The sequence below is a fragment of the Molothrus aeneus genome (assembly GCF_037042795.1).
Source record: "Molothrus aeneus isolate 106 chromosome Z unlocalized genomic scaffold, BPBGC_Maene_1.0 scaffold_33, whole genome shotgun sequence".
In the NCBI taxonomy this organism is placed as follows: domain Eukaryota; kingdom Metazoa; phylum Chordata; class Aves; order Passeriformes; family Icteridae; genus Molothrus; species Molothrus aeneus.
Window position 1 is genome coordinate 1,515,551 of NW_027098761.1, and position 71,501 is coordinate 1,587,051.

At 46.1% G+C, this 71,501-nt stretch overlaps 1 protein-coding gene across 1 annotated transcript; it reads right to left on the minus strand.

The window, feature by feature from the left end:
• Positions 1-31,809: 31,809 nt before the first annotated feature.
• Positions 31,810-52,202, minus strand: LOC136569477 (TOG array regulator of axonemal microtubules protein 2-like). The gene is made up of 16 exons (XM_066569871.1): positions 52,052-52,202; positions 50,607-50,695; positions 49,501-49,651; positions 48,223-48,384; positions 45,906-46,038; positions 44,107-44,212; positions 43,151-43,386; positions 41,469-41,621; positions 40,166-40,283; positions 39,167-39,270; positions 37,605-37,809; positions 36,202-36,418; positions 35,047-35,133; positions 32,637-32,868; positions 32,419-32,495; positions 31,810-31,961 (listed from the first exon to the last, which is right to left on the minus strand). The coding sequence occupies exons 1-16, from the start codon at positions 52,200-52,202 to the stop codon at positions 31,810-31,812; spliced, it is 2,373 nt and encodes a 790-aa protein (XP_066425968.1).
• Between the last annotated feature and the right edge of the window lie 19,299 nt (positions 52,203-71,501).

Consider the following 71,501-nt stretch of genomic DNA (forward strand, 5'->3'; position numbering starts at 1 on the left):
AAGGAGCCATCACATATCCTACCCCTGGAATTTGAGCAGGCTGACCTGGTTGTCCTGCATTAGGGTTTGGAATCATGCCCATTCCTAGTTCCCTTAATGGAAGTAGAGGGGCCTCGCCTGCCTCTTGCCGAGACTGACTTCTAGTTATTCTCCTGTGTTCCTGGAGGGGATCAGGTTCTGACTTGAAATTGTCTATTTCTTGAATAGGGGGTACGGGAGGTGGTGACGGGGGACGAGGAAGAGGAGGAGGGGGTGCATTGGGAATTTGTGGAGGGGGTAAATAAGGTGGGGGAGATGGATCAGGCGCTTCCCAAGTATCCCCTGGTCTCCTTTTCTTCTTTCTAGATTTTAATACAAATAGGGAAGAACTAGTCTCACCAACGATCCACAGGGCTGCATATTCACTTTCTTCCACACTAAATGGTTCCTTTGAATTAACATATGTGTTCAGAGCCTGACAAATCCAATCCTCAAATGCTCCAAACACGGGCCAGTAAAGGCTACCTGCCCTGATCTGTTTCCCTCCACAAGCCTCCATGATCCAATAATGGATCATCTTAGCCCGGTCCTTCCCTTTTCTGGAGGGATAAGCATCCCAGAACTTGGTCATCAAACATAAAGGGCTATCTGGAGGTATTGGGGGAAGCTTGATACTAATTCCTTTTCCTATAGGATCAGAGGGCTTGTTCTTCCCTTGTCCCATCCTCCGGAGTGCCTTCTTTTACACACTCTCTCGCTCCCCCTGTTCGTGGCCCAGTCCCTCACGGATACCTGGGAACCGCACTATATGGGGGCCGCACTCACTTTGTCCAGAGGATGTCTCACGCACCACACTCCGGGATCCCAACCCCAACTGTACGCTATCCCCTCTGATACTCACCCGAAGAACCACGCATCTTTGTCTGGACTTCATGCACAAAGATTATGGGGTTGCTGGCCTCCAATTTGCCTATTATCGAGTTTTGGGTTCGTCGGTCGGGAGTCTTGGAGAATGGCAACCCCGGGGCCACCGTGAGGTGGGGCGTCTCCCCGGCAGGTTCTCTTCTCCAAGAATTCTCCCAATCCAAGTCACGGCACCAATTTGTTATAATTTGTGGTGAGGAACCAATCACCAACAAGTGAGTCCAAATGAAATGTAATTTATTAATTGGCAGAGCAAGCGATAATAGGCAAATTACAGCGCTGGGTGCAGCCGGGCAGTCTCCGCTCCACCAACGGCTCGCACCCACCTGGCGGTTCAGGCCTCTCTCTGATCTGTCCTGGTTGCGTATTTTCCGGTGTTTTCTGCGTCTGCGCCGATAGTTGCTAGGGGGTCTTTTTCTGCCTTTTGGTGGTCGTTTGGAGGAAGGCTCCCGTCCCCTCTCTCAGAGTTTTGATGACCCTGCAATAGTCTTTACCATATATAGGCGTGTGGCTGCATGCATATTGCATATTCAGCTTTTCGACATGTTAGCTTTTGCAACATATTAGCCTTATGACATTTTGCAACATATTAGCCCATTATATTTATCTTTTGGTTTTTCATCAGCTTCCCTTTTTTTTTTTTTTAATAGACTTGATGAACAAACTTGAGAAATTAACCCATTACACAAGGACTGCCCCTGTGCCAGCCAGGGCAGCTGCGCTGAGCAGCCCCAGCACAGGCAGGGCCTGCTCCTGCCCCGCCGGGCAGTGCCCACGGCCACAGCCCACGCCAGCCTCAGCCCCAGCCTGCCTCCCCGGGCCTGTGGCCTCAGCCGGGCTCTCTCCAGGCTGGCAGCAGCAGGTCCCCGTTCACTGCTCTTGCTGCCGGCCTTCAGCTCCTCCCTGCTGGCTCCCGTCAGTCTCCGGCTGTCCTCAAGATCTTCCTTGTAGCTGTGGCCAAAGTGGAGGCTCTGGAATTGCTTCCAAGGCCTGGCACAGCTGCAGTCCCGGAGCCCTCTGTCCTCCCTGCTGGCCCCCTCCATCCCCTCAGCCCCGCCATGCTCTCGGTGAAGCCCCAGCCCCCTTCAGTTTCTTCAGCCCCTCACAGTCCTCTCACACCCCTCAGTTCCTTCTTACCCATCCCGTCCCCTGAGACCCGCCAGCCCCTCAGCCTGTGCCACTTCCCTGTCACCTCAGTGCCACCATGGCCCTCGGCTGCCCCACAGCCCTCAGCCCCAGCAGCAGCTCAGGGTCACCGTCCCTTCGGCGCCACTGCCCTCAGCACCCTCAGCCCCCTCTGTCTCACCGTCCTTCAGCAGCTCCTCAGGGGACAGTGCCTGGGGCCAGCGGCAGCTCCCACCGCTCCAGGGACAGCCGGGGCTGGAAGTGCTGCTCTGCCCGGCCCGGCCACCAGCTGGGACCCAGCACAGGGACAGGGGACACAGGGGGCACAGGGGAAAAGCAAGAGGTGAAAAAGGCAGCCGAGGGGGGAAAGAGCTAAAAATGCACCCCAGGCCTACACAGCTCAATCTATGCATCTAAAATTCCACATACCTCTAACTAAATAACTACACACATTTCTAAATCTATATCAAAGCATCTAAATGTAAGGGTCTAAATGTAAGGGTCTAAATGTAGGCATCTAAATGTAACTCTATAAATATATAAATGTAAATCTCAAAATCTAGAAATGTAACTAATTCTATCCCATCTATAACAATATAGATCAATTTACGGTATAGATGGATATACATGCACACATAAACACACCTCTATAAATCTATAAATGTAACTATATGGATATAGAAATAGAATTGTAGAAATCTATAAATCTATGTATACACTAAGGGATTCCACCTGCCTGATGGTCACAGGCTCCCCCTCTAATCCTTCTTCCCACACAGGACAGCCCTCCTGGCAAGGCAAATCAGGTGGAAATCTGGGAAGCAAAGGGAACATTGGGTCAATATTGGCCTCTGTGCATCTTTCCCTTGGGAGGTAACTGTCCTTCTATCAAAGTCTGTAAAAGATGGCCAGAAAGGCAGACTCCCACTTGGCAGTTTGAAGCCTGCTCTTCAATGAGCTAGACTCCTTCAGAGTTTTTACAACTTCTGAAGTTTTGAAGTATCCCAATACACTGAAAGCCCTCACAGTGCAAAGGGCCCCCATGAGAACTTGAAACACAGACAGTGCCAGCTGCCACAAAGAAGCCCAGCCTGGTTCTTTCTCTGTGCTGACAGAGAGACCTCAGTCCTCACTGAAATGGCTGAAGCTGAAGGTGCTGGGAGCTGAGTTATGAACCAGCACCGTTCCCTGCCATCTACAGCCTGCCCTCTGCAGTGAGCAGCAGCTCCTCCAAAACAACCAGCAGCTCTGGGTCATCCCAGAGGGAAAGAGCTCCCTACCAGGCCTGCAGGCTGCACCAGCTTTGCTCAAGAATGCAGATCCAAAGTGCTCTCTCTCTCCTTTAGTTCTCGCTAATTTAAGGGGGTAATTTCAGTTTTTCCTTGAGCTACTGGATTTGCGACTGATGATTTCCTTGCCTCAGAGCTTCTGCTCCTTGTATTTTTAATGTATCTCACTACACCTATCAGCAGACTGTGGTACTACATTGATTTAATGCTTGGAGACAAAAACCTCAGCCTTCTACACTGACTTTTTGCTGGGCTTTTCCTCTCTTGCTTCAAGAGTCACTCAGTGTTGCCTCCAGAGCACTGACACCCTACAGCAAACTTATCCATGGACATCAGCACAAAACTGGGACACCCGAGTTGGTGACACAAGTCCCACAAGGTCAGGTTTATTCCCTGCTCTCTTGCCCCAGCAGAGGACTCGGTGTCAGAGCCTCTGGCGAAGCATGGAGGGCAGGGCTCAGGCAGGTTGTGCCCGTGCAGGATTTGAACTCAAGGCACCAGGAAGCACCAAGCCTGCAGACAGGAACTCAACTCTTCTCATCTCTCTTGCTGCCAGAGGCAGGCTCAGAGCAGCCATCTCACACCTCTCTAAACCACTGGGGGCTCTGTCCTTACCAAGCTCCTCGGGCTCCTGGGAATTGTTCCTGCAGCTCTCGGTGCCAGCCAAAGCTCCCTCTGCTGCAGCTCTGTCCACAGGCTCCCCTCCTGAAGACTCAGGGCCAACATTAATATTCCCCTTGAAAGAGAAACAGAAAGGAAGAAACCCTTCTCACCACTTACACAAAACACCTGGTCCAATGGCTCACACACTTAATCCCTTGTTCCTAAGAAGAACTCTGGGCCCCAAAGACCTTCAACAGTCAAAAAGATTTGACTTCTCAAACACAGTCCAAAAGCTGTCAAAGCTGACAGGGTTGAATATGGGGGTGACACTGAACACATGGAATGGCTGTGAAGGAAGGAGTCCTGCCAGCTCCTGGCACAGGGATGTGCTCCTCCCTCCACAGCCCTGAGCACAGCAGTCTCATCCAGGCTGCAGCTTGGCAGGGACAGCATGGGAACACACATCTCTTCCCACAGAGATGCCCAAGAGCAAGGGGACTGAGCTCTGCAACATGGACAGCAAGACTGGCCAGTTTGCCTAGCTGAGGATTTCCCAGATGGAAACTGGACTGCAGGCAGCAGCTTCCTGAGAGGACAAGAAAGTGCAGCTCCAGCCCAGCCCCAGCCACGGCTCTGGGAGCGCCTACACGCACGGCAGGGCTCACACAGCAGCAGCAGCTGCAGCCCAGCCCTTGCTTTGCCTTGGCCTTCCCAGCCAAAAGAGGCACAGCCCGCATCTGCTGCTGCAACAGAGGCACTTCTGGCATGCCCCTCCCTGCACGGGACACTTGGCCTTCAGTGCCCCTTCTCCAAACACTCTTCTCTTCTTTCCCATCAAACAAAGCCTCTTAGAACCTACCAAGCTTCCACTTCTCACCACAAATGTCCCTGCACCAGGGATTATTCCAGGAAAACAAGCACACAAATGTGGCCAACACAGGCTCACACCTTTTCATCCTTACTCAGGGATGACATGACATTTTCATTCCCTCTTCTTTAGGAAATCTTGCTTTAAGCAAAGCGTTCCCTGTCCATTCACAGCTGAACTCAAGAAGCTTTTCCTTCTCAGCCATGCAACAACATTCACAAGGTCTCAGTCCAGCCCCTTTCTTCCCTGCTTCCCTGTCCAATGCAGTTACCTGACATCCGGCAAATGCACATCTTGGGAAGGTCTGAGTCTGACCTGGTGCCTCTGGAAGGATCAGAGCAACGTCTCAGCTCAAAGATGACAAATGTTTTCCCATTCACTACTGCTGAGACAAAGCAGCCCTGAGCCATGGCAGAGCAGGAGGAGCTCACAGATAGCCCTGCCAGACATGCAGCTTTGTCCATCAGTGACTCTGATGTGGATATAAGAGAGATTCAATGCTGAGAAATGCAAGGTGGATGTGATTAAAAAGTACTAACTCAAAGGCTACCAGAAAGCGTGTCCATGGCTTTGAGAGCCCGTATCCCCAAGAGATTTGGTGGCCTCCAGGCCCCCTGGCCAGTGGCCAGTGCTGCTGGTGGCCAGCACCCACGAGATGGAGCTCCGAGCCTGATGATGAGCTGGGTGAGCACAATCCCTCCTGCTCTTTGCACCGGCAGAAATGTGGAGCTGTGAGCATGTAATCCATTTTCTTATTGAGTGAGTGCTTATTCCAAATGTCAGTTTGAGGCTTTTCTTCCCCATCTGCATCTCTGACTTTTCTGCTTTGCTCTCTTGTCCAGCATAGGCCCTGCTGGGTGAGGACTCAAGCCAGGAGTGTGACCAGAGAGTGAGGCCCAGTTGTGAACACAGATCAGGCCAGCTTCACTCAATTTTCCTGCTGAAAGCTGTGGGAGGCAGGGAATATTGATGGACTCAGATGGTTGGTAGTGACACTGAATGGGGATTGACCCAGGCAGAGCCATGGTCAAGAATTTCTGGGAGTTTGCTGAAGATGTTGGAGTAATTCTGTAACCATTCAGCAGCTTCTGTAACTGTGGCAGGAGGTCAGTGTCCTTCCTGCAGCCCTGGCACAGACAGCTCCCAGTATATTTCACGGCCTGGAGACCAAATGAGTCATCAGAATGATCTTGCCCACTTTTACAAGGGATGGTTTGTTGAGGAAAATTTTTCATTATTTTTCTGCTCAGGTAGAGGGCAGCAGTGCTGATGTCAGAGGGATGGCAGCTGAGGAGAGACAGAAGTTGTCCTTCTTGCTGCAGAAGAAGATTGCAGTTGCAGCGTTTCCCCGGGCTGTGCTCCAGCTGCTCTGAGTCCCTGTGTCAGCTGCAAGGCTCAGTCCTGGCAGCTCCAAGCAGATTTGCTCTGAGGGATTCTCCAGTGGCCCCAGGGTGGTCTTTGAGGCCCTCATCCCAGCCCTTTGGAATCACTATAGCTGATCCTCAGGGACCTCATTCAGGTCTGCTGGAGACTGGCTTTTGATGCACCAAGCATGGACCTGGATAGTTTTGGAGAGTTCTGGCATCACCCCAAAGCAGGCTCACTTTGGATGTGCAGCACCAAGTGGAACATTTTGGGGAACAAAGTGGAGCCTCTTATTCCCCAGGGATGCTCAAAGCATAACTACAAGACTAAGGAGAGGGATGAGCATCTGGTTACACCCAAAATAAAATCAGCTGTGTGAGACTCTGGACAAGGAAAGCAAGAAAGCAGAAGGTCATGTAGTAGAAACACTCATGTTTTTTTAAGCTATGCTTTTATCCTACAGGAGATAGATATCTCAAGTCAGAGAGATATTAATTATTTTCTAACAAAAACTTATACCATTTTCTTACACCTTAAAAGAACTGCATCTTGAATTTCAGCAGTGTTCAGTGATGTTTAAGCTGCTTTTTTGCAGCTGAAAATCTGGCTGATGAGATCAAACCTGAAGGTATCTTCTACCAGCACCTGTGACAGTGATGACAACACACAGGGCATGATTTATAGCAAGGAAAACAGCTCCTTTCCCCACATGCACCAGGGAAATTGAAGTCAGGGTTAAATGTCTCTAAAATCCTTGGCTGCAACAGAGGTTTAATTCCCAAAAGCAACAGAGAATAACAGGCTTATTAAGTAAGAGGTTTTGCTCTCAGCAGCAGGATTTAAGGCTAAAACCTCTCCAGCATTTTCTGCTTGGTGTAACAACACTGAAATCTCCAAACTCTCTGTTCCAATTCTCCCCCTCTGTCTCATTTTGCACTGTCCGTGCCTGTCATGGTTTAACATGCCTGAATATCCATTGGCCCAAAACACAGCATCCCAAAAAACACATTTCCTGTCAAACCACCACATTCCACCCTTCACCTCTGAGAACATACTTTCTAAAATTATTAACAAAATTACAAAACACTTCAACACTTCTACAAAACAAGAAAACCTTCATCGCCAGATTTTTACTATGCATCTACCTTAACTCAATACATGCTTTGTTCTTATTCTTCTTTGGTCCCATCTCACAGCTTTACTCACAACTTTATCTTATCATTCCCTCAAAATTCGATTCCCAGTCAGGGAACCAAAAATGTCATGGTGTAACACTGGCACAATGCCAGTACCCCCATGAAGATACATTCTCCCTGGTTTCTGCTGTGAGATGTGACCAGGAATAAGCAAAGCAGGCTCCTACTTAGGGAAAAAAAACCAGAACTTTATTAACTACTCTACAACTACAAATAAAAAGGAACACACAGAGGAAAATGAAAACCTCACAAATGCATTTCCTTCTCCCCCCACCAAATTTCCAACACAATACATTTGTTCCTCAAATCACCAACTCTCGGTCCAGCAGCACCTTTTAGACAATCAATCCTCAGTTCATCAAGAGGAGAGGAGTCCTTCTTGTACCATGGGCTTCCCCTGGAAACACAGTCGAAGCCTCGTGTGTTTCTGTGTCACTCGTGGCACCGCCCGGAGTACATCTGCCGTCGTGACTTCTTCCTTTCCATGTCCAGTGCTCTCACCACTGAACACGGACCAGAGCTGCTTCTAGGGTTGTCTTTTAAGGATGCTCTGTCCCGATCCAAAAAAGGCACAGTCTCTCCTTTGGGACACCTGTCCCCACAATCTCTCCTTTGGGACACCTGTCCCCCCCATATTTTTCACCCCCTGGGGCCGAGGGGCATCAACACTGAGCAGTCTCTGTATCACAAGGAACATGGTTCTGTCCATCTCTCCTTTGGGACACCTGTCCCCACAATCTCTCCTTTGGGACACCTGTCCCCCCCATATTTTTTCACCCCCTGGGGCCGAGGGGCATCAACACTGAACCCTCTTGGTTCTGAGGCCATTGCATCCCCCTAGAATGCAGTCTCTGTATCACAAGGAACATGGTTCTGTCCATGGCTATACAAAAAGAGTCCAGCAAAAGCTACTCCATCATCTCTTCCCACTAGGATTCTTCTCTATTCTTCTACTATCTTTCGCTCGCCCAGACCTCTCTCACACTGGCCCATTTCTTTCCTCATCTTCCACTCTATCTTCTAGGAAAGGTCAATGTTCTGTAAAGTTCTCATTCTCCAAAAAGGGGTTAAAAGCTCCTACAAGCGGCCGGCTGAACCCCCCCTCTTCTCCGTCCCAGCCGTGCTGCCGGCACAGGCCCATGTTTATCCAGTTTCAAGGTTACAGTCTCAGGCAGCGGCTCTCTTTGTCTCTCCCTCTGTATCTCTCAGGGGGGGCTGCCCGATGGCTCCCGGTGTCTCTCTCTCTCTCTCTCTCTCTCTCTTCCACCCTTCCACCCCGGGGCTCAGGCCTACCTCTCTCGGCCACATGGCTTTCCCCTCCCCCTGCCCAGCCAGCAGCTGGGCCAGGGGAGAGACCCGAACTCTTTCCTGCCGGAAACCCAAGAGGACCCTCCCAGGGGAGAGCTCTGCTTTTAACCCTGTGTTCTCACAGGCGTGTCCATGTCCTAATGGCCAGGTTAAATGCCAATATTAAAGCCTGAATATCCATTGGCCCAAAACACAGCATCCCAAAAAACACATTTCCTGTCAAACCACCACAGTGCCTCAGGAGCTGATGGATGGAGAGTAAACTGCTGAATGCTTCAAAACTCAGCTTCCTAGGATCAGTCCTAATTTGTCCAATTTAGAACTACCATGCTTTCATGAGGATTTCTCTTCCCATTGGCTAACTGGCTCAGAACAAAACAAACCATCATTATTCCTGCAGAATTCAGAGTGGCCTCTGGAAGAAATTTTTTTTTTCTGGCATGTTTTCCTTCTAAAGGATATCCGTGATAGTCAGGGCATGTGATTGCTGGGCTCCAGAGAAATGGTGAGCTGCCACAAACAGATCTGTTGCTTTCCAAATCCTCAGTAGCTGGGTTTTGCTGTGGAAACAAATTCTCATACATTTTGTATGCAACAGTGGCTGGGCAGTTGCTTTTTATTTTATTTTTCCTTATTTGCACCTTTGCCTAATGGTGGCATTTTTTATTTCTCTCCATGCATAGAAAACTTCCATAAGCTTCTAATTCTTCTTACTTATGAACTTCAGGCAACCTGCAGGACATTAGCAGGCAATTATAGAAAGGATTTAGAGACTGCAACAAGTAGGAGTGGGCAAAAAGGAGCATGGTATGGCTGTGCCCTCTCTACTGTGTGCTAATGTCTTCCCAAAGAGACTTCCTCCATGACCAGGTCAACATCCACAAATCAGTGGAACAGAAAATCAGGAGCCTAATGAATGCTCTCCCTGCTGATGAGGAAAAGAAGACAAAACAAGGATGAGGAAAAGGGGAACCAAAGGCCTGGCTTATGTGTTCTGAGGACCTGTGATTGCAGTTTTGGCAGCTAAAAGGCTTAAAGTTTTAGCCCAGTTTTCTTGCTCCCTTTCCACCTGGACAAAAGGGCTTAAAATGAGGCACTGGATTTCAAGTGTGTGTAGGAGTATCCAAACACAGGCATAATCTGCCAGTTTGTGAAAATGAAGAAATTGAGAGCTTTGAAGCACTCAGCTGGTTTCCTAGTTAATTTCCATGCTGCAATAATCACTTCCATGACTGGACAGCAGAATGTTGCTAACAAACCAAAGTCCTGGCTTTGTGGACATTTAAAACTAGGTGCAGCCAGAAACTCCTTTTCAGAAATTATGGACAAGCTGAATGTAAAAATGTTCCACTAGTTCAGTTCCACTAGCCCACAACAAGTGCACCACTGATCTGGAGAAAGAGTCCTTGTCTGGAGCGTGGGTTGTGTGACAGACTGTCCAGTATGAAAATCATACTTGCAGAAGGCAATATTTGAATTTGCAGGAAGGCTTCATGCAGAGCAGATGGAACACCACTCACTACACCTACAACTTGCAGAATTCAAATGGAATTTCAGTAAGATGAAAAAAAGAAGCTGACAAAGCCCAGGGCCTGTGAGAGCAATTAAATATGCTTCAGCAAAGATTCATCACATTGCGAGAGGTTTGACAGTGTAGGAGAATTAAGTAATGCGTTACATTGGAAGCATCAGGTACAACCACTTTTGAATGAACAGGAGCAACAGCTACAGGAGTCAAACAAAAAACTAGAATTGCACCCCAGTGAAGAAGTAGATAAAAGCCAAGCCTTGTATGAAACTCTAAAAAAAACCACAGAGAGCATGGCCATGGACTGGACCTGACAGCTTCTCTTCACAAAAGGAAATAGAAGACAACTGTGATAAAGTCTGCATTTTATAACTCAATCTTTATTTCAGATCTCCAAACTTAAACCTTACTTTTGTGTGATTTCTCCATGGAGTTAGTTTGTTGTCTTACTCTCTACTTTTATTATTTGTTTGTTTTAAAATCACAACCTTGTGCACTAAAATCTCTTGGAAATAATTATGAAAAAATGAAACAACACACAAGACACCCTCCATCCCCGCCTTATTTCATTTGACACAATATCTTTAAAATAACTGCATGACATAGAATGAAGAAAATCACAGCTGAAAGCCATTTACAGAGATCAGGTCACATATGAGAAATGAAGTTTTGAGAGCTATCCCAGAGAGTGTGTGGAATGTTGTGGAGCTTTTATCTCTTGCAATTAAAATCTTTAGTCTTAAAGGCCATATCCTGGGTATCCTGATAGATGTGTGCCGTAGGACAAAACCTGAAAAAAGCTCAGGATAGCATCGCTGGTGCCAGCAAATAGTTAAATCATCTGCACTCTGAGTGTGCAGACAGAGACAATTTAACAGGAACTTAAAAACGGAGCTGCAGAAAGTACAGCAGTGCTTGGAGAGGGAGAAAGTGCTTTCCCAGCATATTGTAGAGTGAGTTTTATTCAGTTGTTGTTTGACACACCTGGGGCTCGAAATCTCTCCGCTTGGGAGGTTACACAAGAACCTTTCCCTAACCCTAAGTCCCTGCTCATGGAGGGAGATGTGCTCCTGTGGTCCAGAGAGCCCTCTGATTTGAATTCTGTCCACAGACCTTCAAAACTTTCTGCCTGTTTGCTCTCCATAACCTGGGCGCTGCCCTGAGGACACGCACATCTCAGCCTGGCCGTGCTGTCAGTCGGTCCTTTTGATCGCCTGCATTATATTTTACCTTGGAGAACCCTTTTTAAGCCTTTAGACATTTCTGGGAGGCGGCAGAGAGCGGAGGGAGCCCGGCGGAGCCCCGCGCTGCGTTCGGGGAACTGTGACATCACCCCACGGATCCAGGCAGCTGCGGAATTCCCGTCCAGGGCTCCGCCTTGGTCCCTGGAGTTCCTGCGGCAGTCCCAGCTCGTCATGCTGGAGGACGAGCACCATCGGGACAGCTCCAGAAATGCGCTGCAGACACTCCGGTGAGTTTCTGTAGGTTTGCTGCGGATTTGTTACTGGTCGGGGCTTTTGCCTGCTCTAAGTTAGTGCCCCTTAAGATCACGGTTGGGTTTATCCATGAGTGGTCTCCATCACCTTCAAACGTCGTGGGACCTTCAAATGTCGTCCTGTTCCACCCTCTGCCGTGGGCAGGGATACATTCCACTGTCCTAGGTTGCTGCTCCAAGCCCTGTCCAGCCTGATCTTGGAGACCCCCAGGGATGGGGCAGCCACAGCTGCTCTGGGCACCCTGTGCCAGGGTCTCACCACCTTCACTGAAGAGAATTTATTCCTCATATCTAAATCAGTGGCCTATTGTGAAGTATTCAGCATATATTCAGAAGTTTGCAAGAAGAAACTGACACAAGTTTTTAGTGACACATCAAACATAATTCCCCAGGCAAAAACTTCCTCTGCTGTTTTGGTTAATTATGGAGCTCCCACAAGCTGCTCCATAGCACTGGATTTTTTTTTTTTTTTCCTAACTGAAATAGCCCATTTTTTGAATTTATCTCTTGGTGTGCTAGTAAGCTATTAATACATACATTAACAGAGGAATATTGCATATTCAAAATCTTTAGCATTCTCAGGGGACACTCTTCAGATTTAGCTTTTCTTTTCCTCTATGTGGCTTCAGAGTAATTTAAAGAAGTTTTAAAACTTCAGAATGATGTGGATGTGACAGAAAACATTTTGAGTCTGTTATGAAACTAGAATTTTTTTTTCCCTGTTCATTATGAGCTTTTGGTGTAAGTTGCAATAACAAAAAGAATGATGTTATGAAAAACTAATTTGTTAGTTTTCAGGGCCACATCTTAAAGCAAAAATTCTGTGCAATTTGTGAAAGACTTAGCAGCCTTTAACATAGCAAGTGTTCTATTAGGCAGGCAACCTTGGATATCTGATCTACTTAAAAAATCATAGTACCTTTTATAGTACCATTTATCTCCATTAGAACTGTGTAGAACATTAAAATTTTTTTTGAAGAGAAGCAGAGTTTGTAATCTGCTTGGGAGGAATGTAGCTCAATCTATGCAAACATAACATTTTTTTATTGGTCTTCTGAAAACTCTGACAGTGGATATCCTGCTACAAGACTAGCAGTACAATTCTATTTTCTAAAGCTGATGTCAAATTGCAGTTGTGGTAATTGTTCACGTGACATGGTAGTATGAGTGGTTAAAAAAATCAATATTTTAGTAGGCTGACAAATAAAGCAAAGCATGTGTCTGCTAGAGGCCTTGATAGTTTAATGATGCAGAAGAGACTAATCTTTGAAGCTCATCAAGTAAAAGTATGTATGGTTAACTGTGTTCTTAATCCTCCACAGTTTATAGAGTTAAGAAAACCACAGTTTGGAAACCATGAGTTCAGCCCCTTCAGACAACATCGCTTCCAGGGAACCTATCCGGTGAGGTCCAGTTCTGGATTTTTAAGGCCTAGCAGTTTAATTCCTGCTTTTGTGGCTTATTTATTTTCTAGATGCCTGAAATGATACAATTCAGGCAGAGGAAGAACCAGATATGGTGTGACACATGCAAACTGTCATAGAGTCATCAGGAGGTAGAGATAGTTTCTGCCAGCAAGCAGGAACACTGCCCAGGAGGCACAGGAGGGTGTTCCACATTAATTGGGCTGGTAGATGTTGGCTTTAAGTCTTACCATGACCCCCGTGTTTTATGACTCGATAGGAGTTTGATCTTTGGCACAAACAATTTGTCTCTCTTTAGTCTGTACAAAACTGCCAGTTCTATGGGAACTGCAAAATTCCACAAATATGGAGTTTGGTTAGAAAATCAGACTGCAGGCTGCTCTCTTAGCTGCAGAAGTTCAGCAAAATTACACTCCTAGGTAGTAAGTGCAAGAACATTTCTCTCAATTGCAAAACTACTCTGCATTTTCTGCCAGCTGTGGAATTGAAGCTAGTGAAAAGTTGCTTTTCTGCAATGGTCTATGCTGACTGTAACCAGCGGACTTGTGAAGTGAAAACTGAGAATTTAGGTTTTGAGCTACCAAATACCTTCTGCGATGTAGAAATCAGGAACTATTTCACCTGCTCACATGCTTTATTGAAACCTCATAAATTCCTGTTAAAAATGGTGTCTTAATAAAAATGGTATCTTATTAAAAGCTGTAGTCGGTAAAAAAAGCATGTTTTAGCTCAAAACCAAGGGTTGATGAACTCCTAATTTGTGAAAATGGAAGTAGAAAACATTCTCTGAATTTTGTTAGGTTGCAAATTGTGCATATTTTGAAACCTTCTAGGGACTTTGTGTGGTTTTGTCTTTGGCTGAATCTTCTGACAGCTTTGTGGTTGTAACACTTCTAGCTGTTCTATGAAGATGGGAGGAAAAATCTCCTAGAAGTGGTAGTAGGAAGCTTTCATAAAGTATTGCATTTGCTGGCCATGCTGTGACAATTAAAGAAAGTATTGCAGAAACAAAAATTCTTAAGGCTACTTTCCATTTTATTTGAAAATGTATAAGTAGACAACCAAAATGAAGTGGGCAACATAAGTAATAGTTCAACAGTTCTGACACTGATTGGCTGGGGGATTTTTTGTTCATTTGTTTGTTTTCGTTGGTTTGGGGGGTTTTTTTGATTTTGGGGTTTTTTTGTGTTTTTTTTTATGTTGTTGTTGTTTGTTTGTTTTTGTTGCTTTTGTTTTTATTTTTTCTTGGGTTTTCTTGCTTTTTCTTGTTTTTTGTTTTTTTGTTTTTCTTGGGGGTTTTTTTGGGGGTTTTTTTTTTGTTTTTTGGGTTTTTTCTTGTTTTTTCTTGTGTTTTCTTGTTTTTGTTTTGTTGGATTTTTGGGGGTTTTTTGTTCTATACTAAGAAAAAAACTAGGGTTTTCTGATATATATCTTTATGTTTCCACCAGTTGCATCGTGACTTCAGAAGCTGTGCATAAAATGCTATTTCAAAAAGGTGTCTAATGCTTTTTTTTGCCAGTACTTAATATTATGTTCTCTGTTTTAATGCTTTAATACATGTTTTTCATTTCCATGGCATCCTTAATTTGCTAATGCTTGTGGTATCACATAATTTGTGCATGGTATGGTTTTGTTTTTTGATTCTCCCCCACAGCCCCCCCACAGATTCAGTTAAGCAGAATAGTTAATTGCACAGTTAGTTTCTCCTCTAAGTTTTAATGTCTTTCCATTATGATTTTTTGTTGGTGGAAATTTCATAGGAGAGCTGAAAGAAACAGATTTCTTTAGCTCTGACTGCCACACAAACCAATATAATTTAATGAAAGCCTTAAAGGTTTTTACAAAAAGTCATTATTCTCTTGCTTCCATTCTGTGTGGTCTCCATGAAAATAATATTGCATCTCACCAAGTTTAAATAAGGTCAATGACTCCCCTGCTGCCTACAGACCAAATAAATGGTTCCCCTTTCCATAACCTTTGTTTCTTGGACCAAGTCTTCCCCAGTTTTCAGTTTGGGTTTCATTTTTCCCCCTTGGTGCTGTCTGGCTTTTAGCTATTTTCAGCTGAGACTGGTACTTCATTCATCATCTCTGAATAATATTACTTGCCTTTATTTCTTCTGTCTTTCCCCAGAAAGGGAGAAAAAAGGATCACTCAAACCTATTACACAATGTCCACAAACAAGGTTTTATTCAGATTTTATTACAGATGCTCTAGCTGCTCAGGTTCTACTTATTTCCAAATCTTCTTACTACAGGAGCAGAGTTACACTAAAAATAGTGATTTTCATTGTTGCTGATCTCTTGCTCTTTGATTCATGTTGCTTGCTATGGGTATGGCTTTGGTAGTAAGTTCTGAAAACTAATCATGACCTTGTGGTTTTCTTGCAGGTTTTAATGATTATTATCTCCTACATTTATTAAATACATAAAATGGGTTAAGAACACGGCACCTTGTGGAACAATTTCTGATGACATCAAGCTGTTCTGATCTGACAGACGATGTCTGTCTTCTTTTAAAATGGGAATATACTTACTATTTATTCAATTATAAAATATTTATGGTCTGCAGCTAAAAAACTGAAATGTCATCCTTTAATCTAAGTTACAGATCCCCTTATTGATAGTATTTGTATCTCTTTGGCCAGCCAAAAAAAAAAAGAGAAAAATATGACATCAGGTAAATTTTTGGTCATGAAAAATGGTAACTGTGCCTATACACAAACGTAGGGGTAAAGTGGTGACTTTTTATTTAGAAAAATCTATTAATTAAATGCCGGTACAGTGCTACTTCTGTAAAAAATACTTCATGTAGACAAGGGTATGGTATTTTAGTATTTACATTTCTGCATTATATGATATATAAGTTTATATGATCATATTATATGATTATATAATTTTAGGCTTAATTTAATCATGTTTCTTTTATCAGTGTATTTGACATTTATTGCCCATAAACTCTTGCACTTTTGTCTGGATAAAGTAATTGTTGCAGTCTTACGTACTTAAAATAATGTGAAAACGAACATATCAAATAATGTGAACATTGATTTTCCAGAACTGAAATAACTGAAAAGTTTTCCAGTTTGAAGTTATAATAATTTCACTTTAAATTATTTAACTGGTTAATAAATATTTTTTTCATGTAACTATTTATATGTATATGCATACATATATATATGTAACATATATATATATATGTATCTATACATATTTGTGTGTGTATATATATAAATTTATATATTGTATGTATAAATTTTTATATATTTTATATATAGAAACTTGGTGTTGACTCTTTTGTTATTGTTTGTGGTGCTTGAGGGCTGATTCTGCTAATTGCCAAGTAGATTTTGCTTTAAGTAAAATAGTAGTGGAAATTATGATAAAACAGGGTAGTTTGGAGGACTAAACCTTCAAATTCTGTTGTGTCTGTGACCAGTTGCATGTCTGTGGTTTGAATGTATGTATCTCAGAAGACAAAGTGTAAAAAGAGAGGTTTTTTCCCACATCTGTGCATTTGTTTCATGACAGAGATGGTTTTGAGATGGTAACTAATGTTAAAAAAATGAGACTTCTTGTGGAGACAAAAAGCTTGCAGTTGTTTTAACTCACATAATTGGAATTACGTTTCTAAGCCTCCTGGAAGTTAATTATCAAAAATTATGGAAGTTCATTATGGGAAACAAAGATACTGAAAAATAATAATTAATATGTTATGCTTAAATCAACTTTATTAATCCAAAGTGGATCTCTCAAGTTCCTGGTGCCACATCTCTCATATCTTGCACAATAAGCAATTCTATATAATCCTTTCTTCAAAGAGCAATAGTAAGATGAAAACTGCACAAAATCATTTTACTTGTGTGAAGGTTTAAAACTCTGGACCCATGATAGGGTAATTGAAGCAAAGAAGCATTAAAACTTCAAAGGAATGCTCATGTTTTTCAAAACACACTTTTCAGCTCAGATAATCAGTTACAAGAGTTACCATTGCCTCAGAATTTAAATCAAATGGAAATGGACACTGTTGAAGATCTGAGAAGAAAACTCCATAGTCTGGAGAAAATAAATTTGGAAATAAACAATCAACACAATCAAGAGGTAAGGAGTTTTTTTCTTTGTTTGCTTTATTTTACCCTTAGAATAAATGTAATTTATTTCCTTAAATGCAATTTGTTTCCTTGAAATAATCCTCTCATCAGGTGAGTCAAGATGACATTCAGTAGTTGGAAAATAACAAAGTAGCACTGTACAGACATCTCATGCCTGTCCCTAGAAACTGATATCACTTTTAGCGTCATTGCTAATAGTTGAAGGTGTGTGTAAGAAACTTGAGCACTACACAACAGTAAAATCATGCAGAAGAATATTTTACACCCTCAGCTTTGGAATTCTCAAGGTAAGATGTGGTTTGTTTGTCTGTTGGTTTGAGTCTTTTAATCCCAGGAATTCCAGGGGTCCATTTTACAGCATCACCCCACCACTGACGGAGCAATGGGATCATGACAAGGGCAAGTCACTCTGTAAGAAGCAGGAATCCTTAAATAAATGGATAGGGAACAACAAACTTGGTTTATTGGCTGTGTTTAGTAGGAAACAGATGAATGAGCACCCACACCAGATGCCCCTAACAAACTGCTAAGAGCAGAATCGTTACTTTTAGCAGTAATAAAATTCAAACTAAAGAAAATTTTGATGGAGTCTTTTCTCACTGCTACTTCATTTAGGTACTAGTTTGCCACGAGAGCATCAGGGAAAACCTTTGTAATGGGCTTAAATTATTTCCTGTGAATGGAGCATCCCTCAAGGATGCTGCTGCTTTGTAGATGTTTTGAAGAGATTCATGGTTTACTTTCCACCTTCTTGAGTTCGAATGGCTTGAATGTGATTTCCTGGGTCCAGTTTTTGGCAGCACTGACTAGACTATCTTTCTTACACCAGATAAGAATCCTTTTTGAAGCCTTTTCTTTGTTTTGTTTGTTGTGTTTAATAGCATTGTGCTTGACTGCTGAACATCATTGGACTGAAGTTTGTGTTTACACACTGAGTTCCTAGGTGTCTGATAATCTAGAATCCCAACTCAACTGCTTTTCTGGTTCCTAAATACAGCTACCATAAAATTGCCTGTGGAATATAATTGTAGCTTTTATTTTCTTAAGGCAGAGCATGTTTGGAAAAACAGAGAGGTACATTTAAGGTACATGAAAATGATCTAGGAACAGGATCAGTTTGCATAACAAAAATAAAAGTATCTAAAATGGGTGGTTTCAAGACTGTATTTCAAAATCAGATGGAATAAGATGGCAGCTATGAATGCAGTTTCTGAAATATTTATTTTCTAGATGTCTCGCTAGGAGAAAGAAATAATGCAATTAAGGTTGGAACTTGAGAAAGGAGACGCTCTTTGTCAACATCTGGAGATTGAAATGACATTTGCTAGAAAAGAAGCTAATTTACAGCTGTATTCTGCAGAGGATGAACTGTGTGATGCAAAAACCAAAGGTATGGAACTTCAACATAATCTTCAAAAAAAACCAAAAACCACAGGCCAGAGGATACATCAGTCCCACGTCATTAAAAAAGCAGAGATTGCACAAGGTTTTACAGTTACAGCGTTTTTTGAAAGTCTCTTATTTTCTTATTTTCCCATGTCTTACTCATCTGCTTCTATAAGCTCATAAGAGTTTTCAAACCCTTGCTGTCTCGTACCAATTAAATATAACCTGCTAAGCCTATCAATACCTTTTTTTTTTCTCTTGCTCCTTACCTTCTGTTATTCCTTCCTTCGGTGGGTACAGAATTGTAATTAAGGGGTCCCTCTCCACTTCCTGCTTATCACTATATCCAGCCATTCTTCCTTTTTATTTTCAGGGGGGAAAAAATAAAATCAAATCCTCTTTATTTGTTTACGCTCTTTCCAAAAACTTTTTCTTTTCCCCCAGGAGTTCTCATCATGCTGCTTTTCTCTTTCATCTTTTCAGATATTTCTGGCTTTTTGTTGCTCATATCTGGCCTCTTCATGTCATCTTTGGTTTTGTTTTTATACAAATAACATGGGTTATGACAGTAGTATGTGGAAAGGAAGGGTTTTACCTACATATTTTTCCCCTACTAGCTTTGCATTCAGAAACTCAAATTTTCTTAATCCTTCTCAAACAGAGAGAGATTTCTCACTCTTAAAAGCTGGGGAGTTTGGTTTTTTTTTTCTTTTGTTTCCTAAGTAAATATAATACTGTTTAAATTCAGTACAGGAAATGTATTTGTGAATCTTTGGTGTTCACTGAAAAGACTGGAGGACTCCTGGAGTTTGTAAGCTTACAAGGATGGAAGGAGACTCTGAAACTTGAAAGTGCATTTAAACTGCCAGATTTTTAAAAAAAGATAACAAGAATTCTTCACTTTCATTCATTTGGAGAACACACAAATTACAGAAATCTTGGTTGGTTTAAATTTCTCAAACTGGCTTTTTTTTGTTGGCTTTTTTTGTTTGTTTTGTTCTTTGTTGTTTTGTTTTTCCCTGGTTTTGTTTTTATTGTGACAAATGTCAAAGAAGCCAAATAGTTGTAGTGTTCTTCTCATTTCTTTTTCAGTTTTTAACTTACTGCTTCTTCTTCCTTATCCCTTGGAGCCTTGCTCACCTCATGTGGTGTTTTTGATACAACCTCAACTTAACTTCTTGGACAGAGCACCTCACTTGTGCCCTTTCATTAGTATTTTCTCCAAGATATTTTCTGCTGTTCTTCTTGAGGTTTGACTTCCTGGCATCTGACAGGTCTATTCCATCATTGTGTCCACAAATTCTCTGTGATTTCCCAACATGTCTCTTCTGGTTTTCTCACCCTTCTCCATCTAGGAAGAAATTGCAGAAGAGTAGGATGAATTTGAAGTAAAAATCTCTTAGAAAGTGGTGATCACATAAATGCCAACATAGCTAGTTGTACTCAGTAACATAAAAAAATAATACAAAATATTTTGACTGAGTTTGTGAAATGAAGCAAAGTTCCTAGTAAAACTGCTTTTAGAAAAGAACTCTTCCTTGGCATTTAAGCTTTCACAGAGAAGTAGATCCAGTATTTCCCTATCTTGGAGCAGCCATTGGGCTGAAGATTTAAATCTCTGGAGCAGCAGTAAATTTCCCCAGAAAAGCTAAGCCTTTGCTCATTAGCCCAAGCTGCCTAAGGTTCTCCTAGAATCATTTTCATGTGGCAGGTGGCTGTCTCTATTGTTACTTAAACTGAGCTTGAAATTAATTGATACAGACTGAAATATCTCATAAATATTTGGAAATAAGCTAGCCAAGTGTTACAGAAAAATGTAATTAAGTTATTAAATTCCGTATGCTATAGAGGTCTCACTTGAAAGAGTTGAATTTTTATTCCTTTCCAAAGGGAGAAGAGCTTAAATTTGAAATCTACTTTTTTGAAATCTAATTTTTTCAATGCTTTTGAGAAATCTCCAAAGCAATTCTATGTCCTTGTGTGAAAGATGCTACAGGAACACAAAATGTGATTGTTTCTCTGTAGTGAAACTGGAAGTGTTACCATTCCAGTGTTTCACAGGATATCACAATACACAGAGGAACTTATGTTTATTATACCTTTTTTTTTCTGGACATGCTTATTTTTTTCTTTTCCTTTTCTCTTTTTTTTTTTTTTTTTTTGTAAACAACAGTAATGAATGACAGACATCAGCAGAAAGCATCAGAGACTGAGAAAATAGTTCAAAGTGATCAGTGGCAGTTTCAAGAGGAGCAACAAAGATTTGCAGTGGAGAGGGATAACATCCACAGAGTACACCTTGCTGAGCTAGAATTCCTTTTTAAAGAAAAAGCTGAAGCAGAAATGGCTTTTCAGGTATGATGTAGTAATAGATGGAAAGTTCCATGAGATGCTGGCTGAAAGTTTTTTGATGCAAAGTGTGCGGTGGGTTGGAGTTTTTCTGGTTTAAGGGAGAAAAAAATCCCCCAAATAACTAAATACTGCAGAATAGTTCTGAAGATTACAGAAGTCATGAAGTTACAGAATTATGAAGTTACACTTGGTGTGTAATGCTGGTTTGGGGCTTTGATGGAAGGAGTTGTGCCTGTTTGTCATGGGAAACGCCTAACCCAAGTTATCAGTACACAGTGGTAGTGAAAAACAGAGGAGCTTGTGGACAGGACAGGAGCTGTGGACAGGACCTAATGTCCTTCTCAAAACAAGCCAGTTTTTATTCAAAGCTGATTCTTGCAAAGGTAGGGCAGGATATAGGCTGTGAAGAAGCCTACTTTTAGATAGGGTTTTCTTTTTTAAGTTGCCAGGGGCAGCAGGGTCAGCTCTGAGTTCTGCCTAACAGTGAGTGGCTGAGTTAGTTTGCGGAGGCTCTGGAAGGGTATTGCCTTCTGTTGTGCACAGTGTTTTGTAGAAGCTACCTTCAGAGAGTTTAATGCTGCATCAGAAATCAGTGTTGAAAAAGTATGCCATGCTCTGTCGAGTGATGTTTGTCCTTGAAAAAGGACAAGAGGAGCAGTGTATGGCTCAGGACATTGTCTTCTCTGTCAGTTCCATATCAGTGTTCTCTGACAGTGGTTGTAGAGGAAAGGGTTTTGTTGGTAAATGTATTAAAGCTACAAAATTGTAGGAAATGTAATTCACATGAGTAGACTAAGATTGCCATGAATGCATCTAGCTCGTTAAACAGGCCAGAGTGAGCTGTAGGGTTTCAGGATCTTGATGTCACTGGACTCAGAAATCTTTCAGGACTTCCAAAACTCACTGCAAGGAAAATGAGATTCCCTGCTAGGTGTCAAACCCTAACCTGCCTTCAGTAGTAAAAATGTTACATTTTTCCACTTTGCTTTTGTAGCTGTTCCCCTGCCCACCACAATAGAGTTATGTTATGTATAATTATAAAATGCTGGGAAATAAAAAAATCTTACATCTTGATTGTCCTTGACTGCATGGAAAGCTTAATTCATTTAAGCTTGTCAGATGAACATCAGTTATATCTGGGTTTATAAATGATGACTTTGAATGCATTGCAGTCTTTTGTGTTGTGTATTTATAGGCCCAGTTTAAATCCTTTAGTTATTCTGAGTTTTAAAATGAAATGAGTTATAAAATGAAAGAAGATTTAATTGTGGTCTTAATACGTGCAGAGAAGTGCGATTCTGAGCATGTAGGCAAATCCTGGCTGGAAAAACTACACTGCACAAACCGTAATTCTGAACTTGGCTGTGAAAATGCTGAGGTAGGCGTGGGAGTGGAGTCATGGAGTATTGAAATGTGCCTCTGGAACGAGCACACAGGAAAAATCACCCTCCCTGCTTTGTGACAGGATCTATTGGGCGGATCCTGGCCTGGGGTAGGAGGGGTCGGATTTGGTAGGAAGGGCAATAGCAGCAGCTCGTGGTTAGGGAGGAGTTCATATCCCTGCACGCTTTTTTCCTTCAAATACTTGGGAGAGTGTGTCGTTCACAAACGGTTTAAAAAAAAAAAAAAACAACAAAAGACCAGCTGTGTTTTTCATGAGCAAATATTTGTATTTGCAGGTGGCTACGGGGATAGTATTCAACAGTCATATCACCTCCAAAAAGTTCAGAAATTCTTCAAAATTCTGAAATCCTACAGCTCATGCCGACTTGTTTAACGAGCTTGATATACTCACAACAATTTTAGTTTTCTAATGTTAATTATATTTCCAGTCGAAAATATTTTAAAATTTTTTGTTGTATTTCACAGCAAACTATTTGTTACTTATTTCACATTTCCCAGTTCCCATTTGTTAATATTTGGAAGATAAACCTGAAGAAATAAATATTTCTGAATCTTTTCAGTTATAGAGAAGAAATGTTAGAAAATGTAGAAAACAGTTCATTTTGGCTTATTTATTTATTTATTTTGCATTCTGAAAGGTAGAAACCTGTCTTGCCGGATGTGCAAAGCTAGAGGATTAGCTTAAATTTAATCCAAATTCATATGGACAATGAGGATTCTGTAGCATTGACTTGATGGAGCTGCAGTGTCCAGTAATGTCAATAATGCTTCCAGCCTCTAGCTGAGTTCAATTTCTGTATGCAGAAATTGAAGTGGGGACCATCTTATTTTATTCTACTCAGGACTTCATATTTCATAAGTTTTTAACCTCAGTTTCTAGAAAGAAGAAAATGCTTTTCAGAAAAGCAGAAATCAGAATTATTTAGTCTGTGGGACTAACTGTTTCTAAAAACATCTGAAGTTTCAGCAATCAAAATCATAACAGAAATGAACTTTTGTCCCCATGCATAATTTCACCAAATGCACTCTGTTTCTCTCATTGCCACTGAGTTGGGAGACAGAAGAGATTGGAAGGGCTGTACTCTTTTAGGGAAAGGTTTCCAGTGGAGATCTGGTATTGATTTTAGTGTTACCACAGAAGATCATGTTCACAGTGATTTTTGGGCCAACACAGATTTCTTGGTGGTGAATCAAAAGCACGTCTGCTGTTGGGTAAACACTTCTGTTGACGGGTGCTGGTGTCATAGATTTTAAAATTCTAACATCATCTTCTGATGCAGTCTCCATTCCTCTCAAACTGCAGCTGAACTCTCAACTGCAATACTTTATCTTAGAAAAAGTGCCTCTTGATATATTGATTCATTCCTTTACCTATTTATCTTTAGAAAACTAATGCTGCCCTGCAAAGCATAGCCAAGAAGTTGAAGGATATGGAGGCAGAGCACAGTGGCTGCACCAAGGTGCTGAAGCTCCAGGCCCCTGTCTGGAAATCAAGAATAAACGGCAGGAGAGGCTCCTCCAAGAACTGGAGGTAAAGCTTTCTGCCTGCTGCTGGGAGCCTCAGCAAACACTGGCACAACTGAGCAGTTTCATTTCTGAGGGGTGAAACCTCTGAGTTAGGCTATGAGTGCCCCGTGTTTTTTAATAACAAAATGCAGAGCATCACTTGGCAGGAAAGGTGGATTCACAGGTGGATGCTGCGAGCCTGACCTGAGAGTGGTGTTTGAACTGCAGATGGAAAGGGGTTTATGTCACTGGGAAAGTACTCTTAGCAATATGGGTACAGAGGGAGTATTTGCGCAGGATTTGTGATTTTTTTATTTTTTATTGAAGCATCTTAAGCAGATAGATCTTGTGGGAGGAGGCAAAGCTTAAGCCTTTTGGCTGATGCTTTTCTGGAGTGGGTTTGGTAAGCTCTGTGCTGCGACTTTCTCTTTAATAGGCCTTCCACAGATCTCTGTTTCTCAATTATTTCCTTTTGTGAATGAGTGAGCTAATACAGAGTTTAAATTTATTGCCAACAGCTCGTATGTTCATTTGATGTATTAATTTATTTTTCAGTTAACGTTTCCCTAACTGAAGTGCTTAGAGTTAGGATTCAGTCTCACATGCTTGCTCCTTTGCTTTACCTGTCCAAAATCAATGACTTGACTTGTATCTGTGTAACCTTGAGTGTCTTAAATTACTTTTAATATGAATGTCCTTTTCTTCATCTTTCTGGCATCACTTGAAGGCAGAAGTCATTTTGGGGTGTATTGTCCTTTTCAAATCAATCATCAGTCAAAGTGAGATGATGCTTTTGAAAGGAAACAATGTAGTTGAAATTTCCTGTGAATTTCTATTATAGCGGCTCTGTAGTTACTGCTTCTGCTAAAAACATTTTTTCAACTGAAATACCATGTCCAGGCCTTTATGTAGAGACAGGTATCTGTGACTATAAAAACTGTAGCAAGAACATAATCCTACATCAATTTCTTTAACTAAATAGAAAATATTACTTTAATATTCTGGATATGTAATTGTTTCCTTTTATTTATTTATTGACATGAGTTTTCACAGTTCCAAAGTGCAAGTAGTTCAGATACCACAGGTTGGTTTATGGAGCCCTAATAAACTGAAGAAATTAAGTTGTCTTTGCATGATGTTATCATCTTTCTGGACTTAGGTATTTTTTAAATGTACTTACTTTTAGGCAGCTGCAGTGAAAATAAAGGAACTGGAGGATGATGCTGCAGCAGCAAGACTTGCACATGTAGAATGTAAATACACTACAGAAGTCATGCAGGTAAACTTTTGATTAAATATTTGGTAGAAGTTTGCAGTAAAATAGAAGATGAACTTGTAAAGGTGCCATCTTCCAAAAATGTTAAGACTTCCTTGCTCCAGGGAAAACACTGAGTAGAGTTTTTGCAATGATTGTCAAGACTGTAAAAGGTAATAGAAAAATATCTCCTTGATTTCCAGGGAACCATCAAGTTAATAGAATCAATGGTCAAATAAAATGTCACATTCTTGTGTTTTAGAATTCAAAGGAGCATTGAAAGAGTGAGGGAAAAGGAAATGTTTCACAGTAGTTAAACTGCTAAAATATTCTGTCCTATATCTTTGGAATGGGCACTTAGGTAATTTCAGATAGAGTGCATTCACCCAGCTTCTCTAGGTGTGAGATATTAATGCATCCTGAGACTGCAGTTCCAAATGTAACTATTCAGAATACATTTCAGCTATTACATCTGATGTTACCAGAAAAGTTTGAATAGATGAAAAAATGCGATATGCATACTTGATTATTAAATTTTTGTATTACTAAACTGTGTCACACAGGGTTTGATCCATTAAAGCAATTAGGGTTTATTAAAAAAAAAAAGTGAAAAACCCTGTAAGATGATTGTTGAGTGATCTTGTACTGACTAACGAAGCCGTCCTAGTGGATTTTTGAAGAATTAAATGAGAAAACAAAAGGGAATTTCCTATTTTTTTTCTGGTTTTCTGAGGAACACAAACAAGCATTGCCACTTCTTCAGTCAGTTATTTTCTTATGACCTTCTCTAAGTACAGGCACTTGGATTTCTGAAGTGATGATTAAATAAATTGTGATGATTCAGGTTCTTTTATTCCCTCTCTACTTTTACAACATACAAAGGAGCTGGAAAAGTAACATTCCATGAAGTTAGAGATTTATCTTTTATGGGTGAAGACCTCAGAAGGTTTTCTTCCTTGTTTATGTACATGAACAAGCTCCACATGAGCTTTGCTCTGAGTGCAAGTGTAGCTTTTACTGTTCATCCCACCCTTTTATGACTCTACTTCATAAATAGAATTCCCCTGGGAAACTTCTGTAATATAAATAATGGAAAACAGGAAAATCCAAACACCATGCAAGGAGAACAAAATGTGCTTTTGGTCAGCATATCTATTTCTCTCTGTTTTGAACTCTATGTATTAATCCATTTTTATGTGTGTTAAATGCTTTCTAATTCCATATAGAATTAATAGAAGATATTCACCTATAAAAAGCAGAAGAGAACAGTGAACAGCATTCAAGACCATGGTAGTCTTTCCTAACTTCCTTTAACTGCTGTCTTATCACTTGGTAGTTGAGAATTCAAGAACTCGAAAGCATTTTGAATGAAGAGCAATGTGGCAGGAGAGAAGATTTTCCAGAAAGGATAGCAAGGGAAGATTTCAGAGAGCCAGTAAGTGCACTTGAGACAGGGAAAAAAGCGTAAGTTTCCTTTTAAAGCCATTGCAAAATGGCAGTAGACAGCCTCAGTACAACTCGCAGTTTACAGTCCCTGCATTTTTCAGTCAGCAGAAAATCTGGTGCAATGTGCCAAACCAAACTAAAGGTTCAGAACCTGGCAGTCCATCTATAACAGGCCCATATCAGTAACCAAAGGTATCGTGAATGGTACAGATAATAACTAGCCTGTTACAGATTATTTGCCAAACCAAAAATTTTGAAAATCATAGTTATGGTTAGGTCCAGCCTGCAGCAGTGTTTGGGGTGAGTGTAGGAAAAGATATCCGGCAGGTCTAGAAAAGATGCCTTTTCTAGATACACTTATATTATTATGAAAACATTGTTTTCCACTTCAGTGAGTCAGTTGGATCTCTAAGACTCCTGTCAAGAAGTTGTGTATCATTTATAGTGGATAATCTTTGTTTTCAACTTTTGAATGGCTGTAGAAAGCTTTAAATGGTTAAAAAATATTGAAAAGTGTGAGAGCAGAGGAAATCTCTTGGGATGTTTCCTGGCCAGCACAGTCTGCTGTGCCTGTGGTAGCAGAACTTGGGTGAGCTCTCTTTCAGCCTAGAGCTATATGGCTCTGTATACACAGGTGTTTATGTTGACTTACACAAGTAGTAGTGGAGAATGAAAGAAACTGTGTCCGGTTCGGCTGTCTGTCTCTGCCCGGACACGGGTAGGGTGGTTCTTGGGTGGCACGCCTTTCAAAGGACGAGTCTGGACTCTTCAGCTTTTCGATCTTCAGATTGTTTATTGTTTCTTATCTACAAAATTTTCTGTCTGCCCAACAGAGGTCTGACCTGCAAGGCAGCCAAGGGCACTCTGACCACCCACGGGGCGGTCATGTCTTTTTATACTAAAATCTATGTACATGATATTTACCTTTATTTTCCAATACTTTTCACCCATGTTGGCAAGTGCACCTTCACCATAAACCAATCCCCAAGTGCCAACATCACCACAGAAGATGGAAGACAAGAAGAAGAAAGAAGGACGAGACACGCCCTGATCCCTCCATCTTGTCTCCATAACCCCCCTGTACCAAAAACCTTGAAGTTTATATTTCACCCTATAAATGTGTCTCTTTTTACACCCTTCACTCTAAAGTGATTCTCATGTCCTCAAACTGCTGTCACTTCTGTGGATGGATCAAAATCAAGCCACCAAACACTCCTGGCAACATTCCAGGATTTCCGAGACCCCCAAGGATTTTCTCGGTAACTCTGGACATCCGCAGTGATGTGCTGAGTTCCCACAGGTTCTCGTCGGTCCTCCAGGGGTCTCTACTGCTAGGCAGTTGGCCTAGAGATTCTGGCTCAGGCAAAACCCTAGCCTAGCCAGTTCCTCACTCTTGCCATTGCCTCTGGAACATCACAGAGCTAGCCAGGGCTCCGGAGGCCAGTGACAGTGACCCATGCCCTGGCATGCCACAGCCCCCAGAGCCGCACCTGCCAGGCCACAAGCCCCAGCCCTGGTCCCCACTGCCAGCCTCGGGGGCTCCTGGGCATCCTCACCCTGAGTGAAAAGGCAGCCACAGGAGCCCCCCAGGGCACTCTGGATCCAGGCTGCAGACACCCTAAAGCCAGCACTGAAAGGGTCATGGATGGGGACTGCAGCTGGATCTTGCAGTGCTCACCACCCCTACCTGCCCTCTGAGTGAACCCAAACCTCACCTGCTGCACCTTGAGCACATTTACCCTTTTTGCCCATCCTGGCATGTGTGGTGTTCCCACATCGCAGAGCAGCCCTTTGCAGGGAGTGACCAGCTCCCAGCTGCTCTGCTACCCTGGCTTGACTTTCTGTTTCCCAGCAATGAACTTAACGGATACACTCATGAGAATTCTAGCACAATCATTGGCTTCTCAGGAACTCTTAGGCAAAAAAACTCCACTGATGACTAGTTTTTGCACAGAAGAGGAGGTACTGACAAGCATAAGACGCAGGCAGGCTCTGGCATAAGAATTCCTGAGCCACAGGATTGCACGCACTGCTGTTGCCAGCTGCTTTGCTCATATTTTTAGAGCCAGTTCAAAGGACAGGACAAAGGCTGCTGTTGACAGAGTAGGAAAATGTAGAGAAATAAAGGTGCAGGACACAAGCAAAAAATCTCAGGAGGGAAAACACTAAGAAATAGAGAGCTCAACAGAAGTCCTGGGAGATGGTTCAATGGAAAATGGCACCAGCAGTGAGCAGAGCCCAAGGCTGCTCACTGCCACCGCAGGGGCTCCTCAGTCGCCTGCTGCTTTGTGTCTGATCCCTGCTGGGCTCTCTCTGCCCCTGCAGCAGACGCAGCCCTGCCTGGAAAGGGCTCCATGCTCTGGTGTTCCGGCCTCCTCCAAGCTACATTCTTAGCAGCACTGAAAGAAGAGGTGAAAGCAAGAGCCATTTTCTGTCCTGCCTGGAAACTCCTCTCCTTCAGTGCCACTGCCAGAGATCATCCCTGTGTCAGCTTGGCTCTGTGCCTGCTGCATTCTCGTCCCTGTGCCTTCCATCAGCTGGAAGTCTCCTGCACATCAGCACTCGCTGTCCCACATGATGAAGAGAGAGCTGTGTCAGAAGAGCAAAGAACTTTGTTGTTTGTTCCTGGCCTCCTTTTAGCTAACTCCTTTCTGCTTTAATGCAAAAGTCTCTTTTCCCACGTGGATGGAATGATGTGGAATTGGCAGTTGCTTCAGGCTGTCAGGCAGCATGGGAGTTTTGTCTTGTCTCTGCTGAGGATTTGGTGAATTTTCCATTGGTCACTTGGTGGTGTCACCATGGGCTGAGCTCAGCAGCCGACTCTGCTGTCCGCAGGGGATGCATTGGGACGCCAAGGCCCTCAGGGCTGGAATTCAGGGGAGGGCGGGCTCGGAGCTCACGGAGGCTGGGCCCATCAGGAGCTGCTGCTGCTGGCGCTCGCTGTGCTCAGCCAGCTGGGCCGAGCAGCCGCGGCCATGGGGACACAGGCGGGAGCTGTGGCCGAGGCCGGCAGGAGGCCTGGGCCAGCTCGCAGCTGCGAGGACGCCGGCAGCCCGTGCCCTGAGGCCGAGGCAGTGGCGGGCAGTTTGCGGGCAGGGCTTTTCCGAGCCGGCCGCAATGTGCTGCCTCCCGTGTGGGCCCGGCTGCGGCAGAGGCGGGCGGGAGCGCGGCGGGGCCGGCAGCGGCGGGCAGAGGCCGCAGAGAGCAGCAGCCCGGCCGGGCCCGCCGCGGAGCGGCAGGGAGCTGCCGGGCAGCCCTCGGCCGTGTCTGTGCGCACAGGGCAGGAGCAGAGGCCGGAGCAGAGGCAGGAGCCGCGGCAGGAGCCAGCCATAGCGGCAGCTGGCCGTGCCCAGGGCCGCAGCCGCAGCTCTCCCCTGCCGGCCACAGCAGCAGCCGCTCGCCTCCGAGGCTCCGGCGCTTGCCGAAGACGAGGGGCCCGGCCCCCAGCGCGCCCTGGAGCCCCGCAGCGAGAGGAGCCGCCGGTGCCGCAAAGGCAGCGCAGAGGGCGCAGGTTGAGGAGGAGGAGGACGTGAGGCTCGCTCTGGGCCGCGCTGGGGCAGCTCTGCCCTCTTGGCCTTCGCCTTGAGCCCTTTGCTGCTTTTCCATGAGCCCTGATGGCGGTCCTCGGCCAAGGGTCCCTGCAGCCCTTTCCAGGGCTGGCAGAAAAGCTCCCTCAGTGACAGAATCACAGAATCACTGCCTTGGAAGACAGCCACTTTCAAAAATGATTGAGTCCAACCCATTTCCTAACACCTCTACTAAAGTACGGCACCGAGTGCCACATCCAGTCTTCTTTTAAAGGCTTGCAGGGATGGTGAGTCCACCAGCTCCCTGCAGGGCTCTGTCCCAGGAAGAACCAAGATAACACTGGGGCCTTCTACCCCCCCCAGTGCTTGGAGCTCTGCAAGTTTGTCTTTCTGCTTAGGCAAAGGCCGTGGCAAAGGACTGGGAAAAGTAGTCACAAATAGAGTAGTCTACAGAGCTCTAAATAGATGTGCAAGCAATACAGAAAAGATAGAAAAGAAAAAAAAGGCAAAACCCAAATGGCATCAGCAAAGTCTTGGGCATGAACACATAGCTGCAGAGGGTCTTCTCAGCCCTATTTCTTTGTATTTCTGGGAAGCAGAGGAATCCTGCTGGAGCCTCTGGGGAGATGGGTTTGGGAGATAAAAGTTCATTGCTTTTTTTCACTGTGGGGCAGCTCCCTGACATCAGCTGAGCCTCTCTCCAGCCTGATGTCTGTTGTGCTAGTTGCAGCAAAACAATTGATGGCAGACAGAAGACGCTGACACTTGTAGAGGTGTGCCTTTTTCCAGTGCGAGATTGCAAAGGAGCAAAGTTTTGCCATTTGGGCACACTCCTCCAGGTTTCTTTGCTCAGGCCTTTGGTGAGCAGAGAATACATCTACATGGAAAACTTTTGACTAGACAGGATCTTTTGGGGCCCTTGTCCCCCAAACTTGTGAACAGGTGGTCCCGTTGTAATGCCAAGTAACAAAGAGCAGCACAAATGACACAGAGAAGCCATGGCAAAAGAGGAAGCGGAGCGGCCCAATGAGGAAAGCATGTGGGGAGACACTGGCACATTGAGTGAGCTGCACTCCCAGAAGCTCTAGGCTGGCAGGTCCTGGTCTCACATTCTCCTTTTGGTTCATTTCAATTTCATTTATTTATTTATCTATTTATTTATTTATTTATTTATTTATTTATTGAAAAGCAGGGCACCCCCTACCAGGGAATGATTGGCATCTGACTCCATTGATTCAGAAGGCTGAACAATTTATTAAAAGTATATTATATTCCATTATACTGGCTTTATTAAAGAATACTAAAGAATACTAAAGAAAAACCTGTGGCTGTCTTGTGACAGCCAGGACACAGCATTGACCCAACAGGCCAATTAATATGAACAACCAGAATCCAATTAGGAAGTCCCTTCAAGTAAACAATCTTCCTAACACATTCCTCATGTGCAAAACAACAAGAGCAGCAAGCAGAGTTAAAAAATGTTTCCTCTTCTCTCTCTGTACTTCTCCAGGAAAAATCCTCTGAGAGAGAATCCTCTCTCTGTTCAGAGAATGTCAATGCCACATTTATTTAACTTTTTAAAATCATCCAAAAAATATATACAATTAAAAATAAGTAATCAAAATTTCAAGATAGAATGAAAAGACAGTTATTCAAAACTACATCTAAAGATCTGAACAGATGTAACATCTGCAACTATAAAGCCTAACATATAAATCCTAATCTTCCAACAGTCTTCTAGCAGGTGCCAACTTCTTCCTGTGCTTGGAGGAATGAGGGCTCTTCTGGACAGGAGGCAAGGACTTCGTGGTGGAGAGACAATGGGAAGTGTGCAGAGAAAACTTCTTGGTAAGAGTGTAGCCAGTCAGGCCTGCAAAGTGGAAACACAGAGAGTAACAGAGGCTGCAATGCAAACCTAAAGCAGCTAAAGGTACATGTTTCATGGGATACATTTCCTGGAAACTTTTCAATAGTTGAACAGGGAAACATGCCCCTGCTGGCAGACACTTGAGGTAGGCCAGGGCGATACCCTGCCCCACTTCCCCAGAGCTAGCACAGGAACAGCCCGGCCTCTGGGCTGCCCTGGGAGAGCAGGGAGCCCAGAGCCCTGTGCTCTCCAGGAAAGGCTCAGCTGCACATGCACCCTCCTGCTCCTCTCCCTGCCCCACAGCTCAGCAGCTCTACAGCTCCATGGGGCACTGGCAGCAGCACAGCTCCTTGCAGGGGGCACATGCAGGGCACAGCTGTTCCCTGGCAATGCGCACAGCCTCTCTGGGCTGCCACAAGACCCTTCCTCCCAACAGAGAGCGGCCCAGCTCCCACCTTACCTCTTTGTGAGGCTGATCCATGCTTGGTCTTCACTTTGTCCTCAGCCTGGCGTTGCTTCAGGCCCCCCATGCCATGACTAGGAAGGGCAATGGAGAGAGCGGGGGCAGATGCACGCTCTTCCTTAGTGTTTTGTTATTTTTGGCACAGCTAACAAGTCCCATCCGGAGGTGTCCAACTCAGCACTTGGTCAGCTCTCTGGAGAACATCAAACCTTCACCAGCCCAAAAGGCTGGAGAGGTTTTCCTGCATGTGTGGAGGCTTGCTCTCAGCACACTTAATCATCTGGGTGCCCATCACATGGCAGAGGGCACAGGCAAGCTTGGTGACCACGGCGCAGACGTTGGCGCTTCGCACAGGCAGCGCCTTGTTCTCCAGGCAGCACCAGAGCACGGGCAGGGCGTAGCGCTGCACCACTTCAGGGCTCCTGGCATGGACCCATTCCACAAGCACTGCCGGGACAGAGACACAGCTCCTTACCCACCAGCCTCAATGCAAACAAGGATCTACCTCTGGGTTTGCTTCTTGGAAGCCTCTCTGGCCAAGATCAGTGAAATAGCACACAGAGCCCCATGGCCCAGAAATGGGCATTGCAGCTGATCATCCTTGAAACAGAACCACCAACCCCTCAGGAGCAATTTCTCCAGCTAGAGCTTTGTACCTGTGGCAGACTTTGTACCTTTACTAAATCATTTCATAATCTGTTTCTGCATGAACAATGACTGAAATGTCAAACTTCCTTTTTTTTTTCCATTAAGAAGTTGTCGAAACCCACACGGAAGATTTGGAAATGCACCCTAGAGAGGCAATGGAGAGATTTCTAATAAAAGGGATGATTCCATCTTTGTAACTTTGATGTCAAGGGCCAAAAGTCTCATCTGGCTCTTCCCTTTGCTCTGTGGCATGCAGCAAAGGGCAGTATTAGAACACACTTCAAAACTCCAGCCCACCAGAGATGGCTGCTGCTTGACAGCTGGATGAGAAACATCAGTGGCTAGCTGGTGTCTTTGGCAGAATGCTTTTGTGGCTTCCAGCAAAGAGCTGTTGCAAACCTCAGGGTGCCTTAGAGAATTACCCAGACCCCATTGCCCTGGCATTTGAGCATCTCCACATTTCTATGGCATTTCCCCTCTCAATGTTAATAGCATTTTTCCTTATAATGTCCACTGAAATAGGGGTAATAGAGAGAGAAGAATAATACACAGGGGACTGAAATTTAACCAAAACACAATTGCTTCCTAACATCATTGTCTCTGAAATCTGCTCTCTGCTCATTTTCTGAACTATATCAAACACAGACAAAAAATGACTACCAACAGGCTTCTTGCATGGCAAATTTGGCTGAGAGATCAAAAGCTGAAATATGCTCTGGAGTCCATTCTTATTTTCTGATCATGCAAAATGTTATGCAGTAGCCATTTATTACTCTGTGGTGGAAGAGACTTCATTTTCTCTATGCTGTTAATCCACCAGCACCTTAATGCGACAATTCAACACTGAAACATCTCCTGAAAGTACCCAAAACCAATTCTGCTAAGCAGAAAAAGGGTTATGGTACCCATTTTATATTGGGAGCTCATTTGAGTTTCAATGTCATTAAAGACATTGGTGACTACTGAACATGAGGAGCAGCTGTCTGTTCCTACTAGATCTCAGAGAGAACATCTGCTCTTTCTAAAGTAGTCCTAATTTATGCTTCATTCCTTTCTTTGAAAAAGAGATCAAAATGTCTGCAAAACTAAATTCCCTATTGCTGGAGATCTACTTTATTAAATGCTCTTTAAAGGGCCTTTGACATCCTAATCACTGAACATGCCCTTTTGAGATTCCCAATGAAGACACCAAGTGTATTACACCTTGCATTTAAAGATGTTGGCATAATTAGCAGTGGATTTAGCCCCAGTTCATGCAAGGCTATCAGTTGTCTTCTCTACTATCTATTGAGATTATCATTTTTCCATCCCTTGGCTACTGCTGACATAGCAAGCTCCTCTGAGGAATCAATTATCAGCTGCATTTGTAGCATTTTGGACAGTGCAGACACAGGAAGACACTGTCTGCACACGCTGAACTGCTCAGTCCAGTGCCACTTGGACAGCAGAGGCAGGGAGCCCCAGCACTCTGCTTCTACCCCTGTGTCCCCAAAGCCTGCCTTGCACTAAATCTGTGCCTCTAAGAGCTGTGTTGAGTTTTGACCTAAGCTGTGACCCCTAGGCTCTGCACGGTTCAGCCTCAAAACTTTCCAGGAGAAAAACAAGGATTCTGTGAGAACAAAACAGATTCCCTGAAACAGGGTTTGTCACCCTTTTCCCTTAAGGATCACAGATGTCCCTGGGCTTCCAAGAGAGGAGCCAGCTGGGGTACTTTTTAGGCCCTCCTTCTCCTGCAGGTGGGTTCTGAGATGCCCCAGTGAGAGCTCAGCCCCCAGGCCGAGCTCTGCCCCCATCTCAGATGCTGCACAGCTCTGCAGCAGCCAGGGAATGCCTTCCAGCTACACCTGCCTTGGCTATTGGGCAGGAGGGACAAGCTCAGCACCTCCTGATTTGGAGGAGCTACTCTGCTGTCTGTTCACAGGCATTCCCTGTAAATACTCCCCCAGAGACTTCTTGGCTTAGAAGGGGAGGCCATACCTGTGATACGCTCTGTGACATCCAGCAGGGCTTGGCCACTCAGTTTGCTCCATTGGTTGCTGAGCTCTTTCATCAGTGACACTTCATCTACAAGTGAAACACACGTTTCTGCTCACTTGTGTGAGGGCATAGCAGAAAGGAGAGTGAGGAGGAGGGAAAGAGCAGGGGCAACCTCATTTTATACAATAAAATCAACTTCTGCTGATTTTTGATTCCTTTTTGTCTTTCCTTCCAGCCTACTTGGCAGAGTTTTAAATTCCAAAAGAAAAGCTCTCCTTTCACATTTGTGAATCCAAAGTTGTCTGCTGTACCAGGAGCTATGTTAAAACATTTCACATCAGGGACCTCAACAGTTCAGTCACACGGAAGCAGTGAAAAAGTTTTGCATCCCAGAGCAAAAGGGAAGAAGCCCATATTGGGACACAGAAAGGCACTGACTCAGGCAGTTTGTGAGTTCACAGAGCAGCTGAAGTGGAGAAAGTGGAAAATCCCCTTGAAGACCTGCCTCTTCAACACTCCATTTTTCAGGCATTTTCAGAGCTGACATAAATCTCCGTGGCAAAGGAATTTACAGCAGCCCTTGCCTAGGCAGGTATATGCTGTTGCCATCTTGCCCCATACAAAACGACATGTGGAACAAGGCATCATTGACAGCTGGATTTAGACCTGTTTGTTCTAAAGAAATGAACTTGGTGAATCATCAGTTCCTCTTTGGAAAAAGAAGACAAAGAAGAAAGGTGGGAAATAGGCAGCTAATGCCTCTAATGTAGAGCCTTCCAGGTGGCTGCTCTGCAGAAGCTCTGATGGGCCGGTGTCCCTTCATGCCAGCAGCAAAGCTGGTCATTTGGGAAGTCAGACAGGGCCCAAGCAAACTCCAAAACTCCTTTGCCTCTGAATTGTAGCAAAGCTGGAGTCCAGGACTTGCTCTTCAGACAAGCAGCACAGAGCCAAGGGAGCTTGGGACTGTTGGGAAATGCTGCTGCACATTCCAGCCTGTTGGGGACTGGTGCATAAGGACTGCACCTGCACAGCTCCTGGTGGGTGTCAGCTGGAGCGTTCCACAGACAACAACAGCTCCCAAGGCACTCAGCGTTCTCTCGTGTGGGACAGACAGAGACACGGCTGAGGAGAGTCCATGCCAGGGCTCAGCCTTACCTAAATGAGCAACGGATTTGTCCAGTGCCTTCACAGCTGCGGCATGAACCCCAGGATCCTTTGAGTTCAGGTTCTTTGTTATGCCTTCAACCAAAGGGGTCATCACCGGCTTCAGGGCATCTTTCAGGAGTCCAATGATTTCTGCCAGCACGTCCAGCGCCTTTTCCTTCACTCTCTTGTGGGTGTCATTTATTCTCAGGACAAAATAATCAAAAATCTGTGGAGAGAACAAACAACATGAAAGCTGGATTAAAATGACCTTGTTTGAAGAGAGGATGTAGAAATGAGCACTCGGCAATATAAAAGATGAAAGTGGTCCTTTCTGTCAGGTCAGCCCTTGCTTGCACAATTTCACTGTTTTCCTGTGGGCCACTCACTGGAATGGTTGCACAACCTGATGCTGCTGGAGAGATTTTCATCTGTTTTTAAGAGGTTTGGCTGGGGCCAGAAAAGTTCCTATGGTATTTCTCTCCATCTATAAATCATTAAATTGATTCCATTTATTACTGTAAAAGGCTACCTTTGCTTTACAAGTATGGAAGCAGATATTTACCATGCCCATTTTTCTATACAGTTGCCTCAAGTACTGAGGGCAGTTATGATTTTATCAAGACTGTGGCTGGAGGAGATCTAAGTTTTATTTTGTCTGTCTCAGAACCTGCGTCTGGTGAAGTGCAGGACTCGGATCAACTCTTCCAGGATCCAGACCATTTCTCTAACTAACAGGTGGACTTCTGAAATGGAATGTGCTCTACAGCTCTCATTAGAGCAGGTTCAGTCCCTTGACAGCCACATCATCAGGCACCATTTTCTGGAAAAAGGGAAAAAGCAGCTGCTGGGAGGAGAAGGCAGAGATCCGTTCTTAGCTGTTTTCCTCCTTTTCTAAAGAGAAAAAAGGTCCCCCCAAGAAGGGTGAGCACCATCTTTACCAAGAGGAATAGGGATGAGGATGGAAATGAGTAGCCAGAGTTGTGCTCGTGCAAGGCAAAATGGAGTGTACAGAAGTATCCTTTTAAAAATAACTGGGTTTAAACCAACCCAGCCTGATACTTCTCTTCCCCAGGAAAACCCATCTTTGGTCTGGAGAATAATTGCCATGCTTTCAAGGGCTGGTTTTCCCTTCACTTCACCCAGCTAGCAGTAGGAGACAGCAGCAGTTACACCAGCGAAAATTCTGCCATCATCTCTGATGAACAGCAGCAATAGGCACCTGCCAGACCTATACAACTAGACTGAAATAACTTGTCCTGAAACCTGGACCAGAATTAAATTTGTCTGGGTAAGAGGGAACCAGCCTGTCCCAAACAACCAGGATGTAGTGCCAAGACACACTGAATTAAGTTTGCTTCTCCAGGCTTGGGAAAGGAGCAAAAGGAAAAGAGCAATGAAGATGCTCTACATACTTGGACAATGTTAGTGGAGATGAGCTGGGGGCTGGTTTTGGACAGGTCTAGGAGGAGTGCCACTCCTTCCATCCGTGTCTGAAACCCCTTGGCTTCCAGGAGATGGTAAAGCTTCTGGAGTGACTCCCTTCCTTCCACAGCTGCTGGTAATGTGATCTGGGCTTTTGCACGGTGTAGGAGGTGTCCATCAGAGGTAGATTTCACCCTGGAAAACAAAACCAAATTAGGACCTGTTGCTGATAATACCTTCAGTTAATTGTGAGCCAAACATCCCGACAAGTTTTCCTAACAATGTGATTTCAAGCTAGAAAATCATGAAGCTCTGAAGAACAACACGGACCTCGTGACAATCATTATGGGAGAGACAATCTGCAAGTGGCATTCTCATCACTGCTCCCTCAGGAAAACCAAGGATGAGATGCACCTGATCTATCTTCAGATGCCTTCCAAGGCACACAGGTCACATTGCTTTGTGGGGAAAGGGAGACACTACTTCCAAGTTTAAATGCCTCCTCATATGGCACGTGTGTGTCTTATAGTAAGGAAACTCATCACTCTGGAGAAGTGTCTGGAAAAGTAGCTCAGATGCATCTGAACAGGTGAACAGGGGCATATCTGAAGGATCCAGAAAATCAGTAACAGAGATAGAAACAGAAGCCAGACCTCCAAGAATTACACTCACATTTCCTTTTCTTCCCTAGAGACTAGATGCACAACTTAACAAATTCTCTGGGAGTAATCCCCTTGGATCAACCTGTCTCTTCCATGAGCACGGGAAGATGCTAGCCATGCTACTGAGGCATGTGGTCACTTTCCTGCCACTGCTGAGCAGGACAGAGCTCAAGAAATTCCCTCTCTTATCAGAGGAGCAAGTAGCTCTGCCAGTGGCATGAGGAGACAGCAAGGACCAAATTCCTGTCTTCAATGCTGATTGCAGCACAGGGGGAAATAAACCAAACATGCTGTCCATCAAGCAAACTCTATGAAGGAAAGGAATACCAAGACAAAAGTCCACATTGAGACACCTGTTGACCAAAATGGCTCAGGAATTGCCTTGCTCCTTACTACTCAAACTTGGCACTGTTTGAGGGTAAGAAAGCCATGATTCAGCCAGGCCAAACCACATGGATGGGAACTGCTTGTTTGGGGAATGGCGTGTTGCTTCTAGACTGGGACTTCTCATTAAAACACCCATCTAAAAAGAGTGTTTTATTTATCATTCCACTTGGATGAAAAAAAAAACCTGGTTGAATTTACTTGTCTCAAGGCAGGCAGCAGAAACTCTGCCCTCTCCTAGCCTGCACAGCACTGCCCTTGCCACTGCACTGGATGGGTTGAGCTGCAACCAATGGGTGTCTTTTTGTCACCCAATTTTTGTGGAAAGCCCTCCAGAGAAGTTGTGTTCAACACAATGCAGAAGGAGACGTTTTTTATCCTAGAGCATTTGTAGGAAAAGGAAACAATCTCTTGCACTGGTCATCTCCAGCAGAAAGATTTTTCTGTGGAAGAGGCGTGCAGAGCTTGTCATGTGCTTTGTCACATCTGACAAAAGTGCTCAGTACCGTTTGCTAGAAGGCACTGTGGCCTGGGGCTCCTTCGAGCCATCGTTCCTCTTCTCCACCGGCTCCTTGACAGATGGGCGTTCGCCCTTCTGCTTTTCCATCCCCTACAAAGACATAGAGAAACCCTATGAATCTTCAGAATATAAAATAGGAAATTCCCTCTTTAAAACACAAGTTAGAACCTGGATCCATGTAGTACCAAGGCTTAGGGAAACACTTCCTAACTTACAGAAATAAACAGACCAGAGATTCATTGGTGCCAACTCTTTGTTTTCAATAGCCCAAGGCAGGTTATGGGTGCTAGCACACCGAGCAGCAGTCTAAATTCCCAAATTCACTAGTCTTGAGCATAAACGAGAATAATGCAAACTGATAGGCAATGAGTGGTCTTAAAGGAAGCAGCAGAAAAAATGGGACTCTGGGGGTTGGCCCATTGTGTTGGAAGTTGATTTGGTTCAATGCTCACTCTCCCTGCTCCTGCACAAAGGCACACTCCCCAAGCTTCTTCCAGCTCCACAGGGCTTGAGAGCAGGGCAATATTCCCAAAAGACAGACAGAAATTGTAGTAACTAGGACTGACTTGGACATCTTTTGTATATTTGGAAATTTTCTTGGCACTATTACTTGCAGTCACTTTTGCAAAGACTCTGTTATCTTCAGACTTTGTTATCTTCTGTTCTCACTTAATTGCTTTACTGGGGGCAGAGTCAGTAGGGAGAGCGTGGTGGGGGCTTACGCTTAAATGTAAACCCATGTTCTCCTCTTTCCCTTTCCTCTTTGTGACTGATATTCAAAATCTTCAAAACCCCACTTTTCCCCTAATAATAGCAGTTCCTTTGTGGCCTGCAGATGAACAGGCTGAGGATTAACAGCTCATTCCCAGGAGCAAAGTGATTCAGCAGAAAAGGAATGAGATAAAGACAGATTTGGTATGTTTGGTCTCGTATTAGCAGTGGTATTACTTGGACAAAGGAAGCATTTCTTCTGCCAAGCACTTACTTTCTTCTTAATTCTTGTCAGGATATCTTCCAGGTCATGCGTGGAAAGAGATTGTTCCAGGAGCATTTTAAATTTTTGATGACTCAGCAACATCTTCACCATCTCCTGGCCATAATGCCTGAGGAAGGATGGAAGGAAGGATGGGAGAAAGGAAGGGAGGAAGGGAGAGAGGGAGGCAGGAAGGAAACAAAAGAACAGTGAACCAAGGAAGAGTGTTAACAGAAGGGGCTGGTACCTTCAACTCATCAGGTGCAATCCTTGCATGAGAAGGCACAACCTACTCAGCAAAGAGGGAGATTTAACTCCACTTGACACTGCACAGTGTTGTCAGCTGAACACAAGAAGCAAGAGGAGAACGTGGGGCCACAGGAAAACACCATTCACTCTGAAACTGTGGGTGTTCCCAGGGATCAAGCAAAACACATCTGCTTTGTTGACAGAGTCTATTAGCAGTGTCCTGCTGCCATTGCACAATAATTTGCCTTTCTTTAACTGGCAGAGAAGCCAGGACAAAACACCTCCTGCATCCTGTTGATTATTCTATACTATATGTATGCACAGGGTCAGCTAGTTGTTCTGGTGTTCTTGGCAACTATTAATAGGAACTTCATCATCAAAGTAAGGGGATCTTGGTGGTTTGGGTTGATTTTGCCACTAGGAAACCACAGTTTTCTTCAAGAAGAAATTTGGAGGACAGTGTGCCCCACGTAACAGCATTGTAGAAATCTGCAGAAGGGGTTTAGGAAGAATGAATACATTGGCTAAAGACCCCGGAAATATTTCTAGGAAAGTCTTCATGACTTTCCCAGAAACAGATGTTTGGGATCCTTCAGTGATAAACATTAGCGAACACTTTGGCTTTGTGTTGTATACCTAAGGCCATAATAAACTCTTGTACTGGCTAATATGAGCTCTTTTGAACTCAATAAAGAATACTTCAAGTCACAGGAAGTTGGCAATGCTCCTTCTTGCTGGCCAACCTCAGGTTTCACACTACAGTCATTTCCCCAGGCAACCCAGAGCAGCGGTCACAGCACCAAGCCTGACAGAGCTCAAGAAGCGTTTGGACAATGCTCTCAGGCACGTGGAGTGATCCTTGGAGTGCCCTGCACATGGCCAGGAGCTGGACTGGATGACCCCGATAAGTCCAATCCAACGCAGCATATTCCACGATTCTGTGACCCTCATCCACACAGTGAGGTCACGTATTATTTCCTTGAGTTTCCACTCTTTTGTAGTTTTACCTTTAAAGCCAAATGCAAAACAGTTTTCCTGGTTTTGGAGGTGAAAGGAAGATCATTACCTTGTGTCCTTGTGACAGTCCTGAGCCAGTGTCCCTGCCACGTGTGCCAGCCTCTCAGCCCTGGGGGTGCCTGCAAGCTTGGTGACTCCCATTTTCTCCATCAAGAACAGGAGGAGTTCGGCCGCACACTTCCGCACCTGGACATAGCGGCTCCTGGGAAGGAGAGAACAAACCCTGGGGCACAGGGACAAGGAGCAGCAGCAGCACAGGCCTTGGCCAGAGCGTGCTCCCTATCCTTGCTGGGGGAAGGAGCCTGGGCTCTCCCTGCAGCTTCAGGCACCTGCAGAAGGTTCTTTCCTCAGATAAACACAAAGTTAGCATTGTACAGAAGGACTGCCTGCATGGAAGAGGGAGGAATTCTGTCTCCCTGCACTATCTGATATTCCATTTCTTTCCCAAAATTTACTCGAAGAAAGATTAAAGTAATAAATCACATGTGAATTATTTAGAAATTAAGGAAAATTCATGCAGACCCATCAGAGGGCACCCACTACACAGAGCTGCAGCAGGATGAGGCTCTTTCCACCCATTTCTTCCCACATCTGCAGACCTCTGGGATGAAACAAATGCAGCGAAAACACGCTGTGGGGTGTGAAGTTGCGGAATATCCAGCAATACAGCCTCTTTCTTCCGTGAGGCTTGGCAACAGATACATCTGAGTGCTTTACGCTATTGAAAAGCTAAGGAAAGGGGGCAGTCAGTTTAGCCAGGTTGTCCTGATCTAGAGATTGTCTCTTGGGAACTATCAGGCACCAACACTTAGGGCAGGATTTGCTTCAGCTGTCCCATGGCACTCGGCCTGTGAAGGTGCCTGTGAAGTGATTCATCATCTCAAGGCTAACATGAAACTTCATTTTGAATAGAAAGCAGAGCTCTAAGGCCAGCACAGTCACACAAGGCTCCTTTTGGCACGAGCTGCACCTGCTGTGCAGGCTGTGCCACACCCAGCACATTCTCCCCCATGTGCTCCACACCCCAGCAAGGACCCTCCTTATTTCTCAGGCTAATGGCATAATGAGGAAAACGTGGTTTTCCCCAGGGTTTTCCCCCGTGGTTTTCCTCTGTGGTTAGTGCTGTGAAATATCAAAGAGCGCTCACAGCTGCAATTGCAATTGTCCCTCTTCCCACAAAAGCACAAGGCTCTATCCTTAGCCTTTGCAGGCACTTGCATTTCCCCACTGTTCACCATATCTAGGAAACTCTGACAGACTGGGAGAACTCCAGGAAGCAGCAGGAAACTGACTCAGAGGAGCGTTAGTTTGGATATCAGGAAAAAGTTTTTCACCCAGAGGGTGCTTGGGCCCTGCAACAGGATCCCCAGGGCACTGGTCACAGCACCAAGCTGACAGAGTTGAAGAAGCATTTGAACAATCTCAGGCACACAGGGTGACCCTTGGGCTGTTCTGTGCAAGGCCAGAAGCTGGAATTGATGATCCTGAAGGGCTGCTTCCAACTCCCCATATTGTATAGTTCTGTGATTCTGTGACCCAATGGGCTGCAGGAGGGCAGAAATAGGTGGCAAGAGGAAAGAAATGAGGTTGATGGGAGAATCGAGTACCTGAGTCCAGAGAAGATGCAGGATGCCGGACCCTTCCCTCCCAGCATTCCCATTCTTTCCCTCATCCCTCCCCTCACCCACACACTAGAAGGTGAAGAATAGCACTAAATGAAGAAGAACCTACTTGACTCCCTTGTCCATGAGAGCAGTCATTGCTCGTGCAGGAGTCACGTTCTCCACCATGATCCCTAGGCTCTGAGAGGCTGCCTTCTGAACAAACTCTGGTGAGTTCCAGACCATCTGGAGAAGGACTGGAGCAACCTCATCCACCTGGGAATCCATGTCCTTCTTCAAGATTGCAAAGAGCTCTCCCAGTGTGACGATTGCAGAGTAGGACACCTTGGACCGGAGGTTGGTCACCTGGGGAAATCGGGAGGGGAAATATAATTATCACTTTGAACAGAAAACCACTTGCCTTCAACACAAGTCCCAGGAAATGACAACACATCCCACTGTGTCCAGAGGATCGTAAAAGTACATTAAGAGCAGGAGAGCACAAGCACAGAAAGGCACTTACTCTGGCACCAATTTCTGACCTCACACCTGCTTACTGCAGGCCTAAAAAAAATTTCACCTAAGTGTGAAATTGAACCTTTCTACAATGGGCACTACATTGATTTTAGGCTCTTTCACTAGAAAGTCAAAACAAGGGCTGCTTTCAAATCATAAAGGCACAAGTCGTAAAGATAAAAATGTCAGATGCTCCTGTTCCAGAAAGCAACACCAGCAGTTGAAGCACTCAGACAGGAAACAGAAAACACAGGCTCAGGTCTACAGACTCATTTGCAGTGTTCAATTACAGCTTGGGCAGAGATTAGGACTCTGCCAAATAACATCATTAGTGTCTCAGTTTCTGCATTTGCACATTGCATTCAAATGGCACCTCATGACAAGTGCCAGATACCCAAGCTGCCAGTAAATACAGCTGCACGTACACACAGATCCTACAGACATTAGAAGTAGAAGGTCTAAAACCAGAAATGAGGGCAGTCCCTGAGCACACATGGAGATGAACAAGCACATATCTACTCTACAAGCCGTGTATGAAGTATGGGGAAGAATTCAGAACAATGTTCTCACCTCGCTGGTAACTGCCAAGCAAATCTCACGAAGTCGACAAAGCAGGACTGCTGCATGGGACTCAGCCAGGCGTGTGATGTTGAAGAGTCCCTTCTTCTTCAGTTCCCTGAAAGGCAAGTAACAAAAAGATTGATATTCCTCTCTACCCAAGAACTAGGCAGCACCCCCTGAAGTGACCAGGCTGGCAGCTCAGTCAAACAATGGGAGGTGCTTTTCAAGGAGCACTTAATGAAATGACGGAACACACTGCCACTGGATGTTGTGGCTGTCAAAAGCGTACACAAATCCAAGAGGCAAAGAGAGGGCTTTCAGAGTCTTCATTTGTGGCCATTTGAGAAGACAGCCTTTCTGAAAGCTCTGGTACGTGAAGTGCCTCTCTCACTACTTCCTAGAAGCTGTGAGGCTGGGCCATGCTGCTGTTTCTTGTCACCTCCCTGTACCTGTCCCTGAGACACAGTCCCAGCAGGCTGCTACTGGGACATTTTCCTTCTTTGTCAGCCCCAGCAGGCAGTTCAGTACTGAGAGTCAGCACTGCCACTCTGGAGCTGAGTTCCCACTCCACAATCTAGGCCTGTCTGTCACCCACTCCACTTCACCTCACACATTCCCCAAAAAAGCAGCAGGATGTCCCAGAAGATTAAGATTCCATCCCTGGACAAGAACTGTTGAAACTCTGGCTTTCCCACAACACTCCTACCTAAAACAACCCCCACAACAGCAACATGTTATTTAAAAGGTGCAAACAACTCCATCTCTCAGCACTTGCTTTGTGCAGGCCCTCAGCCACAGGAAGGTATGTGAGGCATCAGGGCTGCAGCACAGGGCTGCTGACCGATCCCATGGGCACCCCTGAGTGTCATCAGGATCCCCCACATCTGCAGAAGCTCTCTGTACCTCACAGGGCACCAAAGAGAAATGGGGAAGAGAAAGCAGAAGAGAAAGGGCAAAGCAAAGGGATCTGCACAAGGAGATGCATTGTGGCCAGTTTTTCATGCTTATCCCAGTGTGAATGCAGGCCTTGCCCCTGTGTGAATGAAGCATCCACCAGGGAGTGATCAAAAAGCCATCAAAAAGAAAACCATTATCATCTCATATTTGTAGGGTTATCACCTCTGGGCCACCTTCTGCCTGTGTATAATTTTGGGACACATTGGGAGTATTGACAAAACATCTCAGTATTGACAAAACATATGAAGCAGTGAGAAGGAAATAGTTGACTTCCAAAAGTGCAAGATTCCTAGAGGATTTTATTTCTTTTTCCTTCTCTTCTGCCATGAGCGCTTCACCACTAATGACATGCTGATGGACTTGAAAGCACAACTCAGTCCATTTCTCAGAAAGAGGAACTCCCTGGAGCTGCTTCTGGGACTCACATGCAGGAGTCCCTGCCATTGCTGTCAGCAGTGGGAGCACAGAGGAATCTTACTCAGTCCCACTGGGCCAGTGGCCCAAGGCACCCAAATCTCTACACTCAAAACTGCTGCCATCCTGCTTCTTGCCTTCAGCCAGCAAATCATCTCATGCCACAGCTTTCTCTCTTCCCTCAATATTTCCTTTGCAGCTCCATGGAGCAGCAGGCAAAGCAAGGAAACAGCACAGGCCTGCTGCAGCTGGAGCACTGCTGCAGAGCAAGGCCAAGAAAAGGCTGCTCTCCAATCTATATGCTCTCCCTGCTCTGCAGGGGTTTCACCTGTGCCCTTTGGCCCTCGGGGCTCTCAGGGCTCCGAGGCACGAGCAAGACACGCTTCTGACCGACCTTAACGCTCAGAGGGACACAGAGGGAACGGGGCCTTTCTTACCAGTCATCGCTGCCCAGCATGGAGAGTGCCTCCTGCAAGGACTGCTGTGGGTCTGAAGAGGCTCTGTCCTTCTGCCCATGCGCACGGAGCGGCTCCTCTTGGCGCTTGGCACCAGTGGCCGTCTGCGGGGTCACTGTAAGGAGAGGGTCGGCCATGGGCGCTGCAGCCCCGGGGCAAGGCACCCGCCCTGGCGCGGCCTGCAGCCCCATCTCCCAGCCAGGGCTCTGTGTGACACACGCTGCCGCTGGGTCAGAGGCTTCCCTGCTGCCTGGATCCTGGGGCTCCTTGCTTGCTCCCAGCCTCCCCCAGCTGGGCACAGCTCCAGGCTGAACCTGACAATTGCCCCCACAGCGCCAGCTCCCAAGTGCCACAGGTGCCACAGCCAGCGGCAGCTTCCTGAGGCTGCAGAGCTCCCGCTCCCTGCGAGACAGCGCCCACAGCACTACTGGCCAGCCCAGGAGGGAACCCCTCAGGGGCCTCTCTTTTTTCGGTGTCCTCATTTCCCCCAGCCCTGAGGACAGGGACACTCTGCAACTCCCTGAAGAAAGACCTGCAGCTGCCTTGTGACAGCGCCAAGCCAAGCCTGAACAACCCAGCCCTGCGGGGCCCGGCTCAATGCCCACGGAGCAATGACCAGGAAACAGCCATACCTGACCCTTCACATCTGACCTCTGTTTCCATTGACTTCAAATATTCTAGACAGAGGCAGCTGAGTGCACATCCATGTTAGCCTACTATTGGGAAGGGTAACATGGAATTACCCTTCCCAGTAAAAGGGAGTCTTTCATGTATTTTGTTCTTTCCAAACATCATGAATCTTTCCTCTTTTAGAGGTCCACACTGGCTGTATTTCAAAGATGCTAAGGTGAAATTCATTTGTCATCTAATGGATGTGTTTGCAAACTCAGCAGTTTCTAAGCTCTCTTGTGGAAAAAGCAATTTCCAGACGAGACAGTTGATAAAAAAAAGCCTTCCAGATGCACTTTGAGGATAAAAATAGGCAAATACAGATGCACATTGTTGCAGACAGACTCTCTTGTTAATCAATTGACCTGGATTTGCCTTAAACGAATTTCTGGGTAAAGAAAAAAAATTACAAGGCATGAAAAAAATCAGATGATAAATGCATTTCTTATGAAATCCATTTGTCATGAAAAGCACTGTCAATCAAAAATTTCACATCATGTACTCAAAAGCTCATTTTCTAATGTGTAGATGGCAGCATTTGAGCTGTCTAAAATGAGGGAGTATAAATATTGCACAGAACCTAGATGAACTCTTCTAGACTCTGGAGGAGTTTTGTGCTACCTTGCATGCTCTCAGAAAGTATGGAGGAACCATAACATCAAAAATATTCAGACAGGAGCTAATCTGGGTGTCACTGATGTACCCCAGTCACTGACATCAGTGATGGCACTGCAGAAGTATGTAGACACACACATCTAGATTCACTGTGAATGGAGAGCCACGTCAGGCTAGTTCTGGTCAATTCTGAACATGGAAGTAGCATCACTTGGAAAGAGCATTCCAAGTATCATTCCTAGCTCCCTTCCTATAACCTCACCCTCCTTGGGATCACAGCACAGGCTGTGATCACTGGCTGTGTAGCCACAAAGGAGAGACAAGAGCCACTAGGGCTATCTGCTGGGTATTTGCTGCAGGCAGCAAACAGCCTGGGAGCAGCAGGCAGCCCCTCCTGGCTGCCATCTGCTACACACGGCCTCTGTATTGGGTGGGTGACACAGGAGGCGCTGCTTGTTCCCTCTTGGCATTGCAGGCCGTGGGATGGCGGCAGTGAGGAGCCATCGGGCACTTCTGGGAGCAGAGGCACGGCTGCACCACGCCGCTGACGGCCATGCAGAGACAGCCCTTGCTGGGACAGCAGAACAGCTGGCTGCAGAGCAGGACAGCAGCACAGGCAGAGGGCCCAGATGGTGAGTGGACAGCTGATGGTGGTGGCACTCGTAGGTGCACAGGGAGCACACCCTGGCAGACTGCCCCGCAGCTCATCCCTGCAGTCACAGCTGCCTCCAGGCACCAGTGCTGTAGTTTGGACTGCCAGGATGGGCAAAAGCCAGAGCTTAGGCCTTTACCACGACTTTATTCAGCTCCACTTTCTGATGGATCTCTGAGAACCAAACCTCTGCTACTACCAAACTGGAGTAACTCAAAAGTAGATTTGCTGTTCATTCCAAGGGCAGGCTATGGGCTCAAGATCCCAGCTGTGATGGCTGAGGCAGGAAGCAGTTTGTGCTCCTTGTGCTCCTTGTACCGGAAAAATCCCGAGTGGGAAAAAGCTACCACGGAGCAGGCTTACCTGAGGAGCTGCGTGGGAAGCTGCCATCCCCATGGATGACGTGCTTATTGGGCGGTAAGTGCACGTTGTCCTGCTTTCTCAAGACCTTCTTCTTCAAGGCACTACCAGGGTGTTTCATCTGCACACTAGGAGCTGTGCCATTGATAGGTGGTAGGCTAAAGGCTGCAGGGAGCAAAGAGGAGCTTGTAAGTGGAGGCAGCTGGACAGGGTGATGATATAAAGGGCCAGAAAATTTGCTGGAGCTGGGCAACGTCTCTTTGTTATTGCAAACAACTCCAAGTGTAACAATGGTATACCACTTTATACCAAGTATAACGCTAACATGGGACATTGATCACAGAATCCTAGAAGAATTTGGGTTGGAAGGCACCTTTAACCACCATCTAGTCCAACCCCTGTGGGCAGGGACATCTTCATTGAGATCAGGTTCCTCAGAGCCCCATGTAAACTGGCCTTGAAGACCTTCAAGGAGGGACCAACAACAGCTTCTCTGGGCAAATCCTGCCAGCTTTTCATCCCCTTCATTATACAAAAAATTCTCCCTAATATCTAATCTAAATCTACCCTCTTCTAGCTTAAAAGCAAACTGGTAATTCTTCCCCCAGGAAACCAGGAAAAGCCAGTATTGCTTTGCTTTTGTTCTGTTCCAGAGGCAGGCAGGGCAAGTTGCCAAAGAAAGTGCAGATAACCCTGCGTGATGCCCTCGGGCTGAGTGCTGCCTCCTCAGGGCCCTGCTGCCACCCTGGGGCAGCGCTCACAGCCTGCAGGCAGAGCCCCTCAGCCGGGATTCAGTCAGGAGCACTGCTTGCTCCTGGGGCTACAACAGAAGCCCTGGCTGGGGCTTCAGCACAGCTCTACAGCGCCAGCTCCTCAGCAGGGAGTGGCAGGAGAAGGATCGCTGGTGTTTTCATCAGAAGGAATTGAATTTGTTTCTTTCAGGTTGCAGCCTGGTTGAAAAGCATTCTTTTGGACTCACCTTCCTGGAGGCTGCTCTCCAGGAGAGAGTCTGAAGCCCCAGCGTACTTTGCAAGATAGAGTTTTCTACTCTGAAAGACTTTAGAGGTGAAGGTGGGAAGCTGCAATTCTGTTACTGACCCAGTGAGGCCATGGGCAAGACACTTCATGCCTCTGTATTTTTCTTTGGGCAACAGAATTAAATCCTAATGCAAGCTTCCACTCAGATGCAAGCGGAACAGCCCCCCCCAGTCTGATTGCAACATTGTGCAAAGGGCAAGCAAGTGGTCGAAAAGGATCACCACAAGTGTAGCCACCACTTACTTGCTTCAGCTGCATCCCCAGGCTCAACTATCTCTGGAGGAAGCTGCAAGAATCTTTTCTTTTGTCTTCTTTCCCTCATCTCTTCCACAATATGCTCTATGTCCTTTGGCTCTAAGTTCTTTTGAGCCAACTTCCACAATGCAGCACGGATCTAGGTGCAATGGAAATACAGTAGACTGTAAGCAGAGACACACAAACCAGACACAGCATCTCATCAGGAGCACAGAGTGCCATAGGCTTCAATGCAGCTCCATATACATTCCAATAGTTTCAGAGGAATGTCTCCAGTCCTCACCTGGATTACAATTACACACAGTGAGGTGGAACACTGTAGTGCCACAACCTTCCACTGCTGCAACTGCAACCTATGTCAGGAAGCCCTGCTTGAAGCATGAAACTCATAGGAGTGCTCCAAGACAGATGAAGAGCTCACATGACAGTGAGCAGGCAGTTCAGTTCCTACAGGCCGTGGCAGGAGAATGAAAACCATGTGCAATACCCAGCAAGGAGGGCTAATGAGCTGTAGCTTAACACTCATGGCCAGCAATTGCAGCTGTTTCTCACTTCCTGGCTTCTGAGGGACTCAGCTCTCAAGCACTTGGTCTCTGAGACCAGCAGACCAAAAGGAGGACTCCTTTTGGTGAAAACAAGTTGCAGAAACACTGATGTTAATGAGCAGAAAAATTGATAATGAGGGGGCTGTGAGATACAGCCACAAAGGTAACCAGGAAAAATCAAACTCTCCCATTTGATTTTGCAGCCTTGCTTACACTCAACATTAGAATCTTTGCTTCTCTGCTTCCAAGGAATGCACTTTGCCCACGTTCGCGGATGTGTAGCTTGCTCTGCCATTCAGAACTTCTCTAAAAGAGCCTTCGCACCTAAAGAACGCTTCTGGCGTCACCTTAGCACCATCTCCAAACCAGTGACCTTGGCACCACTGGAAATAGCCAAGCAATTGCCCTGTAGCTGTGAAATATATTCCCAAGAGAATCCCCCTCCTTATCCTCCAGGAGGAGAAGATTATGATTTTCAGTGACATTTTGGGCCAAGCACTAAACAGCCACTGGAAAGGAAGTCTGCTCATCCCTGTCCTTATCCCTTACCTTTCCAAAGCCGTCCCTCAGCTCTTTGTCCCTCGTAAGACCATCGCTGCTGGGGTGATCCGTCTCCTTGGCCTGGCTCAGTGGGATGCCTGGGGAAGGAAGCAAAGGTTCCTGTAAAGCTCTGGCAGACTTCAAGCCCCCAAAAACGCCATGCTGGCCAAAAGGCAAGACATGTTCCAGATTGTAGAGCTCTCCTAAAACACAGAGATTGGGATTGAGAGCAGCAAGGTACAATGCCTAGGCCCTCTCCCAAGGGATGGGCCAGTGGCAGCAGACATGACATTACTCTGTTGGCCAGCAGCCTGAAACCTGCTGCATGACAAAGGCCTCAGGCCCTGCATGCTGGAGAGCCTCTGTGTCTGATAGAGAAGGGCAGAGATGGAGATTGCTCTTGACAGAGATTCTTATCTGCCCTTATTCATGCTGATTTTAGTAAACATCTTCTTTCTGGTTCTTAAAAGAAGTCCCAGGTTCCAATACCTGTAAGCATTTAGATCAATGTTTTCTTCTCTTTGTTGGAATATTTTAGAGGAAATTCAAAGAAAATCACTGCATTGCTGAAGTGATACCCAAATGTGAACTGTGTTCCTGATACTAGATAATTCATTTTCCCCAAGTATTTTCCTTCTAAACTATGTGAGATTGGGTGGGTTTTGGGCCAGGCTGACTAAAGGCTGGTTTTTTAATTGCAGGTAGAACATTGGGGCTTATTCTGAAATACTCTCCAACAGAGCTCTTAAAATTCTGAGAACTAATCATTCTATACAACAGCTTCAGAGATGATACAATCAAGTAGCAGCAGAGTAGAAAATACCAATGTCTTAAATCAGGATTTTTTACCCCTGCAGAATGGTCAGCTTAATAATAAAAAAAGAGAGTTAGATATGGGCTTTGAGGAAGGAGGGCAATTCCAGATGGAAGGCAAGGCCTTGGAAGGTAAAAGCGTTTGGGAAGTTGGCAGGGAAAGCACAGATCCCAGGGTAACCTCCTTGGGACCATGGCAGTCAGTCAGGCCTGCAAAATAGACACACAAAATGTAACAGAGGCCATGATGCAATCTAAAGCATCTGAAGCTCTGTATTGCATGGGACACATTTCCTGTAAGCTTCTAAACAGCTGCACAGGGAAACATGCTCCTGCTGGCAGACACTGGAAGCTGGCCGAGGGAAAACCCTGCCCCACTTCTCCAGAGCTACAGCAGGAACAGCCTGGCCTCTGGGCTGCCCTGTGCTCTCCAGGAAAGGCTCAGCTGCACATGCACCCTCCTGCTCCTCTCCCTGCCCCACAGCTCAGCAGCCCTACAGCTCCACGGGGCACTGGCAGCAGCACAGCTCCTTGCAGGGGGCACACGCAGGGCACAGCTGTTCCCTGGCAATGCGCACAGCCTCTCTGGGCTGCCACAAGACCCTTCCTCCCACCAGAGAGCGGCCCAGCTCCCACCTTACCTCTTTGTAAGGCTGATTCATGCTCCTGGGGCTCCTGGGCCAAGGCCCCCTGAGCCGGCCGGGAGCCCAGACCTCCATTCCCAAGGCCGGGGTCTGGCACATGAGCCTCCAAGCCAAACAGGTCAGCCAGTTTCCTTGGGAACAGAGGCATCCCAGGTCCTATCTTGCACCAAGTGCTCTTTCCCTTCTTCCTCTGGGTTTTTGTTGTAGATTCAGAAGAAGCTGTCAACCAGGTACAAGAGAAGAAGTGAGTTAATTGAACTCATGCCTTTACCATCAACCCATCTAATGGGTGAGGAATTCAAAGCGTATTTTAGTTACTGAAATGATTGCTTGTTTTTTTATTTTTCATGAAACTAGCATCAGTTTAATTTCTCTGAACAATATGGAGCTGGCAAGCCAAGAGAGAAGAGCTCTACTACTTCATGTGGTGCCCGTTGCCTCCCCACTACTACAGGATTGCTTTCCTTACAAAGAGTTGGGAATTCACAGTGCTCTCTAGAATCTGACAGTGTCTAGGAAGTAATTGTTTTCAAAAGTGGTTTTCAAGGTCTTTGTTTCTGTAACTCCCACTCAGTTCTGGGTTGGGTTTTGCAGTTTTGGGGATTTTTTATATTACTCTTTACAACAAAGGAAGTTCTGGGACACAAACTATGGCACCATGTGTTTGATGCAAAAGCAGCTTTGCTTTCTCTATTAGATGTGCCCAGTATTCTGCGAGCCTGTATTTGTAGGGAACAATGTGTTCATCCCAAAGTTCCACTTTTGCTCTACTTACTTGTTCCAGGGGTTTATTCTCTGCTTTCTTTTCAGCAGAGACACCCAAACGCAACATAAACGCAACCTATCTCAAAACAGTTCTGATCCTGGCTAATAGTGACAATTCAAAATGTCCTTAATGGAAAATAGCTGATGGCCGGTCATTCTGAAATACTCCCCAAGAGAGCTGTTAAACGAGGAGAACTAATTCTTTACGTGGACGCACAGAGAATAAAATCATATGGCAGCCAAGCAGGATGAGTGTCTTAAGACTGGATTCTTTCCCCATGTAGAATGCTCGGGTCAGTAATAAGAGTGAAACAGGAAAGGTTTAAAGAGATAAGTCATTTCTAGTCCAGAATTAATGCAGAAAAAAATATCACCTTATTTACTGAGCAGTACTAGTCCCTAGCTTCATTAAGCATTCAGATGCATATCAGCAATGAAGGAGTCATTCCAAAGGGGCCATACCCAGCATTTGGCAGAAATAACCCTGATCCCTAAAGGGACCAGGAGATCTGATCCCTTTTGCTGCATCAGCAGCATTATTTCTTCAAGTCTCATCTCTCCTATCATTACACACCCAGAGATGCCCAAGGAACAGCAACAGTGTCAATGAGGCTTTCAACTTGAAAGCACTGTCTGACCCAGATGCACCAGACACAGCATTTTGTCTGGCACAATTCCACTTGTCAGGGATCAGGCAAGGCAGGGACAGGGACAAGGCAGAAGGCATCTCCTGCCCCAGCCTCAGCCTGCAACACTGACACAGGCAGAGCGAGCCAGGGAAGAGATTTGTCACTGTGAACCTGCCACAGGTGGCTTTGGGCTTGTGCTGTCAGAGGATGACAAACTCACACCCTGCCTAGGCTGCACCATTTGGAAGTCTCCCTCTCCTTCACTGGAAAAAATCAAAAGGACTTTCTATCATAGGAGGTTTTCCTAATTTCTGCCAATGCAAAACCAGGCAATATCCATGAATCTCCATCATATCTCAAAGGATTCAGCTGAGAAACAGCCCCAGGGAAAGGTTTTCTCCTTCAAAAGCAGGAGGAAGGAGTGGGAACATTTTGCATTTCATGCTAAATGCCTTCTTTTCCCCTACTAATTGTGACACCACAATGATTACAGGGAGATAAAAGGCATGTGCAGGGTAAAGAGGAAGGTTTCCTTTTCCTCTGCTGCATTTCCAGGGCCCCGAGGTACCACTCCAGCTCTTGCTACTCAACACTTCACACTGGAGGAATTTCACTGCACCACTTCTACTGCTCTCGGAGAGTCCACTGAGCACATCAAGGAATTAAAAAGAATTAAGTGAAATTTTTTAAAGAATGGGTTTTAACCAAGCTTTCTAAATGTCATCTCTGAGTCAAGAATACAATATTCATTCCAGGAAAGACATGCCCTCTACCTACCTGCATCTTCAGAATTCTCTTGGCTTCTGCTGCTGGGTCTTGGCCTTGAGAAAATGGAGGACAAAAGGACATATTAGGAGGTAGAAAGAGAAGGGCGGGAATGGCCATACCATGAAAGGAGGCATGACTTTTTAGCATGGTCACTGTGATGAAGGAGGAAATGTAACACATAAACACATAAAGATGAAAAGCTGATTAATTGCCCTTAAGCTTTCTGGTGCTGGAGTCACACAGAGCTGGCCAAGCTCTGGCTGAAACACAGCTGTCATTCTTCAGTTTGCATCATAACTCCCAATTCTGCTGCCTCTCCTTTTTGGAGCCAAGTGACTCCTACAGCCTCTCTGGAGCAGCAAGAGCTGCTGAGCTGAGACAGGAGTCTGTAAGGAGGGCAGCTACTTTTGTGCTGCTGCCAAAGCTTGACTTTGCCTGCTCGTGCCTTACCCTGGTGACAGCCTTGTGCTACACGTGGTCAGAGCACTGCTGTCTCCTGAGAATGATATAGCTCTTTCCAGAACAAAATGACTTTTTCTGACTCAGCTGCCAGGGAAGGATATTCACATGGCACTTTAAAAGCCCTACCAAAAATTTTCAATTGGAGTGATACTTCTGGGACTCCTGCTTTATTATTATCACTTGGATAAGCTTGATAGCTACATTTTCTCATGCATCTCCAAGCCAATATCTTTCCTCAGATACAGTCCTAGAACTCTTTTCTAGCACCATGCCCTCTTTGATCTTAAGCCCAGATCAAAATATTAAATATCAATCGGGTTATACATGTATACTCCAAAATTTTTCTGGCATCTCATTTCATCATGGAGGCCGTGGCACAGTGAAGTTACACCTGCTGATTACAGAAGCAGCTCCTGAACTTGCAGACACTTCTCCTATAGCCAATATTTGCCCATGCATATTCTCATGGCAGCAGAAGTTGACAGTCAAGGATAACAGCATTCAAAGACCTGCAGGACCCTATCCCGTGCAGTACAGCTCCCAAATGACACAACAACAATTACAGAGGGAATCAATAGCCAAGTCCAGCAAGGGACCCATCTTAAAGGTGCTTTGAATCCCTGCCTCCTCTTCCCCACCACCACCTTGGCTCTTGGGTTATATGATGCTGGGTTTGACATTGTGCTGGATCATGATGGATGGGTAAAATGGTGAATACACACAGGTTTGCCTAAATACAGGGGACAGTTCACTGTGCAAAATCACCTCAGGGGACGGGAAGCGTGAGGTGAGCAGCACACTGGAGCAGCAGACACATTGGCTTACCTCATCTCCCGGGACTCCTGGAAATCCAGATGGGGAGAGCTTGGCAGGGACCCTGCAGCACTGCCCCCAGGGGGACTGCCTGCCTTGCGTATTGGGGGAATCAGAGGCAGTCCCAGTGACCTCTTCTTCATTTCCCCACCAGTGGAATACAGCAAGGCAGCCTGGAAAGAGTAGAACACAGTGCTCAGATCAAGCATCCAGCCTTGCCCCCATTCCTGCCTCAAGACATTTAGACATGTGTTTGACTGGAACCTGACAGGAAAAGTCAAACTTACAGAGCAGATTGGCCTAGGACAGGGAAAGTTGACCTAGAAAAGGGAATTTGTGCGGGAGAGACCATGTCACATATTTGATACTTCTCCCCTCACACTCACTTCTCTGCAAGTGTGGCTGCATTCCCGGCTGGTATCCACATGTTTGATATCAAGATGTTCTGGGGTGCCACTGCCTCCACTGGCACTTTTGGATGGCTTGGGAGTGGGTTTACATCAGTGTTCTCTTGCTCTGCCTTAGGCACCCAACAGCCACTGCTGATCTCCGGCCATGGCCCCACAAAGCCATTCTGCCGGATGCCAAAACCTGCTTTTCTCAAGCCCCTCCTTTCTTCTGCTGCTGCCCTTCCCTCCTACAGTTCCCCAGCAGCCTTTGAGCCCAGATGCTGCTGAGCTCTTGGCATGCTCGCTGCTCTCCAGCTCCCACACATCCAGCATCTCAGGCTCCCTGGCATTTGGGAAGCTCAGCAGAGCTCCCTGCCCTGCTGCTCTCTGCAAGCTCTCTGCCTGCCCAAGTCCCTCCAGGGCCCCCATGCCATGGCCATGAATGGGGCTGGAGGCACTGGGGGTAGATGCACACCCATCCTTAGTATCCCATCATTTCTGGCCCAGCTAAAGAGTCAAATCAGGACCTGTTTCAACTTCACTGAAAGGGTCAGTTCCTGTCAGGGTTACATTGGGCCCTTTCTCAGCCAGGCTGAAATCACGTACCCGTGCAATTGATTGGACATTTTGTTTACCAAAGCTATTGTTCATCTACCTCCTCCTGCACCCCATGGCAAACCCAGAACAACTGCAGGTCCTGGCCCTGCTGCAAAGGCAATTGTGTGCCTGGGCTCTGGGCTGCTCTCCCCATGGCCGCCTCCCATCCCTTCCCTCTGGACAAAGCCATGCCAGAGCACACAGCTGCCCAGAAGCTGATGGAGTCTACAAATAGCAACAGAGACAACTGTGCAGAGGGTGTGGCTCTCACCAACTCAAAAGCTGAGACCACCTGGAACCGACTTTCCAGGACTGTCTGCTCCAACAAACACCTTTTTGCTTCCAAAGCAGACACAGCTGACATAAAACACCACCAAGACATAGAGATGGCTCACAGATATCTGTAGTTTACTCAGTCTAGGATAGCTTCTGCAGATTGGACAGCTTTAGCTGCTCTGAGTGCTTGTTGGTGTTTTCTCAGCCATAAGACAGAGGAGGAACCACGACAGAGCCCAGAAACCGTTCAGAGACCTCTCTTGCTGTTGATCCACGCTGAGCATGTGAACTCTCCACTACACACCCATTGCAATCACAGCCTGAAGTGCAGAGTCCTGCTGAGCTCTTCCTTGACTCAGCTGCTTCCCTGGGCTCACAGCATAGGAAAAGGGCTCACAGCTCTGCCTACAGCAAATAAACTGAGAATCTACTGCACAGGTCTTAGCTTAGTCTCCTTACCTTATAACATTTTCCATCTGAACCCTGCTCCCGGTTTTTTCTACTCTCATCATCATAGCCAGTGCCATTGTTCTTGTTCTCTTTCTCCACGCTGTACATTTCATTGGTGTCAGAGGAAGGAGAGCTCTCCTGGATGGGAGGCAACGGCTTGGAGGGAAGCAAGGAAGAGGGACATGGCCGGAAAGACTTGGAAGAAATGGACCTATTCTTGCCTGCAAAGTGGAGGAATTTTCACTGCACCACCAGAGCACACACTCAGTGATGGGGCTCTGGGAAAGTCCACAGAGCCCATCAAGGAATCAAAATTAATTTAAAGAAACTTCAAAACGAATGGGTTTTAACCAAGTTTTCCAAATGTTACACTGGAGGCAAGATTGCAATGGTCATTCTAGGACAGACATGACCTCCACCTACCTGCATCTTCAGAGTTGTTCACTTGGATTCTGCTGCTGGGTCTTGGCCTTGAGAAAATGGAGGACAAAAGAAGATGTGAGGAGGTAGAAAGAGAATGGAGGGAGTGGGCGGACCATGAAGGGAGGCAAACCTTCTTAGCATAGTCACTGTGATGAAGGAGGAAATGCAACACATAAACACATAAAGATGAAAAGCTGATTAATTGCCCTTAAGCTTTCTGGTGCTGGAGTCACACAGAGCTGGCCAAGCTCTGGCTGAAACACAGCTGTCATTCTTCAGTTTGCATCATAACTCCCAATTCTGCTGCCTCTCCTTTTTGGAGCCAAGTGGCTCCTACAGCCTCTCTGGAGCAGCAAGAGCTGCTGAGCTGAGACAGGAGTCTGTAAGGAGGGCAGCTACTTTTGTGCTGCTGCCAAAGCTTGACTTTGCCTGCTTGTGCCTTACCCTGGTGACAGCCTTGTGCTACACGTGGTCAGAGCACTGCTGTCTCCTGAGAATGATATTACACCTCCTGGCTTTTTCAAGAAGAAGAATCAGATGAAAAGCCCTTGGGAACAACATAGTGCTACATCATTATAGATGGGTAAAATGGTGAATACACACAGGTTTGCCTAAATACAGGGGACAGTTCACTGTGCAAAATCACCTCAGGGGACGGGAAGAGTGAGGTGAGCAGCACACTGGAGCAGCAGACACATTGGCTTACCTCATCTCCCGGGACTCCTGGAAATCCAGATGGGGAGAGCTTGGCAGGGACCCTGCAGCACTGCCCCCAGGGGGACTGCCTGCCTTGCGTATTGGGGGAATCAGAGGCAGTCCCAGTGACCTCTTCTTCATTTCCCCACCAGTGGAATACAGCAAGGCAGCCTGGAAAGAGTAGAACACAGTGCTCAGATCAAGCATCCAGCCTTGCCCCCATTCCTGCCTCAAGACATTTAGACATGTGTTTGACTGGAACCTGACAGGAAAAGTCAAACTTACAGAGCAGATTGGCCTAGGACAGGGAAAGTTGACCTAGAAAAGGGAATTTGTGCGGGAGAGACCATGTCACATATTTGACACTTCTCCCCTCACACTCACTTCTCTGCAAGTGTGGCTGCATTCCCGGCTGGTATCCACATGTTTGATATCAAGATGTTCTGGGGTGCCACTGCCTCCACTGGCACTTTTGGATGGCTTGGGAGTGGGTTTACATCAGTGTTCTCTTGCTCTGCCTTAGGCACCCAACAGCCACTGCTGATCTCCGGCCATGGCCCCACAAAGCCATTCTGCCGGATGCCAAAACCTGCTTTTCTCAAGCCCCTCCTTTCTTCTGCTGCTGCCCTTCCCTCCTACAGTTCCCCAGCAGCCTTTGAGCCCAGATGCTGCTGAGCTCTTGGCATGCTCGCTGCTCTCCAGCTCCCACACATCCAGCATCTCAGGCTCCCTGGCATTTGGGAAGCTCAGCAGAGCTCCCTGCCCTGCTGCTCTCTGCAAGCTCTCTGCCTGCCCAAGTCCCTCCAGGGCCCCCATGCCATGGCCATGAATGGGGCTGGAGGCACTGGGGGTAGATGCACACCCATCCTTAGTATCCCATCATTTCTGGCCCAGCTAAAGAGTCAAATCAGGACGTGTTCAAACTTCACTGTGAAAGGGTCAGTTCCTTTCAGGGAAAAGGTCTCCCAGCTCTGCCTAAATCACATAATGTGAAAGTTTGGCACACAGGACTTAGCGTGGTCTCCTTACCTTATGGCCTTCTCCCTCGGAACTCACCTCCTGTATTTTTACCCTGTACTCATCACAGCTGGTGCCATTTTTCCCAATCTCCTGCTCTCCACTGCGTATCTGACTTGGTGGCGTGCATTGAGAGCTCTTCTGGATGGGAAGCAATGGTTTGGAGGGAAGGAGCATAGAAGGATTTTCCAGGGAAAACCTCTTGGCAAGTGGGTAGGCAGTCAGGCCTGCAAAGTGGAAACACAGAATGTATCACAGCCTGCAATGCAAACCTAAAGCATCTGAAGTTCCGTATTTCATGGGACAGATTTCCTGGAAACTTCTAAACAGCTGCACATGGAAACATGCTCCTGCTGGCAGACACTTGAGGCAAGCCAGGCAAAAACCCTGACCCATTTCCCACGACCTACCACAAGAACAGCCTGGCCTCTGGGCTGCCCTGGGAGAGCAGGGTGCCCAGAGCCCTGTGCTCTCCAGGAAAGGCTCAGCTGCACATGCACCCTCCTGCTCCTCTCCCTGCCCCACAGCTCAGCAGCCCTGCAGCTCCACGGGGCACTGGCAGCAGCACAGCTCCTTGCAGGGGGCACACGCAGGGCACAGCTGTTCCCTGGCAATGCGCACAGCCTCTCTGGGCTGCCACAAGACCCTTCCTCCCAACAGAGAGCGGCCCAGCTCCCACCTCACCTCTGTGTGAGTCTGAGCCATGCTCACAAGGGAAGAATTGAGTTACGTGAACTCCCACATTTATCATCAACATCTCTAATAAGTGTGTCAGTCGAGGGAAGCAATTTTTATTTATTGGGAAAATTTCTCTGGTTTTATTTTTCATGGAAGTAGCATGTTTTTAGTTCCTCTCAACAATATTGAGTTAGCATGTCTGAAGGGAAAGGTAGAAGTCTCCATTGGTAAGAGGGGAAAAAATATTCCTTCTTGAAACTGGCCTACTGGGAATCCCCAGGAAAGACCCACACAGCTGTGACTGCTAGTTCTGCAAACCACAAAGGCCTCTCAGAGAGCAGGCAGGCCTTTCTGGTGTTTCTATAGCACCATAATACCATCTTCAGGGTTGGACCCTATCAGCAAGCAGAGGAGGAAGGGGAAATTTATCCGTAGTGAAACCCAACATTAATGGCAGGGAAAGCAACAGGATTTGCATCTCATGACCATGTCCAATTTGGGGTCAGCTGTGGCCACAGTCCCTGTCCTGGTTGACAGTATGAGTGATTTGGCTACTGTCAAAAAGGAGAAAGCAGCGTAAATAACTGAGACAATGTTGTGATGCTATGGGTGTCCTTGCATGATCATCTGTAGCTGCCAGCCACCTACTCTGACACAGAGCCAGCACTGACCACCATGGACCAGTTTTCCCTGAAATCTGGGGGGATTGTTTTTCCATTCGACTTCAGCCTTTCAGCTCCTTTTTATCCTCACCTTTTCCTTCCTGGGTCTTTCCTTTTCTAGTAAAATCCATCTTCGAAGCCGTGCTTCTGCCTGGCAGAAGTATCAGGGTTTGAATCTGGGAACACACTCAGTGTAGACAGCGACGGGAGCTTGGTCCCAGCCTTAGAACAAGGCCGGGCGACTCCAAGCGCCAGCGCTCGGCACAGAGAGGCAGAGCCAGATGCGTCTGCTGCCGCTGGGGCCGTGTCAAGCACAACCTGCACCAGCCCAGCCTGAGGCTGCCCCTTTGTGACACGCTCCCCATGGTTCTCTCGTTTCCATGGCTGCAAAACCCCACCCCAACTCCATTCCCTTCCAATCCCTTCCCAAGGGCAGCCAGCCCTAAGCCCAGCCAGGCCAGGCCTGAGGGTTTTACACTCTCTGAGAAGTAGACCATCTCTAAGGCTGCTTTTCAAGGCCTTTATTTCTGTAATTCCCACTCAGTTCTGTGTTGCAACTTGTTGATGTGGGATTTGCTTTCTTTCTCTTCCCATCAAAGAAAGTGCTTGAACACAAACAATGGCACCAGGCAGTAGAAGAAAAAGCAACTTTGCACTCTCTAGTAGATGACTCCTAAATTCAGCTGGCTGAGAGCTGTAGGGAACAAATTCAACATCCAAACATTCTAATTCTGCTCTGCTTCATTGTTCCAGGGGTTTGTTTCCTGCTTTCTTTATTGCAGAGACAGCCAAACCCAACATAAACATGATCCGCCTCAAAACATTTCTGATCCTGGCAGTTCCTGACAATTTCAAATTTTCTAAATGGAAATAGCACAGGGCAGGTCATTCTAAAATACCCCCCAACAGAGGAGATAAAACTAATCCTGCTTGATTTGGCAGAACTAAGCCTGAGCCACGGGACACGTGGGTCTGATCCCTTTTTCTGCATCTGCAAAATTATTAGTTCTAGTTGGAGCTCTCCTATCTATTCAAAGAACCTTTGCACTCCGCATCAGATGCCCCCAGTGTTCAGTGGGCCAATATAATCAGTGTATCTGTAGGGTGCAAACTGGCCATGCAAAGTTCTCCTTCCTTGTGGCAGGGGTTTGTTCCTGCTTTCTTTCCTGCAGACACACCCAAACCAACATTACAGTACCTGCCTCAAAACAATTCTCATTTTGACTGTCCCTGAGAATTCAAACCTATACTCAGAGCATTTCCCTGTGCCCAGGGACAGGCTCCAAGGCTGGACTCTCACCTGCACAGAATGAAGAAGAGCTGCTGCACCTGCCAGCGGCTCCGGGGTCTCGCAATCAGGGCTTTGAATGCAGCTTTTGTACACACTCTGCCCCCTGAGCCCAGCAGCATTCCTGGGCATCGGCACCACTGCTGCAGGCCAACGTGCTCCAGGCACAGCTGCAGGAAGGAGACTGCAACGCGTCCTGGCTGAAGGAGTCTCCAGGCTGCTGCAGCCCTTCACCAGTGGCGGAATTATCTTGCGCTGTCCTGGGGGGAGTCGACGCCAGATGAGCCACGGAACTTTCACCTTCTGCTGGAACTACTCCATGATAGCTCCTGCTCTTCCTGAGGGTGAACCCAGCGCCATCTTGGAATGCGTGTCCTGGGGGGATTTTCCTCTGGCATTTTGGGTCTTTGTTCCAGTGGGGGGATGGTGAGGTCTGACAGTTTGATATCTAGAAGTCACTGGCCTTTTTCTTCCTTTTCAGGCATTCTGCTTGTTAATTAACTGTTGGGTTTTTTCCATTGTCATCTATTAGTATTCATTTCCTATTGCGGGAAATGGATTGTTGGTACACATTAAAGGAGACAACTTATTGCAGAGTGTCCTGTTTTAAGTTGTCTCAAACTGTGTGGGACAGATGGCTTCACACAGGAGCATCCCCAAGGCTGCTGAGGGCAAGGCACAGAGGGAGACAAACCCAGTATTTCTGAGGGAAATTCCTTGACACCAAACCAACCTGAGTCATCAAACAGCTGACCTGACGTTTCGAGACATGGGCCAAAGGGGAAACCTTTCAGTGTGTTTGGTCCAGGCTGGGCTATGCTCAAGGCAAATGTGTGTCAGTGCACTTGGCTCCTTCTCTCCTCATTGTGTCCGGCATGCACAGGAGCCCATAGCTCCTGCAGAAACCATCACAGCACTCAGTGGGAGCAACTCATGTCCTGTGCTCACACAGAGCTGTGGTGTCCAGCACTGCAGCTCACTGGAATGAGGAACTGTTCTAGCCCTCTTGGAAGGAGCTAAGGAGCTTTGGCCTTCAGATCAGCTCCTTCCCAGCTCTTGATTTGCTGCCCTGGGTGAGCTGCTGCTTGTGGCAACACTTGTTTCACAGCTGACAGCCCCGCTCTGTTGGCCAGCAGCCATTGCAGGAGCTTGTGCTAGTGCCATTGAACCTTTCAGATCTTCCTAAGGAAAGCTCAGGGCAGAACTTGTCAAAAGAGCATTGCATGGGCAATGCTTTTAACATTAAATCTTTCCTCTGTGCTCTGTGCCACACACATTAAATCTTTGAGGAAACAAGTTTGCTGCTCCAGAAATTCCTCAAATCAGTCCATTAAACTGTAACAGAACGCAATTTGGGATGTGTAATCTCACTTTAATCCATTGGGCAGAAAGCTACAGGAGCACTGCTTGTGAGCTCTGTGTCTAACCTAAGTGACCTTGCCAGCAAGATCTTAGAAAAGAGAGGAGAGATGGAATCAGTAGCACAAGGATCTGCATTGTGATTCTCCCTGAGGACATGGCCCACTTCCACTGGGCCATGGCTTTTTACCCTACATCAAAACTTTGTTCTTCAGATTGTGGTGGTGAATGCCCCCGGCCTTGTCCGGCCACACGGTGATCTGGGAAATGCTTGTCAGGCCTTGGCCTTGCTGAACAGCCCCTGGGCTCAGCTCCTGCTGAGCTTATCAGAGACCCAGAGTGCTCCCAGGAACTTGTCCTGTCTAAGGAGCTCCTAGGGTGTCCTGTGAACAGCCTTGGAAACCACTTTTGTTGCCTGAATGGCATGGCATCCTTCCTTTCCTACTTTCGAAGACAGGCTGCTGACCCACAGTCCAGCCATGATGAAGCATTTTATGGCTGAGGCCCACTCTCTTGTGACCCATAAAGAGCACTCCAAAAGGACGCCCTTGAAGCTCTCCTGGACCACAGTGGCTGCCAGCAGCAACCTCCCTCTGAGTGGGGCCTCTCTGAGGCAGTGAGCTCTCAAATTTGCTGCACTGGTGGGATGACTGATCAACAATGGATCCTGGGCCAATAGCCCCACTCCTGGAGATTCCAGTTTAACCACTGTTAAGCTTGAGTGCTGTTAAGCTTTTAGGTGGCATTCCTTTTGATTCACGTCTTTTCTGTCCCTTTCCGCCCCTTCTCTCCTTCCTCTAGTAGGAAGTCTCTGCAGAGAGATCTGGACAGGCTGGATCATGGGCTGAGGCCACTTGCATGAGGTTCAACAAGGTGAAGTGCCCCGTCCTGCCCTTGGGCCACAGCCATCCCATGCAAGGCTACAGGCTGGGGGCAGAGTGGGTGGAAAGCCACCCAGAAGAAGAGGACCTAGGTTGGCAATGGCTGAACATGAGCCAGGTGTGCCCAGGTGGCCAAGAAGGCCAATAGCATCCTGTCCTGGGATATGCTTTAGTGGTGGCCTTGGCAGTGTCAGGGGTCTCAGGTTATTGGGGGGGGTCTCTAGAAAGGTCTTTTTCAATGGAAACAATTCTGCAATTTTAAACTTCCATTCCTGTTTTGAAGGATGCTGTTGTGAACGGCGGAAGAAATGCCTCACACAATATGCGTGGATGGCAAATCCCAAAGTTTATTGAAAGCTCACACACATTTATATTGGTGTTAATGAAGCTTATACATATTGCAAAAGCTGAGCTCATTATTGGTTAAAGCACACTTAGATCAACCACACCTACTTCTATGCTCTAATGATTATTTTGTTTCTATGTTTGCATTCTTCTAGCTTCTCTACCTAGGATATCTACATTTTCTGGCAAGCAATTTTCTCCCCCGTCTTCCTGTTTCAGCGAAGGTCACTATGACCTTTGTCAGTGATTGGACACTGGTTACTTAATCCCCAGCTTGTTTCCCCTATCCTTATCCATCGGTATCACATCGAAATGGCCTTTCTCAGCTAACCAATTATCCAAAAAGCTCTCTACATTTCCCCCGTTTTTCTGTTGAACAAGCATGGTTTGATTAAATGCGGTAGTTATCATCTTTCGCACCATATTCTGCAAGCATATACAAAAACATGGCAATACTAATATTAACAACAAAGCTACAATAGCTACTACAATGCTAGCCTTAACAATAGAGCGTAACCATGACCCTAAGCTTAAAAATTTAAGCCATCCATCAATACCAAGGCCTGATTCTACCTGTAAGTTCCCAGTTAACCTCCGTAACTCAGAGAGCTCTGAGTGAACAGACTGTGCATGATCAGAAAGATTCATGCAACACATGCCTTCAACTTCATCACAGCCATGGCCTTGTGCAAGTAAGAGAAAATCAATTGCAGCTCTATTTTGAAGTGTCGCATGGCAAATAGAATCTACATCAAGCAAAAGACTAGAAATCGCTAAAGAAGTTGCATTTGTTTGTTTAGCAAGCCAACACCCTAACCTATTTAAAATAGCATGAGCACGTGCTGCTGATACCCCTGGAGCTAAGAAAGATGCTGCAACTATGGCCACTGGGGACCAAAACTTTACATCATCTCGGCAGTCAGCTGCAAATGCATGAGCCATTCGTTTGCCTCTACGATGGCAGCGGCTCATGTTTAGTATCATGGATATGTTAGGTGTAAGTAGAGACAGCCGTCCAAGTGTACATGGTCCCCCGTGCAGCATTGATGGGATACCGGCCCAAGCACGGTCCCCACATATCAGGAAATATCCTGCTGGCAATTGAATAGGGTCATTTGATGAGACTGACACTCTCTTTGTTGTATAATTGCACCAGGCCGATGCATTTCGGTAGACAGCCATGCTGGAAGTTACAACATTAGAATGGTTCTTGACTGACAGCAGGCTTCTATGGTTAAAATGAATGCATGCATCTGCCATCACTGACCCTAACAACTCCAACTCTTGGGGCTCTTGTGGTGCTATAGGAAAGTGGGAAATCCACTGATCCCAATTATCCACACTCGTCCTAGCATTGCTGACCTTACAAGTTGGTACATGTGAAGGGCACGGCCAGGGATCTGCTGGTAATCCAACCAAACAGGTTGTGAATGGATTGCCAGGAGAAGATAATGACAGGCAAATAGTCTCTTGTTTAGTCAAGTTTGCCAGGGTGACCCATATGTTAGTCTTGGGCTGAGGTGGGGCCCATGCCTGATGGTCCACACTGTCCACAAAAGAAGCAAAAACTAATAAAGCAATAACATAAAGTTTCCATCAAACACAGCTGCTCGGGTCCATTTAGCAGGTACCCACAGAGATCCTGTAGGGGTAGAAACACAAAGATATCCGCGGCCCCAGTATAACACCTTAGCAGGACCTTGCCATTGTCCTGTTTTAGGATCTCTATATCTCACCCATACATCCTTCTTTACACCATCTGTTTCATGTACATAGTGACGAATCACAGCAGGAACCTTATTTTCCCCAAAAACACACAGGTGGTTCAAAACAAACAAACACTTTAACAATCTTTCTTGTGGCTCTCTGGTATCTATATATTTACTCAGATATCTTTTCAAGGTACCATTTGCTCTCTGCCGCTGCATAAACAGCTCATGTAACCTCCTGTTTTGAACCTCTTTTATGGAGGCATCCTCTATTCACTCACACACTCCTGCAACATACAAAGAATCTGTTACAATGTTAAGAGGTCCAGAGAAATGCATCATGGCCCATACAACAGCCAATAGCTCCATTGTTTGCAAAGTGTCCAACTCAGTAGCTTGGAATATATGATGATGCCATTGTCCCTCTTCTTGCCAGGTCACTGCAGCGGTTTTGGATTTTCTTCCTGCATCTGTGTAGACAGTTATAGCATCCGACAAGGGCTTTAGTGATCTTTTTGGGCACTGAATCCAACCCCACTGTCCTATCCAATTCAATGGTACATTGGGAATATCATCAGTGGCAGTCACACTACCGGCTCCCAATAGGGCCTCTTGTAACTCCATACTGTTTGCCAGATACCAGGTCAATGTATCTTTCTTCATTGGTATTTGTATCTGATCAGGTTCCTTTCCCATAATCTGTACTGTCCGTTCACGACCCTTTTTGAGCAGATCAGCTAAAATTTCAATTTTCTGAAGAAGGGTTTTATGTTGTTGAAGTGGAGGAGATATCCATTCCAAGGCCCATATCTCCCCCGTTTTTCTGTTATGCTGAGTAAGTGCACCCAGTAAAAATTTTGGTCCACACCAAACTGTCAGCTGTATAGGGAGATCAAGATCACGTCTCCGAACACTGCCTTGTGTAACACAGTCCAATATCTGCTGCAATGTGTCAAGCTGTTCAGGGGTTATACGAACAGGCTGTGCTGGATCAGTTCCCTTTAACAAAGGTTCATCTGACAGTTCATTGTTAAAAGAGTAAGACCCCCCGTGGATCCAAATCCATGCTCTCCTCTCGACCGTGCCTGACGAGGGGGTACAGTTTTAGCCAACTGTTGCAAAGGAATCAATTGAGCTATCCTTTGTCCTTTTTTGATTCGCATAGGTGGAAAAAGAGTATGCACCATAATGGAAATCTCCCCTGTATAGTCAGCGTCTATTATTCCAGATAAAACAAATAATCCCATCATTGTAGCCGAGGAACGTCCTAAAAGCAGAGCTCCCATAAGTAATCCATCAATAATGAGTGGTCCTTTTACCCCAGTTGGAACCTTTTCTGGGTGAGTAGACAGCAGGGTTACTGTGGCTACGGCTGCCAGGTCCAATCCGAGGCTCCCGGTGGTGGCGGGCTGGAGGCAGGTCGAGCTGAAGCGGTGACAGCTGCTACTCGTGTCCGGGCGCAGGGAGCTGGTGGCCGGGAAGCAGAACCACGCCGGGCAGCCGCGGGGCGGGCGGACGCCCCGGAGCCCGCTTCCCCACGGGGGGTGGGAGGCCCGTCCTGCCGCCCCCCCGGCTCGGGGGTCGGGGCGGCTGCGGAGCGGAGCGGGAGGCGGCCGCGCTGCAGCTGTTAAGCCGCTTAGGGCCGGGGCTGGCATGAGCCTCCCTTCGCTGCTGTGCAACGGCTCCTGCTAGGTCACTCTCTGACCTGGGGATGGGCGCGTTACTAGGCGGAGGAGGTGTAGGGTTCGACACAGGGGCAGGCGGCGCGGACGGCACTGCTGGAGTACGCGTGGGGGGGGGCTGCTGCCCGAAGCAGGAACTGATACAGGCAGGGAGCTGCTGTTTAGAGCGGGAGCTAGTGTCGGCGGGGAGCCGCCGCTTAATATAGATGCGGTGCCGGCAGGGGACCGCCGTATGAGGCAGGAACCGAAGTCGGCGAGGGGGGGGGGCCAAACCAGTCTCCGTAACTCCTGTTTCTTTCATGGGCTGCACTAGCCTGCTAGGCAGCTCTTTCCTCTGCGTGGTAGTTCAGCAATTCATCATGCACGACTCGCCATAAATTTCCCAACCTTCTCGCGGTCTTATCATCATCTATGACTGCCTGCCACAACTAATCCCCAAATATACGGCAGTCTGATAACCTATGCACTGAGTGAGGATTCCGAAAAAGTCCTTGAGCATACCCATGAGCTAACAACCCATGAAGCTCTTTCTGCAAATCTATACCCTTAACCTTACGCTTTTATAAAAAGCTAGGAAATAAATCATATGATGCTTGCCTTTCTTTATCCATGTTGAAGATAACAGCGCGCTTCTTGCAGCCCTTGCAGGCTTCCGGCAGCACGTATCAGCCGGGGTCTCTGACGAGGTCCCCAGGGCACGGCACCTTCCCTTTTTCAGCGGTGCTTTTGCCGTCCTCAGCTGTGATAGGACCCGACTCTGTTACGCCACTCGACCGTGGCTACTGTCGAAGAAGAACGTCCAGGGTTGCCATTTGTCGGAAACGGTGGAAGAAATGCCTCACACAATATGCGTGGATGGCAAATCCCAAAGTTTATTGAAAGCTCACACATATTTATATTGGTGTTAATGAAGCTTATACATATTGCAAAAGCTGAGCTCATTATTGGTTAAAACACACTTAGATCAACCACACCTACTTCTATGCTCTAATGATTATTTTGTTTCTATGTTTGCATTCTTCTAGCTTCTCTACCTAGGATATCTACATTTTCTGGCAAGCAATTTTCTCCCCCATCTCCCGTTTCAGCGAAGGTCACTATGACCTTTGTCAGTGATTGGACACTGGTTACATAATTCCCAGCTTGTTTCCCCTATCCTTATCCAACGGTATCACATCGAAGTGGCCGTTCTCAGCTAGCCAATTATCCAAAAAGCTCTCTACAATTCTCTACGTTTTTGTTGTTTGTAGACTCAGGAATAGCGATGAATCGTGCTATTCCACTCGTCAGGCCTCACTTGCCACCCGAGAGGAACATGGATTCCCTTCTTACACAAGGTAGTTAATATGACTGTCTGGTTTTGGCGTGTGATCCTATGCAATTGGTGTTGGAATTCCCATGCCAGGGCCCAATCTCTTCTCTGTTCTAGATTTTCAACTAGTGACGCTGCTTCTCTGTCAGGGATTTCCCCCTCTCCAGGGATCCTTATAAATTCTTCTAGGGCTCTTAATGGATTTGCTCTTCTCCAATCCCAATCACAAGTAAGACATCATGCACTCCCCACCAAATGTGACTGGAGAATCCACCATTTGTCTTTACAGCCCCCGCAAAAGATTTTTACCCACGCCCAACAAGAAGATTCCCGACATTTAAGACACTCGGTGTAATTCTCACCTCACTTCAGCCACTACTGAAAGTGCAAGTGTCATTTCAGTCCAGGTTTTCCACGGCAGAGGGCACTTGAACTCCTGTTCCAGTTCCTGTAGGGGTTTTCTTACCAAGAGTCTCAATGGGTATAGTTCTCTGTCCCCTAATTCAGTCATTCACGTTACCAGCTGGCGCAGGTTCCTGTGCCTTCCGAAGGGTTAGCCGTAGATCTCCAGGGCGACTGGTCACCTCCCAAGGGGTGTCTGCAGTGATGGGTCCTTTCGCTCGACTGGCATGCGTCCAGCCTTTTTCAGCAGTTCGGATGGCTGTTTCTGTGGTAAACAGGACAACATAGGGACCTTCCCATTGGGGTGTTAGGGATGTCTCTTTCCAAGTCTTAATTAGGACCCTATCTCTGGGTTTAAGCTTATGCGTTATTATATCCAAAGGGGGTCTTTGTACCAATAGCCCTTTTCATTTTAATTCCTCCCTCCATTTCATTAACTGTGGTATGTAACCCTGAATTTGACTGTCTTGGATGCAAGGATGGTTCCCCGGGAGTTCTAAGTCGTAAGGCATTCCATAAAGCATTTCAAAGGGAATGCATTTCTAATGTTTAGCAATGCTATGGGTAAACATCTGACCCAAGACATTTTAGTTTCTACCATGAGCTTGGTGAGTTGCTTCTTGATTTCTCCATTTGCCCTTTCCACCCTCCCAGAGCTTTGAGGGTGCCAAGGGGTGTGATATTGCCATTTAGTGCCTAAGGCCATGGTTACCTCTCTCAGTACTTTGTTTGCAAAATGGGGACCTCTATCAGAGTCTAATATTTCTACTAGTCCATACCTAGGGATTATTTCTTCCAGCATGGTTTTAATCACCACATTTGCAGTAGCCCGCGATGTAGGATATGCTTCTACAAAGTGGGTTAGATGATCTACCAGTACCAATAAGTACTTGTATCTCCCTACTTTCGGCAGCTCAGTGAAATCTATTTGTACATGTGAAAAAGGTCGGTGTGCTAATTCCCTTCCTCCTGGAATCCTTTCTGGAGCCTGATGTCTGTTAACTCTTTGGCATGTTATACATCCCCTAACTACTTGTTTTGCTATATCGTAAATTCCTATACACATGTACTTAATAGTAAACTGATCTACTAAGGCTTGGGTTCCCCAATGAGTCTGGTCATGCAGCTGCTGCACTATTCTTTGGGCCATAGATTTTGGCAGTACCTCCCTATCGTCTGGCAATTTTCGAATACCCCCATTCTCTTTTATTCCCATTTTTCTAATTTCTCCTTTTCCTGGGCTGTAAAGCTCAGGACTTGAACTTTCTGATCATCTCGTGTTCTCCTTATCCCCTGATCCTGGAATTTTCTGAGAGCAGCTTCCTTTGCCTCTCTGTCTGCTGTGTTGTTTCCTCTGATCAAATGGGAGAGACCCTTTTGATGTCCTTTAACATGTGCTATTGCTGTTTTCTTTGGGCCTCTTAAAGCTTGTAATACCTGAGTAATTAGTTCCTGATGTATTAATTCTCTTCCTCAGGAGTTTATTAACCTTCTTTCTTCCCCAATTTTCCCAAAAGTATGCACCACTCCAAAGGCGTATTTTGAGTCCGTGTAGATGGTCCCAACATTAGCTTCCAAGAATTTTAGAGCCCGCAATACTCATACAGCTCACAGGCCTGGGCTGACCAACTAGGACTCAAAGGTCCAGATTCTATTATTTCCAAATTTTCACCTCCTACAATCGCATATCCAGAGATTCGCTTTCCCTCAACAACTCTAGGGGACCCATCCACAAATAACCTTTCTCCCTCTTCTAGTTCTTCCTCTTCAAGGTCCGGCCTAATTTTTGTTTGTTTTTCTATGCTATGTAAGCAGTCATGAGTTAAATTCTCCTGTGGATCTCC

Bases quoted from the DNA above. Each gene is read 5' to 3' on its own strand.
- LOC136569477 (XM_066569871.1), bottom strand. From the start codon at position 52,202: ATGCCTCTGTTCCCAAGGAAACTGGCTGACCTGTTTGGCTTGGAGGCT. The intron at 46,039-48,222 runs GTAAGCCTGCTC...CTCTCCTTACAG, and splicing joins CTTCCCACGCAGCTCCTCAG to TGACCCCGCAGACGGCCACT. The intron at 37,810-39,166 runs GTACTGAGCACT...TTTGTTTTCCAG, and splicing joins ACAGTGCCTTCTAGCAAACG to GGTGAAATCTACCTCTGATG.